Source organism: Cygnus atratus, chromosome 12 (genome assembly GCF_013377495.2).
Source record: "Cygnus atratus isolate AKBS03 ecotype Queensland, Australia chromosome 12, CAtr_DNAZoo_HiC_assembly, whole genome shotgun sequence".
NCBI classification, from domain to species: Eukaryota; Metazoa; Chordata; class Aves; order Anseriformes; family Anatidae; genus Cygnus; species Cygnus atratus.
In genome coordinates this window covers 5,454,297-5,526,385 of record NC_066373.1, presented here as the reverse complement: position 1 = coordinate 5,526,385, position 72,089 = coordinate 5,454,297, and the positions used below count along the sequence as shown (strand labels likewise).

Below are 72,089 nucleotides of genomic sequence, written 5' to 3'. Positions count from 1 at the left end.
AAAAAAACAAGAAACCCCACAACAAACCACCACCTTTTAAATCCAAAATCAGTCCACTTCTTTTCACTGAAGTTTGCAGACTTTAACAGAGTGAAATTCAAACCCAAAAGCCAAAGACAGGAAAATGAAGTGTTAAAGGACTGGGTAGCACAGGCAGAATCACCAGGATACAATTGTTTCACCCCGAAGTACAAGATGGATATAACTTAGAAGTGTCAAGGAAATCTAATAAAGATGAGTTTTGGAGCAGATGTACGACACAGACAACAGATAACTGCTAGCATGCTTAATTAAAGCCGTGTGTGAAAAACATAACGGTCCGGATAAACTGCGAAAAAGAGAGGTCATTTCTGAACTGCAAAATGGATTTATTTTGATTAAGAAATACAAGAAGGTAGTACAGAGAGCAGTGACCAGAGTTTCAGATCATACAGCAATAGAAAAGGAACTCATAAGCCCCTTAGGGACATGAGGCTACCCACCCACGCACAGCTTATATTTCAAGTCTTCATTTTAAGGCCATGACTTGACCTCTGTTCACTGAGACATATTAAGGTCTTGGCACAGTATCAGATGCCTAGAATAGTGAAGTATCATAAACAGATTTAGTGTATGGAATTTTACACTGGCCAAAATTAATTGGCTAAGAGGTCAAATTACAGCTGTTAATATTTTGCAGTAGAAGCCAAAGCCCTCCGATTGCCCTGAAGTCTATTAACTGTTTCCATCATTGATTTTTTACATCTCTAGCTACTTTACTGGGAAAAAAGTCATATTTTGAGGCTTTCAAAAAGTGACAACAAATATTAAAAGTAGCTCAGCTTCGTGCAAATTCTGCTTTCAGCCCACTGCAGGAGTCACTGCTAAAGACATGCCCTGAAACAAAGCGCAAGGAAGCAGGGTGCAGGGTTTCCAATGCTAACCTAAAATCCCAGACCATCTAAGTTCAAGCAGTTCTTGCAGCCCCACCAGCTTCTTACATGAATTCAGGCGAGTCATTCAGGCACTATCGGCGCACACTGCTGATAAGGGACAACATCAAAGGCATCATCACTCTCAAGGGACCAATTATAAACTCCAACACACAGCTCTCTGCAGCAGCTCAGCCTGACCCCAAAAGGTCTGGTACACTTCCAGATAGGTCAGCCTCTGCTGTGGCCCACCTGCAGGTCAGCCTTCCCTGAGTACAGACGGTCCTGAACCCTTCCTCCCTCCCTCCCCTCCTTCTGCCTGCAAACAGACAGGAGTTGAAAGAATAGGGGCCTACTGCTGGCCTTTTTGGGTGGCTGAGCCCCTCGCTATGCGCTGGAATCACGAGTAACAAGAGCCACATACACAGAGCTGGCTTCAGTGTAGGCCCCCAGGTCTAGTACGGATGGAGAAGTGACTTCATAGCCAACCTTAATTATCATGTAACGTCGTGAGGAAATGCTTTCTGGCTCCACTGAAGGCAATGGCAGAAGTCCCATTATCAGGATTTTAGCTTGCAATGCTACAGCTGTATCACCAGATCACATCCTAAGTGTTTATATGCTATTGATAGACTTGCAATGTATTTGAGCCAAATTCCAAAATTTAGACTTGGATATACAGTATTGTCAATGTAGATTTTATACTACTAATTCCCTACCCAAACTTCATGCCCATATTTCATACCTGAGCATGGAATTGCTGGACCAACTTCAGTAACTGCATCTGTGCCTGGCTTGAGTCCGAAAGTCAGAGGTGCAGATATTCAAGTTTATAGATCTTGAAATTCTGTGTATTCCAGCAACTCTTACTGTTTATGAATTCTACTTTTAATAATATGTAAGTTTAGAGTTATCATGTTTCATGACAATTTGCCAGTGAAATCTACTTCAAACCCAGGATGACTCAGTTGACCCATACATCTTTTCATGTGGCCAGAAAGGAATAAATGAGTTTTTAGGATCCTGGTGGGATACTGAGATGGTTGGCCATTACCACATAGAAGCCTTTAAATCTGCATTTCCTTCAGAGATGAGCACCTCACAGTTCTGCTGTGGTCTCTTGTAAGAGAGTGCACATAACCTATCCATACCTTTCCTCTCTGAGGATTTTTGAGGCAAAAAAATATGGGCCAAATTCCAAAAGCCATTGAGGAACTGGAATTACTTCTAAAGCTAAAACCTAGTCCTGAAGTTATTTTGTAGTTTTGGTTCCATTGCCCAGGTGCTGAGGGAAGCAATGAGATGGAGGTAGCTGAAATTGCAGCCCCTGCCCTGCCCCTTCACAAGTGCCAGTGACTGAAGCTCCCTTGACTTCCACCAGGGCATCACTACTTATAGCTAAGAAGCTGGGTTGTACTAAAAGGCAAACCACCGACAACCTGCCTCAATCCTCATTTTTGTCATCTTTGTTACTTGGCAAGTCAGTGGCAGCACATTTTCATGAAGGCAGGCCTCGGGAAGGATGCTACCTGGCTTCATCAACTCCAAGGCCAGGAGCAGATTGCATCGCGGCACCACTCCCCTCCGAGTCAGCATTGCCTAACCTCGGCGGTGCCTCCCAGCTGGCAGCACATGATCAGCACCTCACAATTACGGAACAGCCATGTGGTAGCCATAGCATCACTTGTATCACTCAATTCATCTTCTCCCACATGTGTTCTTAAAAAAAAAAAAAAAAAAGGCAGGAATACTGCAAGATGCCCAAGTACATATCACCTAATGACCTATGATAAATATCACATGCACGTAATGTTGAACAGGCTACACCAACTGCCCTGCTGTACGCCCTTCATCTGAGACTTTCACTTCTTTAAACACCGTGCTCTGTAGAAAGAGTTGTGGATGCCTTGATTTTTTTTCCGTTCTTAATAGTGAAGAGGGTGGGTGCAAATAAAGTTAGATTCTAAATGACAAATTCAAGTCAAAGCCTTTTGGTTTAAAGGATTTACAAAACTTCCTCCGCACATCATTATGCAACGCTGCAGATAACGTATTGACAGGCTGGTCCAGATCACTGCCATGCTTAGATCAAAGATGAACACACAAACTCAGAAAAATCACAACCTCCCAATAGGAGGGAATAACAAAAGGGCAGCTTCTCTTCTTCCTTTGCTGTCACTGCTTGTAAAGTATGTCTTCTTCCAAACCAAGAACGATGTACCCAGTGCTAACAACTTATTACTTTGTGAGGCCAGAAGGTGGAGTTATAACGTAGAGGGCCATGGCAGAACACCCAAAAGCTACACATCCAACTGAACACTAGCTCTATTACAAAAATACACTAGGATTTTGTGATCACTTCGAAAAGAAGCCACCCTGTTGTCTATCTGCCTTTTAGATGCTAGCATACAGCACCACTGCACTAAGACAAAAGCAGAGAGGGCGCTTAAAGCCAGAAAGTCGCCTACAAAAAGCAAGCACAACCAAAGAGAAGTACATTCAGTTTTTGCATGTTTTTTTTTTTTTTTCCTAGCTCAGAGCATTTTTAGTAACATCTGCAATGAACTGTTTAAGTTACGCTCTTTTGTGAATGCATATTATAAATGAGTGAAGGCAACCTTGTTACTTCCATATAGACCACTGGATAACCATGTATATACATATATCTGTTGAAACACAAAGCCAAGTCAGTCAGCCAGAAAACTATGCACTGAATGGAAAATTTGAAACAAAATCATCTGCTGATTACCATCTCAGCAGTGTCCCTTTAAGCCAAAATAAACATTTAGCGCCAGTCCATCAGTAGTTAGTAGGAGGATATATTTAAGCTGACTCCCATCTATTGGCACCAGTGTAATTGGGGGAGGGAGGTTAAATATGCCACCCTTTCCAAGCAGTGCTGATTTCCCATCCCAGGCAAATGAAAATGAAAGCACATAACGTCCCTGAGAAGCCCCAGAGCCCTGCACTCACAAATGAAAACTGAGTCCTCAGTTAAGACTTGGCAGGAAAGCAACTCCCTGACGTTCATCAGAGATGATGCCGCTGGTGCAGTGACTGTATCATTTACATTTATACTCTCAGTGCTCAGCTATCCCAGAGGTCTGACTGCACAGCTGGAGATCCTTGGCCTGAAATTAAAAATAAAAATAAAAGCAAACCAAAAAAGAGTATCTTGAAGTTATTAAGGACTGAGGTTTCTCCTCAGAGATACCTGCTACAAGACTGAGGTAAGGACTGAGAATTAAAGCCAGCGAAAGGAGACTTCAAGACCAACAGAAAGTCAATGGGCAGAGAATTTATTCAGAATGACAAAACTACGTGGTCGTGAATCCCAGAAGACCGAAGGGTACTAGCTTTATTCAGCATGAAACTGGATTCTCCTTAAAAATTCTGCTGAACTGGAGCTTGTAAAAATATAATAAGATAAATCCTTCAGGAAAGTATATGAACAAGCAAGAAAGGTAATATTGTATTTTGGACAGACTCCACATGAAGTGACATGGGAGCAGGTGAATCTAACAAGCTAGCATACATAGGAACATGGGAAAAAAAAAAAGGAAAAAAAAAAGAAAAAAAAAGAGATACAAGGGGAATACAGTAGAAAACACGTCAACCACGATGGATTAAGGACAGAACAGTTCATGCTGCATGGCTCATTCCTGATAAAGTCTGTAACTGCCACACCACAACACAAACAAAACGGTTTTTCAGCCTTTCATGGGGACAGAGGTGGAAAGAGGGTAGAGAGGGGAAGCCAGGAGGTGTAGGAGAAGGAAATGGCTTATAAACTTAGGGTTTTGGTAATGACTTAAATACCTACTTCAAAAAAAAAAAAAAAAAATTGAAGTCTACAGCCAGTTAAATAATAGGCCTTAAAAAGTACAGGCTCGATTCATTGTGCTTCTTTTATGAGAAAATATTTAACATGTTTTGGGCTTAATTTTTTTCTTTATAGATTCAGAGTACTTCACCTCATTAACTAATGTATCTAGCAAAGGTCATAAAAGAAAAGGTATCATCAAAAACAAATGTTACATTTTTTTTTAAAGCTCTTGAAGTGATCTGCCTAACTCTGCTTGAGTTTATCAGATGCCAAAGTTTAATCAAAAATCTGTATTGTCATATCTTTCAATTATTATTTTACAGAGAATGCTACGATAAGAATCAACTAGATCAGCACACTAGCGAACTGCTTCTTATTAGGGTATTTCCTACACTTAAAATAGCTATTACACTATACATCACAGAACATTAAGTACCCTAGGCATCAAATCTCTTTATTATTCTCTGATGGAAATCATTGTAAGTGATAAAAACACATTTCAGATTCATTCTGAAATATGTGTGGGAGGCAGTCCCTCTTTGTCTTTAAAAGACAAATACCTAAGGTACACCTGTTGTATTGATGTGGCCTAACCACTTACGTTGCTTCTAATATTTAGCAGATATGCGTTACTAACTTGTCTTTTATATTTATAATTTTTCTTTGCTTTTTCCTCTATCTTCTTGATCAACCTCAAGCACCAGCATGCTGAAAAACAGACAGTAGTGGTGCAGAATAAAGCCTCGTAAAGGGCACAGCAGTGAGTTAACTGCATCGTTGTGTTAAATCCACTGCTCAGCCACACAGCTTTCCTATGCAGCCGGGCATTCTGCCAACCAAGATTTCTACCAGAAAGAAGGCATGTTTGCAAGAGGTGCAGAGGTCCAGACATCAGTAAGTCTTCTTCAAATTGGCCCCATGTAAAGCACGTACACAGAGAACAGCACCCAGAGCACTCGAGAGGAATGCAATATTCACTTCTAACAAACCCTGCAGGGAACGGAGCAGGTGCGTGAGCCTCCTGTCTGAGAGAACGAAAAAAAATCTGTTAATATTTAACTCCCAAACAAATGCTGAGATTACTGCAGAAAGGCTTACAATTTATAGCGCATTGACTCAAGCAGCTGGCGAAACACTTAAAAGCCTGTAAGGTAATATGGTCATTAGGACTATTTAAATTCTTTTGAAGGAATTTAGCAAAAGATTCCTAGGCTGCTTCAAACCAAATACTCAAAGGCTCTCATTGACAAGCTGTAATGGGATGGACAAGAATGTTGTGGTGTTGATAAGAGGACCTTTAAAGCTGAAACGTGCTAAGGATAAGTTTTGACAACCTGGATGACAGCTCTAAAGGGAGAATATATCTGAAGAGGCAAGAGGTTTAGATTCCTATCACCCTTCTGAAGAAGAGCGAACATCCAGATAGCGAACAAATCTGCCCAAAGATGCTCTGATATATATATATATTGTATATATATAATGCAGTTTTACAGGAGAGCACCTGATCTTTGCAACGTGTGAGGAGCAGCACAGTCCCTGCCAGCGGCAGGGCCACTGGATTATGCAGAAGGGAAACTTGTCTCACTATTCTGAAGAGATACTTATCAAGACCGGCTACCAGCATATGCTACCCTTCTTTTAATCAGTGACAGATCTGGACACTCATACGCTGAACAGAACTTTCCATCTGTTGTGCTGTTTAACAAGTTTCAAATCGGAAATTGCTAACATTTCTACTTTATCTGACAATCAGTGCCCCACACAACAAAAAGAATCGATCATTCTAAAAGCTGTGTATTTCCACTGCCCAAAAACGGAGTTTATAATGCAATGTATTAATACGTTATAGGAAGTTGGAATTATTTAAATACTGTTGGGCAGTGTAAACCTAATGACAGTTTTGCATTCCATAAATGAGAAGGGAGATGAAAGCACAGCTTGCTATGCCTTTGTCTCCTCTGACTGAAATGCAGCCCACTGGGTTCCTACGTGCGCTGCCGGCCTCCCCTGCGCCCCGTACCCTCAAGCTCTGGCACGTCCTGCTCTTTCCCTGCTGCAATACCCTCAGCTCTCCTTCCTGATTGCCTCCACCGCAGTATCTCCACATGTTTAGTCTAGTCCGGCGAGATCTTCCAGCCGGAGAGGATCACCACTGGCTGTGACTAGACCAGGCCTATTCCTGCAGCTTGGCCAAAGAGCTCTTCCTCTTGGCTGCCAGGCAAAGCAAACACGAGCAGCCTCCGGCGGCTGCAGCTCTGCCAGCCAGATTTGGGGGACTACAGCTCCCAGCCTGCTGGCAGCCCAGGCTTGCTGTAAAAACTTCTGGGACCATTTGCACTTGTTAATCACGGGGCCCAATTTATATAGAGACGGAGAGAAAGGCACAACAGAGTGCCTGTTTGTAATTCTTGTTTTACGAATCCAAGAGAAACTCAACTGCAGTGATTTAGCAACTGTACCATCCCCTTTTCTCTAAAGATGATCACTCTGTAGCTGCAGAACTTACTCTCCACATGCCTGTATCAAACTTCTTGCTGCCTGTTGTGGCAAGAGATTGCAAGAAATAAGAGGAAGATCAGAAAATCTAGTAAAACCCTCACACCTCAGATAAGCACGTTCAAAATCTGACAGAAGCTACATTCACAGAGATACTCTAAATGCTATGAAACCCAGGAAAATCATAATGAAAGGAAATTGCCACTAAACTACTTGCAACTTTTCCTCCTCAACTTTAAAGTATTAGCATGGGCGAAGAAGGGAGTGTGATACTAATGTTGCACCAAAATAACATATCTGCAAGCACCTGCACGATACTTAGACAAAGAAAGAAAGGACCAGGATTTAGTCAGAGCATCCCACAGACAAAATACTGCAAAGCTGCTGTCATTTTTGGTCAGCAAAACCAGAAGATCAGAATTAGTGGGAGACAGGATTCAGAGAGGTGCTTGGGACCCAGTCTAGGTGCAGGTACTGGTGCTTGGCCTTGTTGAACTTCATGAGGTTTGCATGGGCACACCTCTGGTCAGAAGAGCTCTCAAACAGAGACACAAATCCTACTGTGACTTCATTTTATTTCTTCACTTTACCATCCTCATACCAAGAGAAAACCCTCAAGTTAATGGCTATGTAATTTTCCACAGTATAAAGTGTTAGATGGGCAGGAACATAGGAAGCTCTCAGGGAAGAATCTTTAAGCATGTCGAGCTTAATTGTGCGAGTTTTCTCCTGGATGGGAGATCCTTACCAGGGAAGTGAAGGAGGCTGCTCACACCAAGGCTGCTCAGCCAAGACCTAGTTTCAGTAACAAGACTTGACGCTAGGACTCAACAGCAAACTAACTCTATATGTTGGTAGAGAACCAACACAAAGAGCTAATCATGAATTGTGGTCAAGTACATATATATGTAGAGATGGAAGATCACCAAGAAGGCCGTACAATATTAGAGGTTAATATTTTAATGATCTGCTTTTAAATAATACATCATCTTTTGAACAAGCTAATTCTTTATGGATGAGAGTCTTTAAACCAAATGTAATTGAGCTACAGTGTTTCTATAGCGGTGTCCCCTCATCCCAAATCTCTTTTAACACTCATTGATTTCTGCCAGACACTCATTGGAAGAATTAATTAATTTATGAACTTGTCATTACAAGTCATTGATTAAGGTGTCCTTCCTTAAAGATTTAATTATGCCCAAAGATAAAAGATTTGCTAATTATTGTATTTTATCTAATTGAAGCTTTGTATTACAAATAAAGTTCAAAGGTTTAAGACAGTTGCCCTTTCAACCATTTGGGCAAAGATGAGAATTTAATTAGAGGAGAGACCATGTTCTCACTGGCATCTTCAGATGTATTCCAGGAGCCATTCTGGTAACAGAATTGATGACTATTCAATGTGTGGAGACCCCCAGAAAATCTTTTAACCTTCTATTTATTTATTTATTTAGTCTTTCAAATGTTTTCACACCATTCCTCTCTGGTTTGGATCTATCAAGCAATATGACAGCCTGATCCTGCTAGTGAAATATCTTAAATCACAGATTTTAAAATTCCACTTGTCTTTTTCTTACAACTTTATTTCCTCTGACAATGGGAACAATTTCTAATAATGTGAGGTTTTAGGTTTTCAGAAAAAGATAGCAGCAATAACCTCACTTAAGAATTGTTCTTAATTGATGACTAGAGGAGAAAAACATCAATGTCCAAACATCAACATTTCCCAACAATAAACAGGAAAAAAGAGGAATTTTCTTTCTGTGTCATTAAACAAACTCATGAGCTCGTAGGCTCATTTCATAATAGCACAAAATCCAGAAATGGACGTGCCCACAGAAAAGCAAACGCTAGCATACAAATGGCTCAATTTTAAAGCTTCCTAGGATGCGACCACATCTGCATAAAATTGAAGCACAAAGCTAACCTGTTTGGTACACGTATACATTTACCAGTACCGCATGCAAATATCACCTGCAGGAACTGTACATGCAAACGATAGCAAAGATATCACACTGTGTTCATAATTATTAGGCTCTGTACACAGCTGCAGCTCTGAAGAGCTGGCCCACTGGGACCCCCTCGTTTCCCAGCAGCATTTACTGCCATCTTACAGAGAACCCGGGGCTCATCTGACAAGTGCTACACAGATACTAAGACTTCATGGCAGTATGCGGGCAAAGGCCCTGACAGTCCCCATTAAATATAAAATAATTACTCTGAAACTATATACTACTCTAGGCAGGTATTTGGTTATAATAAATGCCCACTAGACTACTAGCTAATGAAATTGCTTGACATTTATACATATAATCAGAAGTCTAATCAATCAATCCATCTATATACCATCAAACTACAGTTTTGAAACTGCTCTTGATTTATGACTTAGTTTATAGGAACAGAATATTCAACACTTCAGTGAGCCAGTGTTTCCTCACTTTTTATTTCTCCTCCTCAAAAAACACATATTGGAGGCTTGAAAGAGTGAGCAAGCTTTGAGTGTACTTTACTGAAATAACCGCACACCAAAATATTTCTGAACTATAGTACTTGGCCCAAATTCCCATAAATTTTATTACTTCTGAGAACTGACCAAGTAAATTTCCATGCACACAGTAAAGCCACCAAGGCTGGAAGAGGGAAGGAGAAAGACATTCATCAAATGGCCGGGTGACACAAGATTCACAGCTTTTGTGTGAACGCTGCCATGAATATCGGTCATCTACAAAAAAAAAAAAAAAAAAAATGAAAGGAGATTCTGGATCACAGAGGTGTTATATTTTGAGTCAATGAGTTCTGTCCAATAGATGCCATAACTACTTCCAGTCCAAGTGCATTAAGCAGCTCTGCAAAGACAGACCAGATTTGTAGAACCAGAAAAATATTCTGTTCTATGTAGTGAAATAACTTCTAGTGTCCTGGTTATAAAGATCAAGATGAAGAAACATTTTGCAGAAGAAACCTAACCCCCAAGTGCTAATGCTGGATTACTGAAACATAAACAAGATCCAAAAATTCACCCTCACGCCACAGGAAAAATGAAACCTGCTTTGCTTTGTGAGTTGAAATTTTGCCAGCTTTCAGCCAATTTTCATCCCCAGGTGAAGGCTGTGCTGGTAAACAGCAGAGGCACCCAGTTCTCTAGGCTGCATACTGCACTCAACTCCTCTTTTTGTTGTGTGCAGAGCACAACTGTGGATTAAGTACCACATCCCAAAGAGGAACCTTGCAGTGTGCGTGCCACAGAACCAACAAAACCCCAAACACTGCTCAAGCTTGTGCCTAATTTATGTCCAATCAAAAGAAAAACTCAATAATCTTTCTCAGCAATGTCTTTTTCCTCAGAACCTTCCCAGGGGACTCACCACCTTTGTTGTAACTCTTCGAGCTTCAAAACCCAGCAGTTCTAGCCATGTATACTATAGGGAACACACGTTCTCGGCATGCTCCAAGAAATATCTGAGGGGGATCCTACTCCCCTCAGATGCTTACCAGCACTGTACAGAGTCAAGAACATCAGTAAAACTGGATTTGTACCTCTTCATTTATGAGTGATGAGGTAGAAGAAAGTTGACCATATAAAAGAAAGGCAGCTTTCCTCCCTTATTTTAAATGTTGATTAATATTTTCTTTAAATGAAAGAGCAGAGTATCAGAAGAGACAAATAAAAGTACTTTCTAAGACCTGAAAAATATCCATGGCACTTTACTGTAAAGCATTTGTCTTTGTACACGAGGCAGAGATCTGCATGTACTCCCCTAGAAACATGCTGCACTGAGCTGGGCAAATACAGTAATCTCTGCTTAAACATTATTTCTAATTTAGGAGTAATTGTCTTCACTTCACTGCAGTACTTGTTGCTTTGTGGATATCCAAATACCCACATTGCAACTGAATTTCACCACCAGTGAGGCTCATTAACATAGCTGACAACTGAGCAGGCTAATTCTGTGATCTTGACAACACCGAGTGTGCACTTCAGAGTCTCCGAACGTACTCATCGTGTAAGTGATTTCAAGGGCTATCCGCAGCCTATAAGAGAAAAGTAGTATTAGCAGCAAAACATTTGGCGAGAAAGTAAAACTAAGCAGAACTTGAACAGCCCAAAATTGCCTAGGGAAAAAAAAAATCACATACAAAAAGGATTAATTCCAATCAATGCATCTTTTTCTCTTTAGATATTGATCTTGCTGAATGAATGACAGCTCTCCAGCAGAGAAGTGGGGAAGTCACCAGAAGCTAATGCATTATTGCCAGGAGCACCTCCGTGAAGCCTTTATCTAATGCTCCCACTGCAGCCAGTAGCAATGTGCCTCTTGCTTTGTTGTATCAGAACCTGCACTTCCACGTTCCATGGGTACAAATCTCAAGTTTCAGACTCTAGAAGTTTCTGCCTTCAGATTATTTTTTATTTTTAAATTCAAAATTTGGAAAGGATACACAATTAAGCGTGCCTGTTGAAGCTTTCCTTCCTCGATGCTTTCATGCTGTCTTACACTGCAGTTTGCTTCATTGTTCATCAAGGGACTGCAAGTTACGAGTGGGGACCTAGTCCCTGCACGACGGGTTCTGCCCTCAGACAGAAAGGAGAAAATCAAAGTGAAGTGTCCTCATACTTGAGAAAAGCTTGAATCCTGTCAGATCTTTATGTGGTTTATTTATTTTCATAAGTAAGCTCCAATATCTGGGCATCTCCTAGTATTATTTATAGGCATTTCTATAGAGCTCATAATCACAGTATCTGAGTGCCTCACACTATTTACGATATGCCATTTATCTCGAGGGTAGAGCTCTCCTCCTTTCTGCTTTGAAGACGGCTTCTCATAGAGATAAGGTACAGATGATTAACGCCTTCTGCACTTGGCATCTTGCGACATGGCTGTTGGGGAAATGCAATTCTTTAATCAGACTCTAAAGGAGAGGACTTGGGTTCTGTTGATTTTTTTTGGACTGTACTGTTTTTCTCCGAATATGAGAGCATGGTCAATTTCAAAAAAAATTGGGAAGCGAACAGGAAATTGCATAAAGAAATCAGCAACCGTGTTTTTCTTTCTTGAAAAGCCACACATGACAAAATACCTTCCTTAAAAGAATAGAAACCTAAGCAATGTCTCCATCTGGTCAGTTATGTGAATACATGAACCACGCTACGTGGGGACTTCATGTCAGACATGCCTCAGTGCCCACCAGTATTCCAGGGAACATTCTTTCCCAGTCTTTCTGAGAAGGCCGGGATGTTTCCTGGAAGGCCGAAGGATGGAAAGTGAAGCATCTTTCATACTGACTGACACTGAACAGTTTTTCTGCCTGGCATGAGCTCACATCCAGTGAGATTATTCTGCATTTTCTTGATGAGTGAATGCAGTTTCTTCAGCCCTGAGATGGACTGAGATTTGTCCTTTTATACAAAACATACAGGAAAAATGCAATTATCTGATAAATAGCCTGTCTTCAATGATGACTCTTGGAAAATATTTCTAGGAAAGAGTAAGTAGGACATGTTCTCAAATGAAGAGGTTACTTAAAAGGATGAGGTTTCTCACAGCTCAGTGGTATTCTGTCAAAGAGGTCAAGTTTCAATTGCTGAAGAGATGTAAGATTTTAAGCAGAAAATGCATGTGTATGGACAATACATTTAGGTCATAAGGAAAAGGCATTTTTAAATCTAACTCACACCCCTAAGGATGCTAATGATTCTTAGAAGGTCTCAGAGAAGACTAGAGAAAGATCAAATAAAGATAACCATCAATGAGGGTGACACAGATCTAACTTCTTGGCTTTCCTTGGCTATGTACCTTCAGTGTCTGACGCACTGAACTTAAGCAGAAACAGGATACTAACAAACAACCATTTCCTCGCTGGAGTAACTATGGAGAATTTGCTAGCAATACTCCCTTCAGCTATTAAATGAATTTGCATGGGCTTTGCTGCGACCCAAATTTCACAAGAATTTCCATGATCAAGATTTCCAAAGGAAGGACAACTGCTAAGAGATGAAATTTATGAGAAGATAAGTTAATTCTGAAGGTATTTCTAAATAGCACCAAGCGACTCACTATGAACAGGCACTTCCACAAGCTTAACACATCTTCAGGAAGCTTCACCAGAAGTGTATTCTGAGTGAGGTGGTGTCAGCTTAGACAGATACATGATATTTCTATAAGATGAGTCATTTACTAGTTGCCACTTAGTTTCCCATCTATATCTTTTAGTCCGTCAGAAAAAGGAGCATGAGTTTTCACATGATGAAAGCAGAAATGCTGGTTATAGAAGAGCTGAATTCTTAGATATTTGTTGAGAACTTGAGAAAGATCTGACTGAGTAAACCTTCCAGTGTCAGAACAGGAACAAAGCTCTACTGGTAAATTATTCCCGTGATAATAAACGTGGGGATCCTTTGGAAGTCAGCCCCAGGTTAGTTCTTCACACTTCTGTCTTTAGAGAGTTCTCAACGGTACAGTTTGAACATATCAAGAGTGTGAAATACATTCCAAAAGGAAAATAAAAGACAGCACCTAACTATGATGATATGCCCAAGAAATCACTATAAGTTCACAACCTAGCAAATTTTAAGTCAGAAATGCCACAAAATACAGTCAGCTCGGATTCCTAGATCTGAGCCTCCTGTATATATATATATCTGTCCTCCTAATATACCCAGGTGTGCTGAAGCACAGAGTCCCATTTCTTAGGCTGCCTTCCCCATAGAAAGCCAAGGTCAAGTGTCATTTCTGAATCCAGTGTTCTTACCCAAGTACATGGATGGGAAAGAATGGGACAGGTCCAAATGGATCATATGAAAAAATGCAAAGAAATAATTCACACTTAAGTTACACTGATGTGGATTTTGGAAAACTGACATTAAAATCAGCTCAGTATTTCTCACTCTATTTCCTTAGCAAAGAGATTTCCAGAGAAAAATATCCAAATAAAGAATAAAAAGGCAAAGAAGAGAGACACTGAAAAGCATAAATAAAAGTGCAAAATAGATCTGTTCAAGCTGTTGAGGAATTTTGTAAGAAACAAAGTTCAAATTCACAATACTACTCATCGTTCCATTCACACTTAGTTGGGAGAAAACATTTGTAAAGGTTGCATCAAAGGGCTGCAAAAATAATTGAGGTTGTTGGAAAAGAGATGATGGTGAGTGAAGACTAGCTGGTCTCTATAGCTCAAGAGAAAGGGTGACCAAAGGGAGAAGCGGGATCCAATTTCCCGTCGAGCCAGGAGAGGCAAACAGTGGATTGAGGCAAATGAACTGCTTCTCGGCTGCTAGTTTGAAAACAGAGGGCCATCAGCTGAAGCCAGGGAGAGCGATAGCAATTCAGTTACATTTCATAAACTGTGCTGGCACAGAACAAGAAGCTAAAGTCAGCACTAGATGTAAGCATCATAAATCAGATCAAGAAGCAAATGAACACACACAAGGCCTCATCTTCCTGTTTATACCAGCACACAGCAGGAGGGAAGGCAGCAAAATCGATTCAGCGATGGGTACTAAGTCCAGAAAGAAGAATGAGACCTGGGAGGCGGGTTTTTTTTTTTTTTTTTTTTTTACTTTTTTTGCATGTTTTTTGTTTGGTTGACTTGATTGTTTGGGTTTGATTGTGGTTTTTTTTGTTGTTGTTGTTGTTGGGGGAGGAGGGAGGGTGGGGGGAATCTGTTAAAAAGAACAAGAATATAGGCAACCAGATTAGATGCCCCTGTAAATGAGACAGACGCCAGTGGAGCACTCTTTCCTTTCTGTGGCAGAGGTCCCTGGAAGTGCTATAACCAGGCCCAGCACAGGAGGCTGCATTTTTTTGGAGCTCCACCTGGAGGGAGGAGCAGTGGTGTTCCCATGCAAGACGACGTACACGGTGTTCTCAAGAGAAAGCTGTTCCAGATGACAGATTCCAAACCAAGAAGGCTTCCAGGTCTCCATGTGGAAAGCACAGAGAAAAGCATAGGACATTAATGACTTTTTTTTCTTCTTTGCCCCCTTGCAAATGTATTCCTAAAATGTGATGAGCCTTATTGTTATTGCTAATGTCACACTCCTGGGAAGTTCCTTATCACAGACGGAGCTGGCAGGAGGGCAATCCCTGCTAGCATCCCTGCTATGCAATGCCGCTCACAACTTACAAGAATACTCTTACGAAGCCTGGCATGATGCTTTGCAGGTGCTAAATTTTTTACTTCTCATATTGGGACAAGGAGCAGAGTAGGTGTCTTCAGCCATTTTAATATGCTTTATAATGTTCCAGACGCTGACTGCTAGTTTCACTAAGAGCTTCTCATTATCATAAAACTTACACGCTTTGTGGGCTGAAAAAACCTCTTCAAGGCGATAATAATAAGCATATTAATTTGAGAAAATGATCAAAAGATCATGCGAAGATGCTACAGGGCATGCAAGGACATTGCAAATAATCTTTCCCAAAGACCTGAAAAAAAATAATAGCAAAATAAAAGCTTTTTCCTCTGTGATGTTCTTTATTTAGGATAATAAAATTATCCTATTTAAAATCAGTACTGAACAGCCAGCATCTCACACATTCAAAGCATAGTAAAAACACTAGGTGACTGGTGTTCTGGAGCAGCCCTGTAGATCGGCATGTGAAGTCTTTGCTGAGAACACATCTTTTGATTAGTACGGTAACACGGCCAATGTAGCTCTTGAGCAGTGAAAGCTGCATACGCTCCATAATGTCAGATTGTTTCAATGATAGTTCACTGTAGACTTTTGTAAACATTTCAATGAGCTGTGGCATTTTAGGTTAGAATACCTGAAACATTATGTGTTGGAGACGCTGTTCAAAACACACCATGGAAAACAAGTGATAAGACGTCTCCCTGACAGCAATATGCAAGTTTCTCCGACGAGTTTACTCCCAGACGTTTCACCAAGGGCAACTTGCCTCTGCCTCAAGAGCAACTGCAATCTACACGTACCTTAATGCAGCAAATGCTCAATTACAAACTGCAAAACAGCTCAGTCCCACTGAGCATTTCAATCAAAAGAGCAAAAGAAATATATCCTTATTTAGTCAGACCTAAAGACAAAAGTTACTTCAGGGAAGCCCTTGTAAGATCACAGGACAGGCTGTTTTTTCCATGAATGACCTCAACACCTTATCATTCCTTATTTCAGCCATGCAGTACATCTTTTGATCCCAAGAGATTAATGTTTGATATTAAGCCTTTTTATGGGTTTTATCCAAATGTCTAAAGAGTCTTCCCAAGGAAGTATACACTCAACTTGGGAAGCATTAACCACACAGTACAACTTGATTTTACGCACAGCCATGTACGTGAATCATGCCCACTTCTTTCCAGAACTGGTGTCTCCGAAGAAAACGTTTCAATATAAAATTTGAATCAAGGAAGTTCTCATGATCAAGTGATAGGAAAACTAAGCACTTTTTATTACCAGATATATTTTTTATTACCATATACCGTGATTTACCAGATTACCTAAAGACAAAACATGTATGCACACCACAGCTGTTAAACACTCAGGTACTACAGATTCAAGAAGCGCACGGCAGATTTACACCAGCTTTCAAGCACGCGGGCACCACAATACACTGTGGTTTGAGATGCTGCAGCTTATTCCCATGCTAAGTATAAAAGACAACTGTGATAGTTCAAATAGCTTTGCATAGCAACTGTTGAGATTTTAATGATAACTTTATTAATAATGTAGTAAACGAATGCTGATGAAATCTCTAACATTCTCTTTAACTGCAGCGGGTAATAAGAAATTGATCCATTTAACTCATTTTCCCCTAAGTTAAAAGGAACTCCATAAAAGCTGCCATTCCTCCTTTACACCAGCTCTAGACACACACCTTATGCCAGGATAGGACAGTAGGAAGACAATCGTACAGAACATCACTTACAGGTTCCCGAATATACTGCAATAGCATTGAAATATGTAATGGGTGTTGTAAGGGGGTGAGGCAGGAGGGATTCCAACTTATTGGTGGGTGTGGTGGAATAAAAAGGGTACGACCTAAGAAAATGTCAAATACCAGTTTCCAGTAGGACAGCTGCAATTTGAATGACCCAACAAAGATGGATACAAAAGCTTCATGTGCTGCCCTCTTGTTACCCTGAATTTAAGAGAACCACAGTCTATAAGGAGAAAAAAGATGCCTTTTGTTTTTTTGTTTTTGCCTTTTTTTTTAATAAACTAAAAAAAAAAGTAGCAAAATCAAAACTAAATATAACTCGGCCACCCAAGGAAGAAAGGTTGACAGCCTTCATCCTCAGAAGCATTCTCATTGCACTTGTATCTTTACTTGTTATGCCAGTGGGGAACATTTAAAAACAACCGAAGTGTAATAAAACAAAGCTAACACAACATATCAAAAGGGAATTTTGTATCTTCATCAATTCATTTAAGCTGATGGATCTCCAAAGATATTTATGTCAATGGAATGATGTCAGTGTTAGAGTCTCACAGACCCCTACTACTTCAAAGGTGCATGTTTGGACCAAGAAAGCACTTCCAAAATTCAGAGATACCTTGGAATTTGAGTGAAGCCTGGTTCTCACTAACGAAACCTCACTCCTTGTTGATCTGTCACAGTCCAGGACATTTAACTCCACTCAAAAGGACTGAGAAATCTAATGAACTTACATATTATGCAGTTCCTTTTTATATGCCTCAGTTTTCACTTCAGGATTAATAATAGTAGACAAAATCAAGCAGGACATTCACACTCCAATAGTGAAAAAGAGAGCTATAACAGGCATCAACATAATTGATGTTTAACTGAACAAACTCAAGGATAAAAGAGGTCAATTTCCAAAGATTTACATCCAAATCATCAACTCATTCTGTTTTCAGAAACTACAAAAACTTGAGAGACTAAGAGTGATGAAACATTTTTTATATATAAACGATACTAAAACCACACAGAAATCAGTAGAAAATTATAACTACTTTAAACCAAGCTATAGAATTTTATGGCAAGGATATAATTTTCTGCTAAGTTTTATAGACGTGCCCAGAAATAAAACACCAGGCCGCTATTGAGCTTTATAGGGCTTTTCGGTAAGAATTACAAACAGTGGTATTCAAACAATACTTGTGGATCAGTTTGCCAGCAGCCCTGAAGCTGAAACTGCATTGCATAAACCAGGCATTGAATAATTTGGGATAATGAGCAAATTCATAAAAAGTCAGTGGCTGTTTGTCAGTAATCTGCTAACAGACAAAGTGGTAAATTCATTGAATGAAAACTCCTGGCTGTGAATAGTTCACCCAACTTTACTGCTCTGCCTTTAAGGGACTGCCTGAAGGACTTATAACTCCACAGCATTCTTGCCAGGTAATTTGTGCAGCATTTTTTAGCAACAGTTAAATTAAAAAGCCCTTATGGGAAAACTCCATGAATTTAATGGAGATGAAATCAATATGGTTCTACAGAAATTACTCTAAAACCTTCAGTTAGATCTTCTCCCCCGATCTCAGCCCCTTTACAGTGCACGCTACGGTCAACACAGCATAAGAGAATCTTAAAATGACGACTACAGCTATAGGAAAAATCTCCAGCAAAAGCACTTCTGAGACCCTACTAAAACTTGCTTTGCACCTGGAAGAAAAGGACAACCTGAAACCGAGGAGTTAGGCAGTTCTTGGAACAACCCAAGGATGCTGATATAGCTCACTTAGCTAGGAGTCAAATTATGCCAAGAACCACTCCAGCAGCTTAGTACAAGGAAGGCTTACACACTTTTCACCTTAGGATTTGAGACAGTGTCCTTCCTCTGGAACAGTCAAGAAGCTCATAGAATTAATACAGGAATTCTATCTCAGCTAGTGGACCACAGTTGTTTTATATTCCCACAGAAAAGCTGTTCTTCCTGACTCAATTCTGTAAAGCACTTCTCTTCGCCACTCCCTCATGCTTATACCTCCTTCACTTAATAGGAAGCTAATTAAACAGAAGTCAATAATGTGGAAAGCAGGACAAATCCCACTCTTTCCCAGAGAAATAAGCATGTCCTAAAAACCCCAAGCGAGGCCCACGCAAAGACAGCAAAGCGTAACAGGCTGAAACCACAGGGGGTGCAGGCAGCACTGATGGAGCCTCGTGAACCCAGGGAGATCATAGAATTCACTTAAGAAACAAAAGGCTCACAAGAGAGGGGTTTGCAGTGCTGAGAACAATAGTAGAAGAAAATTTTACCCTACTTTGCACTGACATTAGCACTCAGGTTACAGGACAGCATTCCCCCACCAGCAGCCCCATACTCAGTTTTCACAGCACTGAAAGCAGTTGGTGAGTCCAGCAGGTGGAAGGATGGCGCTGCAACTAGGAGCTCCTGATGCTAGCTACAGCCATGCTTTCCTCTTTTCCTGAGGCACCATGTGATAAAAAGGAAGGAAAGTCTGCAAGATACACCAGTTAGCATGGAAATTGTAGCAGCGGCCTAGACAAGGAGGTGGCAGACAAGATCAGAAGATTACATCTCAAAACAGTTCTTTAACTTCAAGGGAAAGTATTTAATGTTGTCCCCTGATTTTTACCTTTTCTCCTGATTAGCTTTCTAAAGCTTAGTTTTCATACCTAAGCTCATCTAAGAGGATGACCAAGGAAATATAGCCTAGCTGAAATCAACATGGTTATTAGAGCTGTTTATATTTCGTAGCTTTGTTTAGTACTGAATGCATTTATGTGCAGTTATCATCATAATAAATGTAGATATCACTAATTACAATACTAGGTTTTAAATGCAACTTGAGAGTCTCCGGTGGCTTTTAAAGTGGCATAATACCACAGCCAATTCAAGTTTAATTAAAACTATCAGTTTAATTTAGTTTACATTTACAGCTTAAAAATAAGCCTTTAAATACCAAACCTTACAGCCATTCAGTAACTATCCAACTACTCCTATTAGGTACATGAAAAATCTGAATGTTTGATTTGATAATTTTTATTTATTTACCTTTTTCCCAATCCGTACTTGCATGTCATCTTACTCTTTACTTAGTTAAGAGTGGAAAATTACACACACATGCCTTTTCTTTACTTAAGGGATGTATACGCATTTTTCCACTCACTGCTCAAAGAATTGGACAAATAAATCCCACTGGTAATTACAGCATGTAATCTTATCTGAGGTTCAGTCTGTTGCACTAAAATTCTCCCTCGCGACACCTAAAAGGGTAGACAGATAAAACAGAAGATCTCTGGAATCTGTCCTGCTGTCCTCCATCGCTGAAGCCAACAGCAACAGGGCTGGGTCTCAGCAAGCTGCCTTAAGCCTCTGAGCATAAAGCTCTGACTTTTAAAGGAGCCCATGAAAACCGACGCATTCTTCTGCCCTTTTGAAATTCCCAGCCTGCATTCCTATTTGTGAGAAGAATTACTCGTATTTTATACAGCGGCAGTATTTAGGGGCCCCGCCGGAGCATGCAGCACGAGGCCCGCGCTTGGAAACCTGACAGGGCACCGGGCGGGAGGTGAGGCGGGGGCGCGGGAAGCGAGGCGGTTTGCTCAGGATCACACAACACATCATTAGAGGCCAAGGCCTTCTGATTCATCGTCGGGTTACACGGCTAAAGATCCCCAGCACGAGGGGAATCATTCGCACAGAAAAACGATGCTTTCGTTTTAGGATTTATACAGCAAAATGTTCCTCACTTGCCTACAAAAACACCACATTCTGAATATTGTCAGACAAAAGGTACTGGTCCAGAGGACTCTGGAGGACTCAGAGCTCCGATCCACTGTGGATCGGTGACGTTAATGCGAAGAGAGCCAGGCCATTGCAAAGGAAGGAGACGGGGATGTAAGCCTCCCCAGTACCGTGTGGCCGAACTTCCTCAGGTGGCTGCCCTCCTTTGCTCAGTATGGCAACAAACCCACAAGGAAGCAGGAAATTTGTTCCAAGTTAGAAGTACACGGGGTGGCCCCAAACAATTGTTGGTCTCTAGAATTTGAGCAGGAAAAAGGCCTGCAAATGGCAGCAGTTGTACTTAATCTGCCAAGTCGATTATTACAGCTTCTCCTAGGAGATTTTGAAGTTCCAAATGGTGGAAGAGTGGAGGATCTGTAGTAAATTGGTTTCAACCTGTAGCCTTGGTTGGCTCTTGTTAAAGACCAACCAGTCCCAGCTGGAATTTAAAAGGCTGCACAGAAAAGCCCAGACTTGCTTCAAAGCTCTTATCTTCAAAAAGTGGTTGACTAACTAGACATTTATCAATAGTTTAAAATTTCAGTTCTTCAGTAGGTTTTCTCGAAAACCTAGAATGTGGTTAAGGTTGCTTAGATAGTTATGTTTAGTGCAGCATTCCTACTTAGCAAAAAAAATAGGCCAGAAATAGAGATACATCACTGTGGCTCAACTGGCTGATCAAATCCAAACTAAAAGGTATTTTTGACCAAAGATGAGCATTACTTAATCAAGTGCCATTCATGAAGCAGCAAACATCCGGAAAGGTTCTGTTTCTAAGGCCACATTAAAGTACCTTGCCCAATCGCAACAACAACTGCACGACTTGGTTATTTCCTAGAAACTGTAAAATTTCCAGTAAGAAATGTTCAGAACATTCTTCAAAGTATTGATTTTTCTCTGAACCTTGCATCTGATCCACCTTCATCATGTCAGCAGTCAAGGAGTCAAGTGCACTGAAGGCACAGGAGTAGTGGCAGCAGTCGTATCACAGGAAACTTATCAGGACCAAGTGCAATCCATGATGATAGGAGCAAGGTACAGAAACTCCCTTTAGAAATTACATAAGGGGGAAAAAAAAATAAACCCACAACTTTGATCAGGAGGGCAGAGTGTATGCATGTGCACATGAAGAGATCCTACCAAGGAACTGTCTGACTGCTGGCACACACCCACCAACCTGGGGGCCAAACTACAGCCTCCCCTGCTGGCTTACTTTCTTTAGACATGGAATATAGGCTCACCTTCTCGTGGCTCCACATCATGTCCATCTTGCTTGACCAAAAAGCACTACTTGAACATCCTCTCTAATGCTTCGATGCCACAACTAAACAGACATCTCAGGGACGTGCCGTTGGCACAGCTCTCAGTGATCTGCTGTCATGGACAATGACTGTTACATCACTATAAGCTGGGGGAGGAAACACCCCATCAGAGGAGTCACAATCAGTATATGGCATCGCACATTTAAAATAACCTGAGCTGCACAGGTTTCACTCCGGACATCCCAGGATCAGTACCTAAGAATGCATTTTAACATCTTCCTCGCAGCCCTTGAAGCCAACTCTCATCTCCCAGACACGCAGAAATTACACCTGCTGAAACCAGCACGGTTGAACCATTGTAGACTGGCAAAATAAGGATTAAAGCATAGGAGCAGGTCAGAATAAACATCAGATTAGAGGCTTGCTGATAGGAGTTAAAAGCTGACTTTCTGAAGAAAATTATATCCATCATATGCAACTTGAAAACATAGCATATATACACACATACGCACATTATAAACAGCAACAACACCACAAAACCCAACGCTAGTGGTGACTAAGGGCTAAGGGTGGCTTCCCTGAATTGCATCCCACCTGCCTAGTCAGCTTACTGAAACCAAAACTTCACTTATGTCCAGCGAGCTTAGTCTAGAGTCAGAAATAAAATTTGATTTTAATGTGGATATGAATGAAAGTTCCTCTCAGATTTATTCTCGGCATTTGCTTGGCAACTATTGCTGGCATTTCTTTAGAAGGATTTTAAGTCTAGAAAAAAAGCTGTTTATTATATTGACATGAGAGTCTGAGTTTGTTCAGTATAAACCCTTGGGCTACGCAAGCTAAAAAGGCTCACATTCAGTTGTCAGAGAAGAGGAAGACACTGACAAATGCTGTCAAACAACAGACTCATATCGCAGCAGAGATCATTTCTTTTATCAAGAGGATCACAGCCTGAAAACCTGTAAATACCATCACACTGCTACGTCACTTACAAATTGTGATAACACTTTAACACTGAATTGCTACGGAACTTATTTCCTTGTAATAGCTTTTGTACATAAGGAAGGTGGCAAGACTTCTGAATTTTTACTCACCCACAATCTCAGTGGATGAAAGGAGATTTTTTTATTATTAAATACTTAATGGATCAAATTAAAATAATGACAAAAGGAGAAATTGGGGAAAAGACACAAACATACAGTGCGATGTGAGTTCAGAAAAATTGTTTAGACAATCAGAAAACTACCTCAAATATAGAGGAGAAGATTTCAAGCTGGATATTGTATAAAATCCAGGAAAGACACTAGGATGTTAGGAATAAAGGCAGGACACCACCACCTTCTGGAGCTGCAGTTTCCTATTTCACAAATTCCCATGAACTCAGGGGGCTGCTGGGATATGCTGTCCCGGGCTGTGATCTATTCAGACAATCTGGTAATTGGCACCTTCTGAAAGGTCAGTTTGCATAGGAGACAAGACCTTCCCAGAAGAAACAAAGCAAATCACCCCACTCAGTAAGCTGTTGTGAAAATTTATATCCAAGAAGTGGGATACTCTCTTTTGAGAAAACATTCATAGGATGCACAAAGCAGGGGGAAAGGGCTGGATTAGACTGAAAAGAGCTTTCAACATCTGGCACCTGACAGGAGCTGCTGCCCTCGCATCATGGATCACTGCTACTGATGATGCACCAAGACGTCCACTTGAAAGAGAACACGGAATCCCAAGAATCATGATTGATGGTGTAATGCAAGTTGTGTTTAGAGAGCACCTACCCATGTTTATATGTTGGTTACTTGGAAACAATGTGCCAATGGCTATTTTTCAATTTGCATGTACAGCCTCGTAGAAACTTTTCCACCACATGAAAGACAGCATACAGTATTTCACTGCGGCTTCTGGTTTCACTCGAATGATGTCAAAGTCATATATTTAAATTTACTTGACAGCTTGCCAGTTCCAAGAGCGCTCGAGAAGTTCGTCACAGGATGCTGCTTTGACGCCGCTCCACTGTACATTTAGCACTAGCGTTCTTGTGGGGGTTTTGCTAAGCCGGCTGGCTGTAGAAGGACTGGACTGAATAATGCATTTTGCTGGTAATGGAGATAAAGAAGGTGACCAAAGTATTTAAAGGTTCACAAAGTTAGAGTGATATATGCAGGAAGAACATGACTGGTGAGGATGCAATGGTGGGTTATAAAACAACTCAATGTAGTATAAAGCCTTACCCTTCCAAGAAGTCTTACAGTGGCCACAGATCACCTCTAGAAGTCTTCTATTTTCCTACTAAATTTATTTCTGCTTTTGGACACTGATATGCAATCTTGAGATTCCTTTCTTAACAAGGGAGGGTTAAAAACAATACAAAACCTACCTCCAATACCAAAAGAACAAGGTTCCAGCAGCATTAGTTCTGATGTCTGGTTCTTCATACTCAGTTCTAACTAATTCCCTCATCATTGGCCTGTGAGCAAGTTCCAATAACTCTTAACAACTAACTTTGCAAACTTTATGTTTAAAACAGCCTTTAGGAAAAACTAATAGTAACATTGCTTCAAGCAGTCTTTCTCTAGTAAATGAGCTGGTATCATTGGTGATGGAGAAATCTCATGATATCTAATTATGTGTGTGTGCTTGCTGAGGTGTTTTCACATTTGTAAGGTTTAAAACACTGACTTCATATGTTATTTTGGAATGCCTACCTCTGGACCAAACTGAGATGAAGAAATAATAAATATGAGCATCCAGCTTCCAACTACAGGACACATTCAAGGACTGTACTTTTAATGGGACTTTGATGAGACACCCTGAACACCCAAGTAATGGGAAATATATTTCTTGTCCAAAATATTTCTTGTACAAAAAATGTCAATTAGGTAAATAAATTTTACCCCAATTTTCTACTAGTTTCGTCTCCATTGACAGTTATATTCCTGTACTCATTTTGATGATTACGTATAAAGACAACTTGCCTGGAGTCCAGCAGTAGCCGTTCCCTCTCCCAGGATGGCAATTACAAGCAGCTAGGACAGCTGAATGCTGGTTCTCACATCTCAACACCACAGAGCATGAAGAAGGCTGTCCTTGCTAAAAGGTCTCAACCCCTTCTTCTACTAACACCTACAGGCTGCTGCAACCCAAGGTTGCACTACGCTGCAGACATGCAAGGTACTAAAGAAAGGCATTTAACCTTTAACTGGTGGTGGTCAGGGAACCACCTATTTTCTGGTTTTCTTTGTTTAACTTTTGAATGTGCGTGCGTACACTTAGTACCCAGAACAGGTCTCAGAAACTCACGTTCTTACTGTACACAACTGTCAAACCAAAGTGCATCAGCAATATAAAAAATAGATACGCAGACTTCATAGATCTTATGGTCACTCATCTGCTGGAATGAAGGACAGCTGTCCTTTAAAGAGGACAAATAACACTACGTAGATATTTAAGAAAGAAGGTAAGTACACTGAATTTTAGCTGCTGTCACTCGTCAGCCCAGAAACACTATTGCAACATCTAAGAAAAAATATAGCCGAACTGCAGACAGGCTGCTGCAACCCAAAATGAGGTCTGGCCAGCAAGTAAACTTTCTTTCCTATCAAGAATGTTATAGGTGTTTTAATAGTGTCAAGTGAGGAGGCCACCAGTATTCTATCTCATAAAATAAAAACACAAAAACACTTAAGTTATTTATTTGGAAAACACTGACCAGTTTTTTTCCAGCCTCACTAAGAATCTACAATGCAAGATGTCAACTTATATCAGGAAAGATGCAATCACTCAAGTGAAATGAAGTTTTACAATATGGTCCCATGGCTCAGGCCTTTCCTTTACCGTCCAAATATACCTTTACAGACAGAAGTCTTACAAAGATATTCAAGTTCTTTCTTAATCTTAAAAAAGACACGGTCTACATCTATTTAAGGCACCGTTGTAACAGAGACCGTAGAGTTGGTCCCCTCCCAAATGATGCTCCTGTGTTTTCACACTCCTGGAGCCCAATGTTTCCATAAAAGTTAATCACAAACACAGCCTTCACTGTGCTAACAGTATTAAGCTCAATATGATTCAGCCATTCCAGGTCATTCTCTAAACTCTTACTGCCTCTTCAGTGGGTATCTCCTACCAAGGCAGGAAGTGGAACATCAGCATATTGCACAACATCCTCCTTTGTGATGTACAATTCTTTTATTATATATTCACAAAAGACCACACAGAGCATCACATTAGGTCACCAAAAGGTCCCATGCTCAGGAGCCCCTCTGATAAGCTAACATGCCAGTTCTGACTGACCTTGACACCCTGAAATAAGCAGGGTGGAGGGGGGTGGCAGTGGCTACCTTAAGAACAGAGGTGAGAAAGGGAACATGGTAGTGGAAGGGAAGTGGAAGGCTTAAAAACCCAGGTAGCAATGTGCTCACAGCACAGATTTTGCCTGACTGCTTCAGTACAAGGAAAGCTGGCAGAATATCAAATATTAATTTTGATGAAGCTGTGCATAAGCTTTCTGCAATTATCAAATAAAGTGCCTCTACAGATTCTGCCTTACAATTGAACCAAGGTTATTATCAATTTGCTCTTGATATAAGGAAGCGATTTTCATGTACTTACATCTGCTCTCAGAAGGAAGAGAAAATGGTTCGTAAAGTTTCCATTAGCATACAAAAGCAGCAACATCTGCTGGAAGTCTTAAGAGGCTTATTGCTGTCACTTAATCAGCACCACGGGCTACAGTTGGTCACCTCTGCCCTCATCAGCACTCGAGGTATGGATGCGCTAAGGAGGTGCTTTATAGACATTTCAGGAGATGAGGGGATAATTTGACCACGGAACAGTTTCTGCAAGTCTCCTATATCTATAAAATACCTGTTCTGCTCTTAACCAGCTGAGGATAAACAATCAGCCTATGTTGATTCTACCTTGCGTAAACCTGTAAGCCTAGCTGAAGTCATTAATCCTTTTGTACGTTACGTGACTTAAGTGAGTCGGCCTTTTAACAAGCAAAAGTTTCTTCAAAACCTGACATCGACTTCACTTCAATACGCTGTAGCTGCAGCACCATCTAGAGGATATAAGCTAGAAATTCCTCACACAGAAGGGAAAAAGCGTGGGAAACTGCTCAGAAGTTGTGAATCTTTACACAAAGTATTTTGAATTAATTTTCATTCTGTCATTTATTTACAGATTAACTTTTTAAAATTGTTTCGTACACGCCTACATGGCATACAGTCTTTCTTAAATACTTTCCCAGTTTATAATATTTGGATTCACGGAGGTAACAGAAGATTAAAACAAAACTTTATTAACAGACAGTGAGATTGGGAAAGATCCATCCACTCTAGATCAAATGCTTCCTCCAAGGCCTTTTTCAGCTGGAGAAAGGCAAGAACGTCCCTACAGTTTTGATTATAGCACTGCAAGAATGACTAGCTTTACTATGTTTACCTTAATTCTCACCTTTTCAGGAAGTCTCTTTTAAAAAAAAATAAATTTAATTTAAAAATTGCAAACAGAGAAATAGAATAAGTTTTTAATTGAGTAATATGCATTGTGTGTTTTATTTTATTTAACACCTAGAAGGAGCTGCTGACAATACCTGATTGCTCCCTGCAGAATTATTAAAGGACAAAATACATAATAATTGCCCCAAAAATGGTTTATTCTGTATGTTCCATCTACCATTAAGACTAAAAATGTTGTGCTTTTTTTTTTTTAATATCTTAGCCCGCCAAAAGCATTCACAATGCACGACCCATGACCGCAGATCCTATAGAAGTTTCAGTGTCAGGTTAAAGCTCTGACCAGATAATCAAGTACGAGAAGTAGTCATCTTCTGAGCCAAAATGCAATAATTAACTGACCGTGTGTTATTTGCATCCAGTACCAGTGGAAGTTAAAATGTGCTAGCTTAAAATATAATTTTTTTTTCACTCTTGTTTTTAGCATCTGACTTATCTAAAGGAAAAAATGTCACAGTGCAGAGGCTGTCTGCATCTCCTCTACTCTCATATCCCTCCCCCATGTAAGAGCATCCCACGTGGAAGAATCCGTCACCCACTTCATGCTCCCCCACTCACTCCAAACAATCTGTATCCAACCACTGCACAGAGGAAGCCGGGAAGGAATGCAGGCCTGGCATCACCACCTCTGACTCACACCGGATCTCGTCAGCTGGGCGTACTTTAACAAAGGGCCACATAGGCACAAGGTTGGTACATACAGGGGCTTTGGAGAAAAGAGGAGTTGATCTTTTCAATAGCAGTTCCCTGGGAGATAGGAAAGATGTACTTAAGCCTTCAAAAATGATGAAAGAAGTGCTTACAACTTCGAGTCAAGAAAAGTGATTTTCTTTAATTCTGATGTACTTCTATCCATGGGACTTGTTTTGGTATAAATGTTGCACGACAAACAATTTAAGCAATAACCCTGAAAATGGAAATACAACGGCATACAAGACTGAACTTTTTTTTTTAAACAAAATTCTGAATGACTCCACCTGTATGTACCAATAATTTGTATAGAATATTCCTTTTATGTTTAAGCATCTGTTTTACCAGATCACTCTGCCTTCTTATCCGATTACTGTAAGATTATAAATTGATTCAATCCTGATTTCAACCTTAACCTCCTCTCTCCCTCTTTCTGGGTGTCCAAGTCCAAGAAATAAAGAAAGAATTAAATTCTCTTGCACTTACTAGCAAAGTCCTCTTCCTAGTTTCCATGTGGAGAGTTGTATTTTCTGTCACAGCCTGAAAAAAAAAAATGGGAATAGCTTTAATTATTTTCCATCCTTCAGTTGATTATTTTCCTCAAAAATAACTGAAAATGCAGAAATTTTAAGAGTTCAAATACCACACTGTAAATCCAAGCACCTGAAATTAAGAAGGTGCTCACTTGCTACTTTTACTAACAAATACTTAAAACTTATTCACATGGGTAAGCATTTCCAAGATTTCGGTCCCAGATTATGAAGAGTTCCTGATTCTCAAGCAGTAACACCCTGTTCTTAATACTGCATTTGCTACTGTGTACCAAAGAATAATGTTGCTTGGAATCTGAATACTCAGTTAAATTTCAAGTCATCAAGGAAATACTTTCATTTATTGTTACAAGTCTAAATCTGAGATAAACCCTATCTGAATGTCTGTAAGAGTCTGCGTATTTCAGTCTTTAATGCTGAGCATAAACAATGCTTCCCAGAGTAATCCTGTATCATGCTAGCTGCCATTTTGGCTTCAGTTCAGTATATTTTGCAAAGTGGAGCTGGTATTTTTATTGGTTTTAAAAAGACAAATAGGCATCTTGCATCTCTGAAGGAAAATGGCATTCTTGAAAGAAACCTTAAAAACTAAACAATATCAATGGGGCAGCAGAGTAAGTGGAATAACGTCCTTTCCGTTTCATTTTTCCATATTCCTGGAACTGCCAGCCTGGTTACTGGGGATAAAATCACCACTACCCCTTCCAGCATGCTAACCTACAGTGAACTGACCTTGATTGGACTGATAATAGCAACGACCTGTCCCGTGACTAACAATGACAGCAGAATCAGGTTCACATTTTACAATCTATAAGTTTTCATTTAAGAACATCTATCGACGGTACTAAAACAAAATTGCCCAACAGATGTTCCAGTCAGATTCAATAATCATGCACCAGTGCTTCCAATTGTCTAAAAAAAAAATAAAAAAGTATCTGTAAGGATATCTCAATTCCAAAAATGCAAAACACCATAGTCCTTACTGTAGCAAAACTGCACAGGTGTATCGAGGCAAATTGCACTGCTGGCTACATTGCTCGCAGGTGAGCCGCGACTCACACAGCTGATACGGGGTCACTCAGATGGACCAGTACCACAGGCACAGTGTTCTTAACTGCTTTGTGCAGCACGTCATAGGACATCGGGTTAACTTCCACTGTGGTAGCTTCTGAAACAAATACACTGATGGTTCCGATCATTTTCCCCCTCCTTCATAAATCAGATCCTAAATGCAGTTTAATGCTTATCTGAAGGCACACCGACAACGTTTATGATTTATGCAAGCCCCTGCCAGTCTGAAACTTAATAAACTCCTAGAGTAATGTTGTTGCAACAGATAAAGCAATCCCACAGCCTGAAGTTATTTTCTTTCCAACGTACGGCCATAAACTGCATTAAATTACGTGCTGATATATTGTTGCAAGTTTCAAATGCAATCCAGTCCTTAAAAAGTTGCAGATTAATAACTAGCTTGTTAATTTGTTCTTAAGACCACTCCATTTAACGTGGGGAAAAAAAAAAAAAAAGGTGTGGGGGGAGAAGGTGCCTCCCCATGACACCAAATTTTTGTAAATGTGATAACTCTTTATGGTAAAGCAGCAGAAAGTCATTTCAGTAAGAACAACTATAGAAGCTTCATATTCAGCTCAGAAGATAAAGAAAATTACTCCCCTTGTGGAATACTATGTAGAGTCTTTTGAACACATTGGCATTATTTACTGGGGGCACGGAAAGGAACAGGAGTGGCGCTTCAGAGGTGTTACACCTGAAGTCTGATCCCCAGCTGCTTTGGGAAGAGAGAATTGCAATACAGGGGTAATTCAGTACAGAGCCGTGTTGTAAAAGTAACCTACAGCCATCTGAAAGGTGCAGCGAGTCCCAGCAGCACACGACACCCCATGCAAAGCTCGGTGCCTGTCTTCGTGCGGGTGTCGCGGCACGGCAGGATGGGACGGGGAAACTTCCAGCGGTGCCAAGCACACTCTGCGTGCCCACACGGTGCGGTAACACTTGGGGGGACACAGAGAGCAGATAAAGGAGCACTCAACACGAGGGGAACGCTTGTTTGTGATGACAGCAACCGAACTGGTATCTTTGGGATTTAGCTAGTGCCAGCTTCAACGTTAAAATAAAGAACAAAAAGGCAAGAAGTGCAACGATCAAGCCAAGTTCGTTGCTTGTGCTGCTCCCTGCTCCAAGCACGGGCCATCCCCAGTTCCCCAGCAGAGCTCCCGGCCCCCAGCCTCCCCCAGCACGCCGCCTGAGGCGGGCCGGGCCCGGGGGCTCGGGACCTCCCCTCCGGGGCCCACGCCGGTCCCCGGGCCCGGGCCGCCGCCGCCGCCGTCACTTCCGCCGCTCCCTAGCAACGGCCCGGCCATGGTAATGGCGCCGCCCGCGGCCCTGAGGGGGACGGGGCGGGAGGGGAGCGGGGAGGTGGGCGAGGGGCCGGGGGGCCGCGGGAGGGCTGAGGTGTGCTCTCTGCTCGTAGGCTGAAGTGGACGAAACCCTAAAGAGGATCCAAGCCCACAAAGGGGTCATTGCGACTATGGTCATCAACGCGGAAGGTAAAGCGCCACCGACTTTCTCCGAGTAGGCAGCCCTGTAGTGGCGAGAAGTTCCCTCTGAAGTAAAACACTGCAGAGGTTGTGAGGTGTTGAAGCAGTCTGCTTGCAACGTTTTGTGAAAATGCTGTTTTCAAGAGCATGTGTTTCACCATAAGGCATGAAAAGTTGGTTCATGGCCATTCCTCAAAGCCCCCTGTGCAACACAGCTTTGGATGCGAGTTAATGGAAAGAACAGTCAAGACCTCTGACATAAGTCTCCTCTGATGGAATGACTAGAAGCATCATAACCTTCATTTAATTTAAGCTCTTTTGTATTATTAATTATCCCTGTTTAACTAAACTGTACTTTATTTTTCAGAACCAGGTCTTGAACATCTCTTGGTAGGTTACAGAAAGAGAGAATATGCTACTCTTGCTTTTGCGGCCATTTTTCAGTCCATAATTTGGTGTCTGCCAAACAAAGTTGGTATTCCACTGCTGGGAGCTGCTCCTTGGCCCTACTAAAAGTTCAGAAGTTCTTTAAATCATGTCTTGGTGTGTCATCATAGTAGGGTGAGCAAGTTTCATGTCAGGCAAACTTTGGCTTTGATACAGAAAACTGCAAGCCAAAAGCAAAACTGGTCACAGAAATCAGTTTTCAGAAGCTAAGCTTCTCAGGTTAATCTTTGTTTTAATCATTCCTTTACAAATAAGACAACTCACTCAATTACCTTCCCTAAAATTTGGTTCACTTCCTTCACTTCTACAGTGCCCCCCAAAATCTACTGCTCTAGTAGCAGTTTAGATGCAGGTCAAGAAGTGCATAGCCTGGCAAACAGTAACGGAAAGGCTACTTTGTGCTCATTTCTAGATACAGCTGTTTACTAAACTGAAACAGGCTAGTTTCAGAACAGGTATTGTTTCAGCTGTTTCTGTATTCTGTTTAAATAAACAGAAAGTGACTTGATCCAGTGGGCACTTAGAGGTAGCTGCAAACTCCAAGTGAACAAAACCAACCACTTAAATAACACAAATGGTCCTCGCTGAGTTTGCGGGCTGATACATTTCTGAAGGCAAAACCAACCACAGAACCTATTAGAAAAATAACCCTTTTCTTACACTGAATGTCTTGAAACAGTTGCCTTCTTGGTTAAATATGTTTTCCCTCTTGGGTGTACTACTGCAGTTTATCTTTACCTGTGGTAGCTCTGTGCTACTGAGGGATGCTCAGATAGAGCTGTGCAGAGCACTCATGACAACAGCATGCTTCTTCAAAGGCTGTTACACATTCCTTCCATCACAGCTTCGATTTACAGCAGAGGAAGAACATTCCACATTCCAGTTCTGCTTTTTTTGTACATTAGACTATTCAAGACAAGCTATAAAGTCCCTCCACATGCTGTTCAAACTTTCTCATCCTCACAAACCTGCAGACCATGTGGCACTGTTCCACCTAGTTCTTTCAAATCTTCCTATACAAAAAAGTTTAATTTCTCTCACTGCTGAAATATTTAAAACAAGTGTACAACTTGAATGAATCACAGTAAAATTATTTTAACCAATGGCACAACAATGAAGTTTCTCAGATTGTTCAGGTTCCCTACAAGATAAAACATTGTTCTTCACTAAAATAAATATCTTTTACTAAGACTTCTTAATAGTGTAGGTAATACTTAGGTGAAGTAGTATTCAAGTGAAACAGCAAATGAAAGATTCCTGATGCAAACAGCCTGCCATTTATTTCAATGCTCAGTGTTGAGTTTTTCATTGAAACACTAAGCCACGTATACGTTGTTCATTTTGGAAATCTCGTACTGTTGCTATCCTTCACATTTGTGAAGGAACACACTACAGCATTTCTAATGAGGGATTGATTTGCCTTTCTCTAATTTTGGGGCCAGAGGCAAAGAGAATTTGTCCTAAAGTAAACACAGACTAGCTTTAATCCGAGGATGTCACTACTGTCAACCCATTTTCAGGTTATTATTAGACCTTGGAGGATCACTTAACATTTACCACTTCCATTAAAAGTGCTGTATTTGTTGAAGTGATCATTTAGATACGAGGTCATATAAACCTGACACATTCATTGCTGCTTTTAAGTGACTTACTATTTAATGCTCTGACTATATAGATATTCTCATGCTAATGCAGTGCTTGGGAACACCTGCTTGTTTCTGTTAAAATCTCAATTTCAATCTCTGTAATAAACATTAGACACAAAGTATGTACTGGGTCATCCTCTTACACTTCACTACACATCATACCAACGCATGATTTCTCATGACAACACCGATTTCAAGTGATTCAAATAACGGTGTGCTAGGAAAACTATGGAATAATCTAGTGTCTGAGGAGGTTCTATTATTTATTTTATTCATTTGCCTCTAATTTCTTACCTGGCATTCGCGATCTTTGCATGCTAATTCTTTCATAAATCAAACTTGACTCATATTAATCTATTTTTGTATTCCTATCCTGTCCATCTGGAAGACGCACTGCAAATGTATGCAAAGAGAAAATTGCCTTGCCAGCTTCTAATCTATCATCTTTGTTAGTAGGTTGAATAATTTATTTATTTTTATTAGCGAAACAAACTTTTAAAAGCCAGATAGGTTCATACTTGCAAGATAACTGTGACCCCTGTGTTTAGTTTCACCTGGCAGCCTATTAACATAAAAAAACATGATTTGACAAATTATTGATAATGATCCATTAAATCATCAACAATCTCAGGTAATCACATTTTTAATAGTTGGATCAATACACTGTACTCTGAATTGTCAATATTTTGCATGTAATTGTAAGGGACTGTTCTAAGAGTGGTTTTACTTGACAAATGCAAACATGCCACTTCTGCCCTTTGATTGCTCTTGGTATTTCACTGGGAACGTGTAATTTCTATCACTGCACATGACAAGTGCTGCAGCTAAAGTATGGCTTAGAATCTCGAAGCCAAGATACAATCCCAGTGACAACTTTTAAACTGATGAAGCACCAAAACTGGTTAAGTACTAAAGAACAGAATTTGATAGACATTCAAGAGCCTTAAACGGCAGTTAGGCTCTTTCAAAGGTTTCATAAGGCAACTCAATGCTTAATTGTCACTGATTAATATTATCCTTTAAAAGACATGTAGATACCTGAAATCAGTAACTCCTTTCTGCTGCAAACAACCCCCCCCCCCAAAAAAAAAAAATATTTATTTCTGTTATGATCTGCGGTATATGCATATGCAAATTAACTGAATGACTGAGTTAGAAAACTATTTGTTTTCAGGAATTCCAATAAGGACAACTCTTGATAACTCTACAACAGTCCAGTATGCAGGTCTTCTTTGTCAGCTCACCATGAAAGCGAGGAGCACAGTGAGAGATATTGATCCTCAGAATGATCTAACCTTTCTCAGGATCAGATCAAAGAAACATGAAATCATGGTAGCTCCAGGTAGTATTTCTATTAAAAATGGTAGAATTGTAGAGTCCTCGTAAGTTTCTTTAACTGTTCATGAATAAGGCTACTGTAGAAAATGCATTTAAAAAATATGTATATGAAAAAAATGTATATTCACCATGAAAACAGATACGTTAACATTTTAATGTACGGGGTTTAGAGTACTCAAGATTGGAGGCAACAGAACAAGTCAAGAGGTAGCCTTCTTAACTTTCCAAAGCAGATATAAACCTATCAAATTCCCTGGGTAGTTTTAAGAAATGTTTCATTAAAATAGATATTAAATACCTATCCAACTGAATTCCTTCTAAAACTTCCTCAAGCTTTCAGAACTAGTAGGCAAAGACTGTCATGTTTAGAATTTATTCATAGTAAAGTCTATTCAAATCTTTTCTGTTTTTTCATCTCTAAATGGGCTTCTCAATTTTGAATAAACTAGCTAGTGAACTGAAAGAAGATCTCTGCACCTGCAGAAGGGGCTGCAGATGTCAAAAGTTTATTATAACAAGTGCTAGCTTCCAGGTGCTTCTCTTATGACTTTTTTCCTCTTGTTAAAATATCTTTAAAGCTTCTTGAAGGCAAATATTCTGCTTACTAAAATAATTTTAAATGGTATAGTTAACATGTATGACAGTTTTTTAATCTGAAAACTTTTTTTTTAATAAAATTACTTTTTTTTTTTTTTTATAAGAATGTCTTTTCATATATTTTATACACAAAGTTGAAGAGGAATAGGTTAATATGGGATATTTATCAGGAAAGAAGATAAAATATTTTAACTAAATATTTTTATATCTTTTTGCAGATAAAGAGTATCTCCTGATCGTTATTCAGAACCCATGCGAATAGGCCTAGTATGGCAATATTTTCAGACAGTGATGTAGCTCTACTTGTTAAACTAATATTACTTATTGATAGTTAATATCAAACATAGCACTTACAAATTTTATATAACATATTACTGTCAGGACTAAAATGTTGCCAATTTAATATTCTGTTGTAGCTCTACCAATTTGTGTGAGCAAATCATAATGCAAATACCAAAATGTTGTATGTTTGTCTTGATGTTCAGAAGAGCAAAATAAAGCAAAATACTTAAAGAGCTTTCTATTGGATGTTCGAGCTGTTCTTGCAGTTAAGTCATTCTACTTAAATTTCTCACTGTTGGAGGAGAAATCACCTCATGGGAAGTCACAGATCGTGTGCACGTATGCATATAAATATGTCCCTGTGACCCAGACTAACCAGTTACATGAACTAAACAAATGTAAATAACATAGTTCATGTCAGTAGGGGACTAAGTGCTGCCCTGTCTTCAACTCCTGGGTGGTTTTTTTGTTTGTTTGGTTTTTTGAGTTTTCTAAGGGAAAAGAAGTGAAAGAAGAAACTATCTTTGTCTTCCAATTTCTGTGGCCTGAAGCAACAGTTTCATTATGTATTTTCTGGACTGAGAAGTTCAAGCAAAGTTGATCCAGCATTCTAATGTAAAACTACTACTAGTTTGCTGGCAATGGTAAACAGTGCCATAATTAAACCAAAACTTTTGGTAACTAAGCCTTTAGATAGATACAACATGTGAGCTGTACTTGACATGAGTCAAAGGGTGGGTTGAAGCTCATGTCCCCCAAACCAGGTCCACATTCAAATGGCAGCTCTGGAGACCAGATACCTATTGTTGCATGCCTTTAAAACAGATGCACTGGTAAAAGGCCTTCTTAAGGTTAAGCTGCCTAAAAATCCTTTCTGTTCTGAAGACACGGGATGGTAGTGTCCCAGACTAACTCTCACGGCTGTTTTGTCCTCTTGGTTCTGGGAGGTCAGGACAGAAGCGGGTACAGGATCCCTGTTCTGGCCACGCTGCAGGCTTTTAATCAAGGTAAGCATGGCTACAAGCCTTTATCCCCTGTCATCCCAAAGTCAAGCTCAACTTTGCATGTGATTATTCACTACAATTGTGGAAGCAAGGGGAGTCTGAGCTGAGCCTGCACTCAAAATATTGTCCAATCATATTTGTACTACAAATCATCTCAGGTTATGCAGATTAAATGAAAATTTTATCAAGTTATTATTTAAACTTTAAAGTATCAGATTGTCTTCAATTTATCACAAGACCATTTTTTTCTAGATATAACAGAAGAAAAATATGTGGGATAGCTATGAGGACGAAAGGAAAAATGAATCTGTTGAATACTGCTCAGGGATCGTCGTAGTACATCACATGAATTGTGGTTGAGGTTATGAAACTGATAAATCACTGAATGTCTCAGTGGATATGGAGTCAGCAATTTGCTATTAGGGTTATGTTATGTATCACTCAAAACTTACACAAAGGAGAGATATCAAAACCTGGTGGTTTTTTCCAATCTGAGTGTTTGCTCTGACTTTACTGAACAGCTTGGAAAGGCTGTATTTCACTGAAAAATCTGAGAGGGTTGGTCCTGCTCCTGGGAGCTGAAGGTGTCTGAGCTTTGCGATCTCAAAGATTAGCAGACAGACTCAACACCCAGGAGATCAAGATCACCCAGTAGAGAGCAAGATTCAGTCCTGCTGCATATTAAGAGGAAGTCAACCCAAAAGCACAGAGGCCCAGGCTGACAGAAATTAAGCACAGCAATCCAGCTGGGCAGGTCTATTCAAAATTCTAAGGGTAAGGAAATCAAATGGGCAGCTATTGATGACACTGCTATAGTCAGTGCAGTGCAAGAATATCTTTACTGCTAAAGTGTTTTCGAAACGTACACTGGAAAATAACCATTTTAAGTTATTTTGTAATGAACCAATATACTGACATGTGACAATGCTTTAAAAAAACACTTTTCTATTTGTTACCTCCTCTGCTTTTGTGGGGACAATTTCAGAAATCCAACTTATTTATTGCCACATGTTAGTAAACCTTTATTCTACTACTATCCTAACTATAGGCTACTAATGTCAAATGGCTACTAATTCAAAGACCAGATTTTTAATTTCAGCACATACCCAAAAGCATTGCTGAACTGCTTGTGACATGTTTGGGGAAAATAGCTTTGTTTCTGTAGTTTTCTCTAACAGCATGAAATTCTGTGGAGGTTTTGCTGTGTAGGTCCAGCAAACTGCCAGAATTACAGTGCCTGTTCCACTTTTTTTTCTGTCAAAAATAGTATTGGCGTTGTAATTTCCAGCATCAGTGAAAAATATACATCAGCCCATACCACACAGTAGTACATTACAAAGAGAAAAGCTTAATATCTGGCAATGCTCTTTCATTTTTCTTTTACTGATACACATGTTAGTTCCCTTTTTAATCCAATATTTATTAAGCAGCTGATGATTGCTGTAGCTTGATAAAGCACTCAAAAAGACACTTAAGCCAAATCATTAAAATTAAACACATGCTAAATCGTTTTGCTGAAAAATGTTTTTCTATGGAAAAATGGCCTTAAGCAGATGCATGTTGTTCTCCAAGGGTCAAATACTGTTCACGAATTAGTTTATTTCACTGTTCCTATGAGAGGCGTAGATGCAGATAAGAGGGCAAAGTTTGGTCCATTTATAATGATGTGCATAGTAACAAATGCTATGCAAACGCACGGGCTCAGCTGTGCTTCTGCCAGAGACTCTTACCAGCACAGTCTCTAATCAGGTTTCCTAGAAAGCACTGTAGTAGTATACAATTTTGGCAACATCTTGACTAGAGAGCATAAATTGAAACACTCCATTTCATTTCCTGGTAATTTGTTCCTATTTTCTATTAGCAAAAGCAAACTGAACACGTGTCAACGTTTCATTCATGTCTTTCAGCAGGAAAGGGAGATAACAATAGTGAACTCCCCAACAATCCTAGTCAGAAACCCTTTATGAGCACATCGATCTGAGCAAAGGCGGGTCATTGAGAAGGAATGGAATGGTCAAGGCAAAAAACAAGGAAATATTTCAAGTTTTTTGAGCACCACAACTGCCAGACTATGTCATTTAAATTGTCATTTATGTGAACCAGCAAAGATTTTACTAATTAACTAGTTAACAGTTGACTGGGAGTAGGTCAAAAAGTAAGAAATATGTTAAGAGATTCATTTCATAGATGATCATTTTGTCAAGTGAGTGTTGACGGTGTCAAGAATGTCTGTTGTTCATTGAAAAGCAGCTTTCAGGTTCAATTGTAACGTGCAAGTTAGACAATTAGCCAAGAAAAAAGATTGTCAGTAGCATGCATTTGGGATCCTCAAAATAAACTAAAATAGGAAGTTCTCATAGGGTCAGCCTCCCACTTTCAAAGTAAAGTAGCGTGGGTTTTCCTTAGCATATAATCTTGCATGTCCCTCATGGGACAACAACTTATGCCAGCTGATTCATTCAAGACAGTTGTTCACTCAAATTTTTCTCATCTGCCAATTTAATACATTTAAATAGTTCATTTAATGTATATTCAGTGCGTTTGGTAGTCTGGCTTTCTGTGGTTACTTTTTTTTTTAAACACAAAATTATCATTTTGTTCACTTTACACAATACACCTAGAAGTATCAAATTGTGTATTTTTCAGTTTTAACTTCAGCTTAACTCAAGATGTATGTAGCTCTGTAGTCTCACATTTGTACATTAATTTAATATAACCGTGGGATGCAATGAAAGGGATACACAAACCGTGTAAGTGATAAAGCATTTTTTAAATACTGAACTACTAATTTGTCACTTATGCATACTTGCTGGAATTTAAGCATTTGTATTTTTTCTGGTAAGTGTATTTACGTGATAAGATTTTAGAAGTGTAATGGTGAGGAAGGTGGTATTCTATATTAAGTCAAAATGGTCTGAAGTATACCGCATTCATTAACAGCAATTAGGATGTTCACAGTTTATCTAGGAAGTGCTAAGATGTTAAATATTAAATTCTCTTACTGCCAATAAATGAATTTTCAGACTGTATTTTGTAATATATTTATAGCACTTGCCAATGTAACTTCAGTGAGAAATTCTTCAGACTTATGGAAGACACAAGGACAAAACTTAGACAGCATTTTGTTTACAGAAGTATTATGTATGACATGCATATATATGTACATAAATCTTGTATACACAGATACTATTAACTACATCAGTTTGTGGACTACACTGGATTCCCTTTAGAACCTATCTGATCATAAGCGTTAATGACAGCGAACCTGAAAAAATCAGCTTAATAAACCACCACAACCATATCTAAAAATGCAATTAGAAATTAATATTATTTTGAAGAGTTATTCAGTTAGTTTTTGAATTAAACAGTGACAGCACAACTTCTGAGGGTTTCCCCAGCCAGAGGAACCAATCCCAGCTCCACTGTCTCAGCACTGCAGGACACAAATGCTGGAGTGGACCCACAGAAAAAGCCTCAGTTTTCCTAAATAAACTGATGTCACCCTTTTAATCGTGTTTGTTATTAAGTTACTACCTAGAGACAGCAAGATAATTCCCCTATTGATTTTTCAAGTCTCAGTCAGCTAAATTAGAGGAGCCGGGAGAATTCCAGGTTTGTGCTCCCTTTGCCTGGCACCTGCACAAATTAAATCTCTCAGTTTGTGGAAAAATTAGGTCATAACAACCAGGCTCACTGTGGGACTTCACAGCATCCATGGGGGAAAGGAACACTGATGCTTCAAGAGAAAGCCTAGAATGTCCTAAGTTAATTAGGCATAACAGCAGAGGTACACGGTGTATCTGCTCAGATCACAGCACTGATTTCTCTCTCTGAATTCTGGACATTCACATTTGCGGGCACAGTGCGACCAGACACAGACCCCTGTAAGAAACACAGGGAGTAGCAGGAAAGAAAAAACCACAGGGAGATCAGAGCTCATTTCTTGAGTTTGAAAACAATTTGAGAGGGGAAAAAGTTAAATCCCCAGGTTGCAACCAAGCAGAAAAGTCCCTTTTTTTTGTCATCTCTGCAAATTATCCCTAAATGATAACAAAAGCCCTCAGAGTTTATTTCTGAGGAATTTTCAATAGTTACATAGAACAGGGTGCACTTTATTTTTAAAGGCAATATCAATTTAAGTAAAAATTCTTCGGAGTTGAGGCGTAACAAGAGGACACGAGGTGTGAGTGCATGCATCCTCCCTTGGACAGCTGGGCTTATTGTTTTGGGCCATGCTGTAGTAAGGATTATTCTTCCTCTTTTCCAAAAATACCTAAGCCTGCCTTTGACCTGATTACCCTTTTCAGTGTCCCTGGCTCTACACCATCATTTGAGTGAAATTTCTCAATCTAACAGTTAAAATGATACACAAAAGATACCATCATCTTGAGTCTATGCCAGCTGGATCAAAAAGAAATCTAGACATTTTCACTGTTTTGTTGCAACTGAGTAAGACAGCTATACAGCTGCACCGCTGGAGGTTTAGATTGGACATTAGGAGGAATTTCTTCACTGAGAGGTGGTGAGGCATTGGAACAGGCTGCCCAGGGAGGTGGTGGGATCCCCACCCCTGGAGGTGTTTAAGAGACGTGTGGATGTGGCACTGAGGGACACGGTTTAGTGGTGGGGCTCAGAAGGTCAGGCTGACAGTTGGTTAGACTCGGTGATCTCGAAGGCTTTTTCCAGCCTAAATGATCTGTGATTCTGGGGTGCTACTTGCCATTGGCCATCACACATGGCAAAACAGTCCTTGGACTAACAGCTTGCAGGACCACTTCTTCCTACCACTGTTTCAGCAGAATGACTTCACTGATTTAAAATTATTCTGCATTCACACAAGCTTTACTTGCCCCTTGTGTGCCCCACTTTGGAAGAATTTGAGTAATGAAAGTGAGACTCTTGGTTCATCAAATCACAAAACAGAAGCTAGTGACAAAAACTTAGCTCCCCCCTAATTCTTGCAGAGGTGTCTGTGCTAGTGCACAAGAGTACACCAGTACAATACAGTGCTACTTAGCTGTAGGCTCCTCATAAAGGCAATGAATGAAACAAGTCCCTGTTTTTAGGAAGAGCAGCTGTGAAGCCACCAGCCTATTGAAAAGACTTTAAACCATCGCTATAGGGCTTACCTGCAACTTTTCCTACATTGCTGCCCCAGTGAAGTTACCACTACGGTAGGTGGTAGCCAACTGATAGGTTTGTTTTTGCAAAGTGGGATGTTTCACTGGGTTTTAAGGTATTTCACACACCCACAGTACCTCACTTAAAGTAATGCATTTCACCTTCTGCTGTAGGTTAGAACATCGGAAAACACATTTATCAGATCTTGTTTTCAGCATTTCACAAAAATAGTTAAGGGTTTCCACCCGCTTTCCCTCCCTGATGATGTTCTAAGAGATAAGGCATGAAATTTTCCCTATTGGCACAGTTTTATTACTCAGAAATTTATTTTTAACTGTTCCATTGCTCACCATTTCCTATCGAGGGAGGTAACATCTATTTGCACCATTTGCATTCAAAACAGCAGAACTACAAGGAGAGAGGAATTTATTCATCCACAGCATTACTTAAACCAGATGCCATATTAGAAATTACCATAATCTGTAATGTTTAGATTGGAAGTATCAACCAAAAAAAGGAAGCTCATAAGCCCTTTGGGTGTGGAAATAAGTTCCCCTGGATTCCAAGGGAAAGGCAGAGGAAAAAGGAGATTTTTGTCTAGGAACAGGAGTCCCATTTTATGGTGTCTTGTTTGACTTCTGCTGTAGATCATAATCAAAGACAATATTTACTCAGTGCCTGTGAATCAGAGAAACATGGGGAATAATGGATATACAAATATTACATGTGCACACTACAAAAAAATTCGTCACAAGAAAATTTGGCAACTAAATGCTTAAATTAACATTAGCATACTCAAATCAGGGCTTTTGTGAGCAAGCCTGCTATCTTCAGCTTCTGTTTCACAAAAAATAACAAAAGCGGCTATTTTCTCAGAGCAGATGAAGGCATTTCATATAACATTATGGAATTAAAAGGCATGCTTCCTAAACAAATGCACCAGCACAGGCAAACAATGGAGTTTCCTTCACCCAGTATCCTTTATTAGTTATAAGTATTAATGTTGCTCCAGGAGATAAAGGAATCTGGAAGGTGCTTCATAATTTCAGCTCTACTCAGACATCCTTAGTGACAGACGTTTCTAATATAGATAAGGAAGATGGAGCGGATATTAAACCAGAACATCTCCCCATCTCTGCTTTGTTATTCTCGCAGAGATTTACCTCAAGCACTTTCTCCGTGCGGTGGAACTGGTGTCAGTTATTGCGGATGCCACTGTGGTCTGCCCAAGAGGGAAAGGCATAGGTGTGTGTTAACATTCCCCACCGGTGAGAGATCTTCTCTATTGTGCATTATAATAAAAGAATGGGGGCATGCATATCAGTGGAGGGGGAAACCAGGGAAAAGAAAGAGGAACAGAGTTATTCACCTGCTCAAAAAGAAAATAAAGGAAAACTAAAATGTCTCAAATTATGAATTTCCATTCACACAGAGATTGATATTTGCTTTAGGACATGCAGTGTTTAAAAACAATATATTGCCAGGCAAAGATGGAATTCTTTACTAGCTTTTAGCAATTTTCTACTGTGGCATCAAGTGATTTTTAATGGTATTCTATGCCCCAGTGTAACACATCTAAACTTGTGAGCAAAAGCTTGCATTTGTTTATTTTTATCTGTATTTTGCTCCAGAATCCCCAGTGATTCATAGACCACAGGCTGAAACCAGGTTACTTTTGCTTTGTCTAGCCATTAGATGGCAGACAACAGAACGACCATGTCTGTGCATTGCGTCCTTGAGTTTGTGAAATAAGCACGAAAACGCTGCTGCTCTCTAAATTAGCTCGCTTCACATCCACTAACAATAAAGTACTCAGCATCCCAAAGGCCTTTAAATTCACCTTTCTTCTTTTTGCTCCCAAACCATACATTGCAACAACTCAAATCCTGCAATAAAATCACATAACAGCCATACCCTCTTCCTTGCCTTACAGTCAGTCGCATGCAACTTGAAGCAGAAAGCATCGTCCTAGCCTCCATTCCCCACCATTCCTGCACTTGCAATTAATCTCTGCAATGAAGTAATTGGTCTCATCTGAACTATGACTGATTTCCCCATGGCAGGATTTCTCAACAGTATGAGAAAATGCCTGACATTGCTCTCCTACTAAAGAGATGTTTAAGCAAGGGACAATAACTGCACATTCAGAGCCTCATTTTGAATCAGCGCCGCAATATTTGCCAGGCTATCTACCTACCAGCGTCAAACAGACTTTGTTTTTCACAAGTCGGTGATAACGTCTACACACACCTACTGACATTGGGAGCACATCTGCAGTCCACAAAAAACAAATATGAGCACACAAACGTGTCTTATAAATTCAATCTGTTTCTGATTGTCAGATACACCCCTTTGAAAACCTACTCCTTGGTGTGATTGCATTGCTAATCTTCAAAGAATGCAAAAAAAATTGTGGAAAAACGTTCCCCACTGTCACATCAACAACAGGAAATCTCCATCTACCGTGACTCAAACAAGGTACAACTGGCAGTACTCTAAGTGAAAGACCTGTGAACATATGCATCAACATCACCAGAGATCTCTGCCAGTACAAGCTGTGGAAGTAGTGCTACATATCTCTCTTGATTGTTTATGGCCTCTGCCCTATGTAAATTGTATTCGACCATACCAAAAAACCCCAAACCCTACTATTCTTCCAGAGGCATCCTTGCACAGCCTTTTGCTGGGAGCCTCTACAGGGAAGCCCTGCCTCCGTGAAAGCTGCTGTAACAAAGGAGTACCAGGTTTAGGCACTTTTTTCTGCAGTCCAGCTTCATGAAGTGTTTGAATAATGTCCGTATGAAGCAGAGCCAAGAGTAACTTAATGGGACTCTTTATCTGTAGGATACATTTAGAACAGGGAATGATGCAGCCGCGCACACCGTATGTAATATACTCCTCTACATCAGTATTGAAAGCAATGCCAGCTTCAGCAAACGTGGTCAGGGTAAAGTATCTACAGGAGCAAATTTACATTTGAGTTAGAGGGCATTATAAAAGTCACAGTGATTTACAGAACTACAAAAATGGTATCAAGACATCAGCATAATCTGTTATTCATTCAAGAGCTGTATCCCATCCAACAATCGAGTTCCAAAAACTTTCGTAAAAAGTCCAGGGCACTTTTCAAAAAATTCAGAAAAGGAAATGACTGCCTATATGCTGTTACCTGAACCACAGAGATGTAAAGGGCATAAAATCTGGCTCTTAAATTGTAAGAGGTGAAACCCAACATAATGCTTGTAAAAAAAACCTCTTTCTCCGTTATGCTTATTCACAGTAACTTTCCCCAATTCTGCTAAAAAGGTGTCAGATGGAAGAGATCTGTGTTGGCACACCATGCCCAGGTCAATGTTCAAGTGCAAGCCTTCCTCTAAGGCCCCAGAACATGGTGCTAAAGTAAAATGGGACCGAGCGTGTTAAGCAGAGAGAAGCGCGTGGGTACTGCCCTACTGTGACAGGATAAACTCTTCCGACCTTCCTCCACCCACTGTGCCAACCAATCCTCAGACCTATGAGGATCAGTCTTGTGTGTCAGCTCTGTCCTTGGGCACAAGTGAACATGCAGAGAGCAGCCCCTATCCCTGAACCAGCACAAGGAGAGCCTGTATTTGAAGTTAACCAGCCAAGACCCCATCACTCACCCAAGACCAAACCACGTATCAAATCAACCTGGCCCACTCGCACACCCACTCAATCCATTAGCTGGGGATTCAGTCATCTCCTGTAGAAACAATTACTTCTGCATATTAAACTCAAGGGCTGTGTGCTACATTATCTCAATCAGAAATTAATATTTCGGCATGCCAAGACTTGAAAATGTGCCCAAGAACTGGAGACCACAGCTGCCTAGCAATGCGCTTAATGATCCTTCAGGACCTGTCTACAATTTATGGCACCACATCCGCCAAGTGGAGCACAATACACAGCATGGCCAGTCTTAGCCCACACTCCTGCCAGCCTCTGGATATGGACTTTTATGGAATCTGTCACTTAAATGTGGAGCTTGTTTTTAAGTTCTCCTTGTGAGTAATGCACAACACTATTTTATTTCATTAATAATGTTACAAGATTAGGAGGTATTTTATGCCTGCAGTCTGCATGATCTGGAAATAATTTTAATAAGTACTACATCAGAGTGTGTTTGCTGCACAATAGACATCTACTTATGCTATCCTTCAATACACAGAAGGATGAATATGAATCCCACATGTGGGAAATTGTTAATATTATAGCACACAAGAAATCTTAGTGAATAGTCTCATAATATATTATTCATTACACATAGTGCTTGAAGACCGAGAGTTCCCATGACTACAGTATAAAACCAGTACACTCAGTGCAAACTTTGAGCTCTAAAACACATCCCAACATAGCTAGCTACCTTTCGGGTTATCAAAACAGGATAACGATGCAGGTCATTATTCAGCACAGGATGACTAACCATGACAAATACATATCATAGATATGATCATTTAGAGACATCCCACTTCACTTGTTTTTTATCTCCTTGCAACTGCACTGTCGCAGATTTCCAGACCTACTTCTTGCACCATGATACCCCTCCTGCCTCTTTAGGCCCTTAGTCCTTCTCTCGCTTCCTTGGTCTGCATGCATAGATTATCTTCTAATACATCTTTTTTTTTAGCAACACTAGAAATTTTAACTACGCTGAAATACGCGTTGCATACATTGCTGAATCATACATGACAATGCTAGTTCAGTGCTGTACTGTCCTGAAGATACTCATACTATGAGCCAGAATTAGAGTTTTCAGAGGGCCCACATGTCTTTAAAGCCCAAGTGTTCGAATCAGTTGCGGTATTTTTCTGTTGAAAAAGACTTTTAAAGCCTGACCAAATTTTGAACTCGCAATTTTACAGGACAAAATATGCCTGGGTATAATTCTGCATCTGCAACTTAGCCCAGTTGGATGTCTTAAAACTTTTCTATAGCATTAACATGATTGTGCATGTGTAATCACTCCAGTTACACCACCACTTACAAACTACCCTTTTCTAGTGGCTCAAAAGATCTCAGCTGGATAGTCATGTATAATTTTCTTCACATAGTCATCCTCTGCTTGTGAGAATTTACATTGGCCTGTCACTGGAAGTAATTGCTGTAAATTATTTTTGGCTGATGTTTTACACATCCAATGAACAAATGCACAAAGACCACACAACAGATAAATGCTGTTAAGATCTTTTCAAATCATTATGACTGGTTCTAGACTACACATGACTGATTTAACAATGCTTTGATGATGGAGTAGGGGAGTAGGGGAGCCCCCGTAGCTTCCACAAACAAAAACACACCCTGCCATTGCACTGGATGGGCACATCCATGTACTGAATTATTAAATCAGCTACCAACGTTGTAAGGTAAATGTTCATGACTTCTCCTTCTACACCATCCACACGTGAGCTTGTTTCCCTTCCTGTCGTGCTTTGCTCAGCCACTGGCTGGGTTGTGCTGTCCACTTCAGTTCTGACTTTTTAAACTGTCTGGTTCCTCTCAAGAATTGCTCTGTGTCCTGGTTTCAGCTAGGACAGAGTTAATTTTCCTCCTAGTAGCTGGTAGGGCGCTATGTTTTGGATTAGGATGAGAAGAGCGCTGATAACATGCTGATGTTTTAATTGTTGTGCTTACACCAAGCCAAGGACTTTTCAGCTTCTCGCTCTGTCCTGCTAGCGAGCAGGCTAGGGATGCAGCAGGAGCTGGGAGGGGACAGACCCAGGACAGCTGACCCAAACTGGCCAAAGGGGTATTCCATACCATCTGACATCATGCTGAACAATATATAGGGGTGGCTAGCCGGGGGGGGGGGGGGGGGGCCGGCTGCTTGGGGATAGGCTGGGCATCGGTCAACGGGTAGTGAGCAATTGCATTGTGCATCACTTATTTCGTACACATTATTATTATTAATACTATTATTATTATTGTTATTATTTTCCTGTCTTAATAAACTGTCTTTATCTCAACTCACAGGCTTCACTTTCCCGTTTCTCTCCCCCATCCCAGAGAGGGAGGGGGGAGGGTGAGTGAACGGCTGTGTGCTGTTTAGCTGCCAGCCGGGCTAAACCACAACACTGTCATCATTATTATATTTTTTTTTCCTTGCTATTTCGTTTTGTTGCATTTACTTCAGCATTTCCTTTCTGGCATTTTTAGAGCATTTGGCTTCAGCTATTTACAGGTGCACGCGCACAGCAGAATGGGAGAAAAGGGAACACGAAGAAAACTTCTAAAGGAAAGACGCAGTAAAAATACAACAGGCAATTGTCGGTGCCTTGACTAAATCCTTTTCAACCAATTCCCTCGACACAGGCCTGAAAAATAAAACCATTATTACCCATTAAGTAAGCATACATCTCCTGTGGCCAGCTGCCTCCGACTGGAAGGGGCTCTGCCTCTGGCCCAGGCAGCCCACAGGTAAGGAACATTTACAGGTACAGAGCACCAAGCCCCACATAGCTGGGTGTTCCCCACTGCATCGCCACGGGGGCATTAGCACAGGACTTTTCCCAGCCCTGTTGCCTGCTTCTCTCCCATATTCCAACAGCCCGATATTTTACTCTTCGAGCACTGACAATGAATAAAAGATGGTCTTCCTAAACATTGTGCAGCCTTCTGAGTCCGCAGGTTCGCAGCCGAGCAGAGGCAGCCCTGGAAATGTAAACATCCATGGGATTGCTGAGTTCATGTGTGTGGCAAGCATTATGCAAAGCCAGCCATGATACAGGTGGCCGCCCAGGCTTTCAAAGACTGCGGAAAGACACTTTCACATGCACTTGCTGTGCCTTCCTCCTTGCCCCCAGTTGTCCAAGGCACCAGAGGCAAGGCAGGACCAGCAGCCAGCCATCTTCTCATGAAGGTCCCAGGACATTTGGTCACTGGCTTCGTTAGGAGATGCCTCAGGCCTTAACAGCTTAAAGCCTTGACAAGGGCTGTTAACTATACACTTTTTCCTTCATTTAAAATTTAAAAAGCCTCTCAAACTCCCAAGAATTTGTATTTTAAGCCACTTTTGAAAAAGCAAAAAGAATAATATGAACTATCATTATTGCCGAGGACTTGCAAGGCAATTTCAGCTTGGTATGGCTTGAAATGGCTGCTTCAGAAACCCACCAGAAATGAAGTTTCTGATGCAAGCAGCAGATACTTTAAACTCTCTGTTGCCCTGAACAAACAAGAAGGACACAAACAATGTATTTTGCTTGGTTAATTGAAATTATTCTGATAACTGTTTCCATGACCACCAGCTGTACATTTCTCCCTGGTTTCTGCTCCTGCTAGCCTTTAAGACACTAAAATCCTCTCCCTTGTGAGCAGATAGAGCCCACCCAAAATTCTGTTTAGAAACTCTCATGATTTAAATAAAGACAATGCAGTTTTGTTGTCACAGCAATCGTTATTCCATTGGACCATCTCAATGACTAATAGCACCTATTATGACTTTTAAACTTGGCAGATGCCAGCTTAGCATCACACTGCGAAGATAAACATGTGTAACTTATGCTGTAACTAAGTCAATTGCAGTAAACAAGCACCAAAAGTCACTGTCAGCAAACAGAGCAGATGACAATTCTAAAACAAGGGCTGTGGCTTCCAAACTGTCTGCATTTCATTTTAATCTTTCACCAGAACTAGCGCAGAATAGACCTTTGTTAGTGTGCCTTATACTTCCTCTTTTGGCTCACTAATTACAGTTCTAAAAAAGATTGTAATTCTGAATAGAATTGGCTGAATAATTCATAACACGCTTGTCTGTGAGTGTTGTCTGCAAGTAGATCATGATCATCTTAGCTGTATTCATTATTTAAATTTATTTGCCAAATACCTCCTACAGATGGTTCTTGATCTGTAGTTACTTGGAAGATGATAGTTGCAAATATTTAAAATTTATACGCTGGACATTCACAACTTGATATCTGGTCAAAAACATACATCTACTCATTTGCTTGTATACGCAATTACCATGCTTACTAAATCACTCAGACATTCTCATGTAAACATAGCTCGGAATTAATAAGAGTTATTACCACAAGCCTTCAGCAGTGACCAGTAAGGACGTTCATCAGGCGTGAGCTACATGTTTCCTCCCTGAGTCACGACCCTTCTGCTCCGTGTATAACAGCAAAGAGCCTTCTGCCCAGAAAAATATCACACAGCAGACACAGATGGCAGGGACAACACACAAACAGCATCATGATCTTCTGAACACAGGGACAATTGGTTTGGGAACTCATTTTCAGAGATGAAAAAGGAGGTGAACTGAAAGCACTGAATCCCATCTTCTCATGCACGAGGCAGAAAACTAAGTGAAATAGAGACGAACCATCAGCTGAAACGCCAGGATGAAATCCCTAGGAAAGAGACTTAGCCAACTTGGCAAAAGCAGGTGCATTCCGGATGTGGATCTTTCAAAGACATTTTGTTTAGGCAGACTACGTCCCAATATTACAGGAGTTTTAAGTGTTTGATGAGCCAGAATCTGGTAGCAGATGCTCCAGTATAAATCCATCTTCCACCACTGAAGCCACTGGAATTACCCTGTATTTACCACCACACAGAGGAGATCAGAACATTTGAGTGAGAACTTTTGTTCCTTGATGACCTTTAAGAAACCAGAACTTCTTCAACATATTTCTCAGGATTACTACAATTAAAACTGTGATCAATCTTTCATACGTACTTGAATACAAACCACCCATTGTGCTCTAGCTAGGTATGAAGCCTGTTCTCAGTGCAGCATTAGAAAGGAGGAAAGCTTCTTGTAACTCTAACTCCCTGAAGCCAAGGTGTCAGAAGTATAATTTAAGCCATAGATAAGTGCAGGACTGAACAAGTATTACATATAAGCAATTTGCTAATGCCCTCTATTTCTCCTGCCCAGAAAGAAGATGGAAGGGAAGGAGGCGGTAACAGGAGCTTGAAATGCAACAGGATAGTGAAAAAGCAGTAGAAGAAGGAGCACAGGCTACAACCAGAAAAGGAGACCAAATTGTCTTAACACAGCTCTGCCTGAAACTTAGAATGAGTCTCACCATGAAAAATACTGTCCTGTACAGATATTTTCTCAATGTTTTATTAGGTACAGAATAGCAAATGGGTTGTCATCCACATAACTGCTCCTGCACCATTTGCCAGATGTTGTTTGCATGTCCACAGTAATGTGGTCATATTAAAATGTATAAAATTGTGATTTTCACCGGCTGCTCACCACCACAGCCCCTACTGAGCATCTTGGCCTAACGCAGGCTTTCAGCAAGATATAGTTGAGCAGACATTAACTGCAGATTTCACTTCTTCGTTGACCTACAGTACTAGTCAATTAGTGGCTTAATATTGCTCAGACATTCATTAAAGCTTGAAGTGGGCAGAGTTTCATCTGCTTGATTCTCACTGTTTAAGCGTGTCCAGGGAGAGTATTTATAATTGTTGAGTTGTGACCACGTACTTTTGGAGGAAAACCACAGATTACCTCTGCAGTAAACAGTATGTTATCCAGCTATTTTCCAAGATCTGTACTCAGTCAAAATATAAAGATATTCTCCTATTATTAGAGCTACTCAACCACCAAGTTTTAATGTGGTCTTTGAGGGTGCCTTGCTCTTCCTATCTGCCTCATTTAGCGTACTACATTTTGACAACTTTGGGCTCTGTAGCATCCCTTTCTCTTGTCTACCCCATTACCACCACTTAGGTAAGAAAACTATGTTTAGTGGTAAGATGATATCAGTCAATAATTATGCTTCCTTTTAATAATTTAAAAAGGAAACGTTTCATTCTTTGATAGTATTAAAAGAAAGTCCTGCATGTTATGTATTTACATTGATTCAGTTCTGGCCACCCACAATCACTGTCACTTGTATTTCGGCAGCATGTCAGAGAGATGCCTCCACACTCCTGATGAGATACACGGACACAGATTCAAATTTGTCAGGAGCTTAAGAGAGTTCTCATCAGGGATTAGCCTAGACACCATCCGCAACAATTATAAATCATCTTGATAGGAAAAGCCTGGAAAGTGCATTTAGGAGTATGTGAAGTATATCACCGGGCCAAATGCATCCCTTCTGCTCCTGAGCACCAAGTCTCATCTCCATATCCACTGTGGCTGCTCAGCTCCTTCAGCTCTGCCAACCCGGGCCCTGCTGCTTCTCTCTCTGCCAGGGAGGTGTTAAGTATTGATTTTTGGAGTACTTCTTAAGAAACGTATGTGCTGTTACGTGCCCAGTCGCTATGAATGCACGCACCTCATTAACTGCATAACATCTAGTATGTAGCTACTGCAATTCGTATGTGTGAATGGGATTATTTCAAAGTTTTTGCATGCTCACCCCGTTTCAGCTCTTTTTTTTTTTTTTTCAACTCAGCACAGAAGGGACCACACTGCTGGCTCTTGAAGAGAAAGAGCAGAAACAGAAGGGAAAGGGTACAAACTCTCATACGAACATATGGGGAAGAAAGAGAAAGATCCCCTATTGAAGTCAATAGAGCCACAATGATTTATACTCCCTGCAAATCAGCTCCTTAATCTACAAAAGCAGGCTGTCATAGCAGGGCCTGGGCAGCTGGAGAGAATACAGCTGTGCAACAGCCACTCCGCTCCTTTTCGCCTCGAGCATCATTTGCAAAGCAGCCAGCTAAACTCCAGCTCTCGCCCCATTATTGATTGTGGTGGTTGCTGATGTAAGAAGCACAACACAAGTTAATTATTAGATTCGGGGTTAAGCTCGCCTGACTGGCAGTTAGAAAAAACCTTATCTTGATGTGTAAACTCCAGGAATAGGTCAAGGAAGAGAGCTGAAGGAAAGTAAACATGGAGCACAAGGAATGTGGCCTGTGGGTTTGTGTTCTTACCCCACAGCCTGCAACCTGCTCCCTGCAAACAGAGCAAACCACAGTTAAACGCAGCACATGGAAAAGAAGATATGAAAAGCAACTGTACTGATGATTTATAGGTCTCCGGCTAACTGTTATCAAGCACAGAGGGTCTTATCTTCAGGTGATTTCTTCATGGCACTATCTTTACAGAACACTAAAAAGTATGAAATATCTGTCATGATAGCACACAAATATCCTGGACTGCCCCCTTTATAATGGATGGCTGAAAACAAGCAATAGTTGGCAAGGAAAATTAATGTCTCAAGAACAAATTAAAAAGGCACTATCATAAGCTGAGGAATGACAGCGGATCCTTTTGGTAACACACGCTCCACCTGCATCTCCCAGACGTTTAGCTGGAGGACAGGGTTATTGCTCCATGAGCACTAATGCCTTTGCTTACCAGAATACAAAGGTCCTGGGTAATGCAGGAAAGACCAGCACAGACCAGCCTAGCAGGGGATATTGATTTCTCACTTCCAATGCCTTTCCCTTGTAAGGCTGTTTGTCCCTTAAATTTTGCCTCGCGTTCCCTTTCTCAATTAAATCCTGATACCATCCCCTCCAACACCACATTTGGCGGTCTTGGATCACCAAAGATCTCGGGTGGCATGCAAGCAGCATTTTTGTGTTTTTCAGGGAGCTTTACAAGAAAAAAGGAGGGCGTTACAGAGTTAATCCCAGCAGAGCAGGTGCCTCCCCAGGATGACAGCCTCAACCTGAACCATTCCTGCCCAGCTGAGCTGAGGGTGGGACCAGCACCGTTAATTCATCCTTTAACAGCACAGGGGGCTGTTAAGGAGGAAGGGTACCTTGGCACACACCTACTAGCCTACAGCCAAACTCTGCACCTTCTTCTGTCACCCTGGCTGAAGCGAAACCTTCCCGGCCACATGGTGCTCGCCACGAAGCAATCCTATCCGGCGGCGTAGAAGGGGCTGTAACAAAAACTGTCCTCCGCCAGCCTGCAACACAAAAGGTTCCTCCAACGGCTGCCGGAGCCCACAGCCCTGCTCCCACCAGTAATCCCCTCCTCCATAATTTAATAAGCTTCACGGTAGTGAGGTTCACCCTCCCCCACCACACAATTCCCTTCCCCATTCCCCAGACAAGCTATGACAGCCACAAAGAAGAAATATTCCCCAGTGCATTGTTAAAGGCCCAACTCCTCAAACCAAAGACAGGCTCAGTTAACATTAAAGCCTTTCCCCTTATGAGCAACCTGAGCTGAGATTAAGGAATGAGCCCACACTGTCAACCTTCACCCTGATATGAGGCTGGTAACTAGGGCAACAGCATCTCACAAACACACCATGCCATCCGATTTTGTCTTCTTACACCACAACACAAAATATGATAGGTAAGCAAATGGACAAATAAAAGCCACACACCTCTCCGGCTCATATTTTAGTCCTGAAGTTTACCAAGAGCTAGAAAAGGTTATTTATTAATGCTGCCATTAATGCACAAAGATAATCTTTTTCACTCTGTATGCGTGGCATACACCAGATGATAGTGTGCTCCTTTCTCGCTTGGACTCCAGCGTAATTATTTGCAGAAGGTAGCACAAAATGATCTTCCCAATATTAGACTCAAGCAGCTTGTCTGGTTTAGCTTGATCTTTATTTATAGACACAGTCTGGGAGCTTTCTGTATGCAGAGCAGGACATAGTGACCTACTCGGGCTCAGTTATATAATAGTTTCAAAAGAAGACTTAGTGTAAATTGACCCTAATCTGATCTTGAATTGTGACACATTATAACTCCAAAAATAAATGAATTGCATAGAGTGAGGGAAATACTGATTTATTTCCACAACTGGAAATAACCAAAGACTGATAAATCTAAGCGTTTCTTAGAAATTCCTCGAACTTTTAAAAACATCCCTCATGTTATCCTCATTAACTATGAACATAGCAATTGACTTGTTATTATTGTTATTATACTGTACAGCTCTGTAACATGCCTAGCTCAGCTTCAGAGTCAGTTTCCAAATGCAAATACTGCATTCACAGAGAGTAAGTTTAAAGAAAAAAATCTGTGGTTTTTGAAAGCACAACCTTAAACTTTACTTGGCCAAATTTGCAAGGAGATGGAAACCTAGGCACACGCTTAAGCACACCAGTAGCACTCCTTCCCCATCAATATTTGAGCACACAAATTTACAACTCCCTCCCCACAAGCACTTGAGCTTGCAAGTGCTTTCCATGGGCATCTTGATTGTGTATTTCAGTTGTGCTCACAGAAAGGGAATACAAAAGAGGCATAAATATGGCTCAGCAATTAATTTGCAGACCTGAATCTGTATTCAGAGATATTTTTACAGTATCTGCTTAGTTCTCGCTGATGAATAGCAACTGTATGAAAATACGGGGACACATTTGGAATGGTTTTTAACAACTTTGAACAATATCTTCCTGCCAAACAGCTGTTATAAAAGGGTCTTGGTATCTATGGAAAACAGGCCCATCGCATTCTCACTTTATATTGATATTAGCTAATTAATTGGCCAAACTCATTATGCATGTTATTCAAATTTGGCCTTTCTAAAATGCCATAGCTTGGGTTGAAAGTAATTTCTTACACGGTAGTAGTATTGATTTATAGTGATTGTTTGCTGGGTAAAAGAGGCTCCAGTCCTGCAGTTTGGACCAGTACGAGCTGATCGTTCTTTGCTGTTGCTGCTATCTGTTCCTGAAAAACTGCTTCTTGTCAACTATGCTTGTCCAACACTTCTGCAAATGAGTATTTGTGCATTTTGTGCCTGGGTCAGGCACTCACTTCTCACCAAAAAGCTCTTGATACAAGAACCTCAGTACAAGGGCGCTGCTGATTTTCTGTACAGAATTAACGACAAAACACTGCACCATTTGGAGGGGTATTCTCATTCAGAAGTCTTGGCAGCTTGATTCAGGGCAAAAATACCTCTCCGGACACAGACAGTATGTTAGCACATGGAGACACAGCATCTGAGCCTGCTGTGATACCCACAGAGAGCCTGTAATAGAGTTCCTTACAAATGCCTTCCAAGGCATTACCTAACTTGCATTTTCCCTAATATAGCTTCTGAGTAGGGTTTGTTTAGTGAAGGTTTAGAGAACAACACACAGGGAAGAAAAAGCTCTTATTTTCACCACTCAGGTTCTCACTACTCCCTTCCAGTCATCCATAGAAGTCTCCTTCCAAGAGAAGGCAGAAAAGGTCTCGCCATCCTCCCTCCACCAAGGGAAGGCTGCAGGTAAGAGGGAGACAGCTGCTCCCAAGGGAAGGCTCAGCGGTGCTGCAGGCACCGGCTTGGTCTCTGCAGCTGCTCCCCTCACCCTATTACCGCTTTAAAGCCACATCCCAAATCCCGCTTGATGTTCCAGGCACCAGACATGGGATATTCAACACCCTTTATCTTCTGCTTTGGCCTTCCCACGCCACACAAAGGCTCTGGCATCACAGTGACGATCTTATCTTCACCCTGGGGTCTGGAGGGTAAGGCATTACTACATTCCTCTATTTCTACATGCACAATCCAGGAGCAGAACCGATGGAAGCGAGGCTCCAGGCCAAAAACTTTTAAACAGAATTTACTCTTATTGCATCAGTTGCATTCCTATTAATGTGTTTAAATAGGCACTGGTATTTCATTTTTTCTTCAGAAATAATCCTTCTAAAAGACACTTATGTTTGCAAGTAGACATTATTTTTGGCAGGGTAAATGTACTGTGGAGGAAAGACTCTATTGTATGCTGCTTTATTTGGGAGTGAATTAGGGGCAGTAGGAATGAATTGCTCGAACTCCAGAAGAGATTTTATTACATACATTTGGCATGGAGGAGGAAAAAAGTGAGAACTGTGCATAGTTCTTCAGAGATTTTCAAAAATGAAAATAAAAGCTTCTTTTAATTGAAGTACCTTTGCTCTGAATAAATATTTTCATTCTTTACCCATAATACAAAATGCCTAATTGAATGTTTACTAATGAGCTTAAAATAGTTCATCTTGATATCAATTTTCCTTTTTACTTGCTATCACCATCTTACATTTTAATTAAGTTAAAGAAACAGGAAGGAGAAAAGGAGAAAAAAATATAATCAATCCCAAAATATACCTTCAAAGAGATTTCTCAAGTTGTATAAGAAAAATACAAAGGTAAATCAAGTACAAGGGGGAAAAAAGTGCGATAGAAAGAAGCTTCAATAATAATTCTGTCTTGATAGCATCTTTGTTTTCAGAAGGGCCAAGAAACAAGTATTACCCAAAGGCAGGTAACCAGGTGATAAGAATATGGCAAGCTATTCCAAGGTAATCAGGAGTGGTTTCCCATTGCAGGCATTAACCAAGAAAACAAAGAAATTGGAAAACCAAGAGACCACACAAACATCATAAGCTTCAAATCACGCCAAAATAAATCAGATGATCAGAGATTGCAGGACTGTGCAGATGATAGAGAGATGCAGGAATGAAGCTTTCCAGAGGCACAATTACTGCAGGAGTGTGAAACAGCACCATTTAAAGGTCACATTTTAGGGCTGTCTAAAATTGGACCCCTACTGAGTACTTACAATTCTATCTGAAATAAATTTTCTGATACAGATGGTTGGCGAGTTTCTGCTCTGACTCCACAGCTCCATGACAAAATGAAGGATCTAGGACTAGCAACATTCCAAGAACACCTGTACCCAACTCATCTGTGATACCACGACTCTCAGATATTGTGACATCCTGAAGAGGTATTCTTCACTTAAGATATAGTTTAATTTCAAAACCAAAATTCAGGAGGGAAAAAGCTCTCTCTCCTCTCTTTCCTGGTTGTCACTATAAGATTCAAAGCCATGGCTTTCACTCTAGCCACCCAACATCAGGAAACTGGGGACACCGCTGGGGACAGCAGAAAAGCCTTAATACAGCAGACATTTCAAAACTTCTCCCACATGACACCACCTGGGTGGTGTTTTCTATAAAAGCCCACAGATAGCTGGCAATTCAATTCCATAAACTCTTCGCATACAGCATTTTCTCTAGTCTTGCTAACAGTGCCTGGATTATAAGCATCTTTGGGACACAACCTACCTTCCATCTCACAGTTGGCATACCATCCAGGAGAAGTGCAACAGCAGCTTCTGCTTGATTAGATCCCAGGGTAATGCTATAATTCAACTTATTAAAGAAATATGTCTGAAGTCAGTAAGACTTCTTCATGCACCATAGTCAGTAGTTTTCGAGTCTTCAGGCAACATGCCTAAGTCTTCTCCCCTAAAATACTGTTACATCAGTCCACAGGAGAGCTCAGCCATGTAGTAAACCAACTTCCCATTCCAAAGAAAATCTCTTAATATTAATTACCAGCATTCCCCAACTCTCCAGCCTAAGCAAACTTGAGAATTCATGAGAGGGTTCACACTATAAACCTCGCACTCTGCAGCACCAAGTTGGTACACAGGTGAATTGCTTTATAGGCTGCAAGGGCCCCAAGCACACAGCAGCTGGGGCTTCCTCACCCCCCTGCGGCAGGAGGGCAGGAGCCTGCTGCTGAAGCAACACAAACAACCCAGACAAACTACTGCTTCCCACTGCCTGCTCCTGACCTACAGGCTTGCTCTCAACAGAGCTGCCTCAATGTGTGGGATGAGGGATGTTGGTGGTCTCATCACCTCTCCTCACAGGGGTAGGAATTTTGACCCAGGCCAGCCTCCCAAAAAATTCTTTTGTCTTTATCTTTAGGGAAACAACATTACTTCAACTACATCATTGAGAAGCCATGTTCCACTGTCAGTATAGGCTTCCAATTCCCTACTTTCTCCTTTCCAGCATATCAACCACATAAATTACCCGTCTTCCTCTATACCTACCCAATGACAAGAGTATTTATTGCAGGTGCTCAGTAACTACTCCAATTACCTAAACAGCACCTGAGAATCAGGATGGGTGGAGAAAGAAATGTAAAGCAACCAGGCACTTTTCTGTAACACTACACAGCAAATGATCAGATACCAAAATATTAGCTGACAATAAATGACCCTTTATTTTGTATTTTTAGTTAACTTTTCACCTGCCTTGTCAAATTTCTTGATGAAGAAAGCAATGCAAATATAGTTTTTTTGAAGCATTGTTATTATTTTAAAACTTCTCTTTTTTGATTTACTTTTCACTACTCTTAGCAATCACAAATAACACAGAGAAGAAAAACTTTTCCTCAAGAGAAGGCTCACTGGGAAGTCACCTTCAATGCCTAATTCTCACCTAAAAATTACTGCCTAATTTCTACTGAGATTATAACCTACTCATATTCTTCTCAAAACATCCCTTTCCCTCGACAGGTAGCTGTGCCAAGACTAGCCCAAAGAGCACACTGCCCAGCCTCTGCCCCAGCTCAGAGATAACACAATGGTGCAAGAACCTCAGGTTTCACTCATCTTCATTACGAGTTACTCTCATAAATTGTCCAGATTTTTTCATTTAGGCATAATAGTTTTGCAGCAACTAGCCACCATTTTATAAGCACAGCTGTGTTCAAGGGTTGAGTAGGGACAGCAAATGCTAAGAAACCTCTTCATTCAGTTCAGATCAGAAATGCCAAATGGGTGCCCTGAAGACCTCACAAGCAGGACCTTCAGCAGCTGACTGTCCACACAGCTTCAGTATGTCCTGAAAGCCAATGTGACTGGTAGCAATATGTCTGCAAACAACTATACTTCCCTCTTGTCTGTCTTTGGCACATACTTTTTCACTGCAGGGCTTCGTGTGGGAACCAATTCAGTTTGTCTGAGTAGATTTCAAGTGTCATTTTCAGGAGAGAAAAATAATTTGTGTTGTACGTTTTTTCAAGCTTCATAAGCATTACTAGCTCAGTATAACATTAGTCATATCCTTACAGTCCAGCAGTGCTATAATCACTGCTTTACTATGCAAACACTATCACTCATGCTTAGACTTTAACTAACTCTTTTCTCAGTGCGCTCAGCCTGTTAGAAATCTTGCTTGACAGCTTTTTGATATCTACACAGTATATTTCCAAGCCCTCAGCAACAAAACCAAAGCATATAAGATCTCTCATGATGCTGAATCTTATCCAATTGAAGGGTTGAGTTTCGAGTTCAATTATTTATGAACTATTAGTTTCCTGAGCTAATCAAATAATTTCACTTAAATAGTAGACCAGCTTTTTACCCTGGAAGACAGTGCAATTCTTTATAACCCTTCTTGGCAATCCATTTCCATAGGCAGGGATAAATTGCCGTGCACGTGCCATTCAGATTTAAAATTGATAATGGACAATCAGAAGATAAACATCAATCTTCCAGACGTGTTGTACCACATAGAAAACAAGTAGTGACAAAAATGTTTAGGCACCTGAAACGTCTGACTATTTCAAAAGCAGTCTAAGGCTAAAAGAGTAATGGGATATTATTCTAAGAAAAGAGTTTCTGCATGAGGAGATATTCTGGCTATTGTAGAAATAATCTGTGGTGCAACATTTAATGTGGTCCCCCGAGAAAATTTACGTATGTAATTACTTGGAGGACAACATAACCAGTCAGGTAAGTACAGCATTGCCACGTACTATTAGAATCACAAATCAAACCCCCAAAATCATGAGATGAAATTAGAAATGTCCGTGGTGTCTCTCTTTGGCCTCGCCTCTCTTGTTCTCCTGATGATAAGATTCTGATATAAATTAGTGAACTACCAAAGAGATAGATGATTCATCTGGTTTTGTTGCATGTTTCTGCTTTAAGAGGGAATACTTCTTCAAGCGGAAATACTCGATTATACTTTCTTGATTATTTTTTGTATAAACACTGCTCATACTTAAAGCTTCTTTATGCAGACATAAATCTGTTTTCTGAAGTAAAAGCTAAAATTTTTATTTAAAGGATTGAACTTCTACAAACATTAGTATTTTAGCACTTATGACAGAAGTGTGGAAGCTGATAGTACTGCAAAGCCAAAGATATAAGAATCTGCCCTAGTTCTAACAACACACAAAAGAGGTTTTCACATTAATATCATCAATTTTTTATTTATTCTGAACTTTGAGTTTTCTAAGCTTATCTGTCAGTTCACAGAAGTATTACCCCAAGCACAACAATTCATAGTATCACCAATCCCTGGAAAGAATTTTTCTTTTTTCTTAGAAAGATATTTTCCCCCCCAGTTTATGCTGATAAAAGGAGTATTTTCATAGGGTGATAAGCTCAAATATTTGCCTTGATAAAGTGCTAACCACTTTTTACAGTATGAATAAGGATGGGTAATTACAACCTCACTTTCAAATATAAACAGCTGGCTTTGCACAAAACTCTACTTCCTTTCTGGAGCATTTTATCATGAATAAAAATACATATTCACAATATCAGGTTAAAAAATCACTACAGTCATTTGAAAAAGGTCCAGTGACATCGCTAGATTCTGAGGTTTACTGCACATATCATCCCCCAATTTCTTGTCTGTTGACATATCTATCACATCTCTCCAATCTGAGTCTGATCAACTAAAGACCTCATCCTACCTGAGCCTACATACATTGCTGAGGTCAGAAGAAGATGAAGGAGCTTTGTGAGTCGAGCTGTAGTACATTTGGGAGTAGCAGTCTAAACCATTCCTGTTTCTAGGTCTCTACCTCATCCTTCATGCCAGAGGTTAATGTCAGCCAAATGGGATGTAAGTTATGCTTGAGATGCCACAGCTTATTTCCCAGAGTGTTACTTTAAACATGCGCCGCTCATTCATGGATGCCTGAAGAGGGATTTGTTAGACAACTGGAGTGACAGTCTTTTAAACCACCACAGTTAGTCTACCAGAACTGTAAAATGCATTTTTGACCCACCTCTGAAGTTGGCCGCATCATTCTAGTTCTTATTGGTAAATGCAGTAAACATAATCCATGAATGTAACTTACCAATGGTATTTTATTTTCATTTAATATATTTAAATTTCAAAGCACTATATTCTTCTTTATTTCCAGGATGTTTTAACTCTAATGTATTGTTTCATGTTACTAAACTTCAACCAAGTCCAAATGCCATTCCACAGAAACACTGTACTCAGCATCCTCTGTGCATTTCTTTAGATGTATTCAAAATCAGAATTACTGAGTTGGACTATGAAGTTATTTCATTTAAAAAATTCCTTCTTAGGAAACTGAACATCTAAAAATGAGATGTAAAGTCTAAGTGCAAGGATTTGGGTTACATGTTAGTCTTCTTCATAGTAAGAATCTATATATGTTATGTTATATTCACCAGGGGAATATTGGAAACTCATTTTCAAATTAAAGTCTGAGTCAGAACAGTCTCTCATTCAAGTAAAAAACAAAAACAACAATGACAAAGAGCCGGGGTAAAATACCTTATCTTTTTTCTGGAGGGAACACATTCTTCCTCCAGCTCATACCTTTCAAATTTGGCATATCAAACCTTCAGCCTATAGATGACTCATTTCATACAGTCACTGGTTATTTTCATGTATCTGGCATTATACACAGCAGGTGACCAATTCCGCTTGCCTCTGCCTTCCTGCTCCAGCACGTATTGAACACCGCTCCATTTGCAGTCCCCTGTGACAGCTGCCATTTTGGTCGATGCCCGAGGTGGAGGCCTCCAGCACTAAAAATACACATTTCCACAGCCAGCCTCTTGAGAGCTGTATGAAACCCATCTTCTCCAAGCATAAAAACCAACAGGACAGTTTGTTAGCAGCCAGCAGGCTTCACACAAAGCACACAGCCCTGTCCTGAGCGTGTGCGGAGGCCAGAGCACCCTGCTGAGGGGCTTTTGTTATCTGGTGGCAGCCATTGCAGCCTGACCGGATGGAGCTCCCTGAGGGCCGGCTCCTTCTCCACTTCCAGTTATTGTGCTCGGGGACACGGATGTAAACAGAGGTCCAGGGGCTGCACCAGCTCAGCTGCCACACATGTATTACATATCACTTGAAATAGTGGTGAGGTTTTATGATTACAGTAGGAGATGTTCACTCTGCAGGGTGATAAATCCTCTGCTCAAAAGCTCAGTGGAGGACATGTGGAGGATGCGGTTTCAGACTGACTGATCCCAGGCTTTTTTGTGTGCTTTTCCTGTTCAAGGTGTCAAATGATCGACCGAAAATGTGGGTATACGCATGCAACAGTGAAGAAGCTATAGGATATTATATGAAGTCTTAGAACACAAAGTAATTTGGAAGAACATTTTTCAGTTGAAAAGATACATGGAAGTATTTTCCATGAAGTGCTAGTGACAGACTTGAAACTACACCTGACCCCTATTAACAAGAGACATATGCATTCATAACCACTGACGGCAACAGCACTAACAGTTAGGAACATGTAAGCAGCGTTTCATATGTGATGACTACATAAAAGAACAGCCTACAACCAACCACATCTGTGCAGACTTACCGTTTTACATGCCCAACTTCCACAACAAACTCAACATGATCTCCAGGGACACCCACAGCCCCCGCACGTAAAACCACCGATCTCACCGAATTGTGGGGCCTGTCAGGCAGGACCCGGGCAGCCAGACCCTGCGGGGTTTGGAAGCAGGCGCCGATACCCAAAGAGATGCATCTCTGCCCAAAACCAGAAAAAAACAAAAAAAAAAGAGTTTGGCTCAGACAAGGGTTTAAGCAGGAAAGCACGATCCCAATTTGGGCTGAGAAACTAAAAACTCCTGAGCTGAAGGGGAAGTAGAAAGCATGATGAGAAGCCAAGAGAAGGGTCGGGAAGCCAGGGTGCATGTCCTACAAGCAGCATTTGCAAAAGGGATCAAAGGTGGCCAGAGAAGCCTGGGCAGTCTTGGCAAAAGAGGAATCAGAAGCAAAACAGAGAGTTACAGCCTGAGCCAAGGGACACATCCAACTGCCAAGAACAACTGGAGGTATTTCCACATCTGGCTGCTGGGTGGGACAAACCACCAAGAGCCCCACAAGGAGCTGCTGAGCCGGGAAGGGTCCCAGGGCTCTGCAGCCCCAGGAGCCCCCCTGAAGCCCATGGCAGAGCCCAACTGCCCTGCCCCCAGCCAGAGCCGCTGTGGGATCGCACCTAGATGGAGGGCAGGGAGGATTTAGCCATTTTGGGGAACACTGTTCCCAAATTAAACATATCTCCACAGAAGCGTGAAGGAAACAGTGTCAACAACACAAGGCATTTTTCACCATGAGTTTTCCTGCTGCTTTTTTCATCTGCTGTTATTTTCCTTTTGAATTACACAAGAGCTACTCTTTCTAGTAATTGTTTTATTGCTGATAGTCTGTCAGGGAAGATCTGGTAGTGCCCTGCAAAATTCATCCTTGGCAAAAGTAACAAATATATGCACTGAACCTGTCTCTCTCTCTGGTGTTGTTAACATTATCCTTCTTTGGATATGGACCTGCTGTCCGTAAGAGGTGATATTGTATACACTAAAGTTAATAGTAAATAACCTGATATAAAACTGCAGAGGTGCTTATCAGCCAAGAAGATTGACTATTGGCCACATTATTGACTAAAGAAAACATATCAATGCATATCGACTCTACATTTCCAGTGTTGCCCTTTAAAACTAATGACTTTCAATTACTCAATGCAGCATTGGCAGACGTGACAATTGCTTATTCAAATATTGATTCCAAAGATTGCACGAGTGATGCTCCTTGAATTTACGGAGCACTAAACTATGCCTTTCAAAGAGCAGATGTACCTTTCAGCCACTGAAGAGTTTGTTTGTTTTTTGATCTCGGTCAATAATGGGGTGAATTTCACTGTTCTCAGTACTACTTTGTAGGCATCTCCAACAGAATCTCTCTAGAACCTATAGCTAATGATTTACAACATATTTGTCTACAAAGTGACCGAGCTGTTGGACAAAGTCTGCAGTATTGTGCAACTTTTTTAACAGGCTGATAATTGCTTTTTAATGTAAAATGTTTGCACATCATTAAAATGGTCTATGAAATCCACTGATGACAAAAAATATAGTAACCTGTCACATTTCACAAGGCACTCAAATGTGAAGAATTTGTGGGTAGTCTTAACCATATTTGCAGCTTCCAAGAGTTTATATTTCTGTTCTTGCTGTCATTTGCCTATTTTCTTGAAAGTGTAAAAAAAGGGGCTAGTAAAGTGACCGAAGCATTGTATCTTCTGTTATTTTATACAGATCTTTGCATTTTTTAAGCTGTAAGGGTTTTTTTTGCATATTATTGTTGTACTGTATGATATTAAAAATGTATTAATGAAAGGAAAGAACTGTTCTAAGAAAATGATCATTTTAAGTAACTCCTGCAGATATTCTAGAGGGACAACTACTTAACCTCATGTGTGCATACATACACATAATAGCAAACACTCACATACGTATTCATATTGTATATAAATGAAAACCCTAATAAAATGTATTTTCTCATTTGCTTTACCTACTCAAGGTTTACACAATAACATGGATAGCTGCCTTATTCTTTCATGTTCCATAAGTTGCTAAACTGTAATTAAACTTAATCTAAATCTCCACACTCCCTGCCAATATACACTGGGGTTTGGATTCATGTGATTCTAAGCTTGATGTGTAGTCATGAGAATTGACCCACACCTGCGTGTGTCTCATTAAGACTGCCCAGATATGCCACTTCCAGTTTTTCAAGTTGACCCTCTATCTTCTTTGCTTAGCTAAAGCGTTCAGTCAACTCCATCCTGCCAAAAAAATTCTAAGCATACGGCTGATCCTCAGCTCGTTTCCTGACCCTTGGTAATGCTTAAAATAGTGGATGCTAAGAAATGCTTCAAGAGCACCAGGACTAAACTTTCCTTTAAATAACCTCCTTTAGTGCAGGAAATATTCAGTACTTCAAGATGACCGTAAGTATCCTTAAGAAATAAATCATGTTTTTATACATTCATGTGGGGTTTTGCAAATAAACCTTATTTTGAAAAATGTACAACAGCTGCGGGGTGTTCTCTAATTTGTAGGACAAACAGTATATCAGCAACTCCTCTACCTCTGGCCCCATGCTTTGCACACCCAAGTCCATACATGCTTGCTTGGTTCTTGCCCAGCTCGTGGGAGACTGAGGAGGTGCTAAGGGCTCAGGCATGCCTTGCAGACACACCGCCACTTGCTGCGCTTTGCAGAGAACGGGACAGTTCCAGAGAGTACCTGTAGGAGGGTATGTGCCTCTTAACCTGCCAGATTTGTTATTTCCAACTCAGGAAAGAGGAGCAGCCTCTTACTGAAACTCCCTTATGAGAACAAGGCTAGAGGTTCTGGTGCCATCCTTAAATGCGATTACTGCAATTGGGTCTCAGTATCAAATGCAAACTAAGGAGGATACTTAACATGTCAGTCTTGCACCTGATATACACAATGGATCACATACCTGTTCTTGACTGACTGCTGCTCTTCCAAACACTGTGATTTCAGAAGCTGTTCCTGAAGACTTCTCCATAAACGACATTTCAATTTAACACTACATTATCTGTGAACGACAGTTCACAGGCTGAGATCAGCTCTCATTTGTCCTTGCAATGTCTGCAGTCCAGGAATGGCGCTACAGATTATGATAATCACTTTTAAATTAATCAGGTGTAGCCTGCTAGGGCTAGTCCTTAAGGAGCCTTACGGCAAGGGGATGTCTTGCCATGCAAATACAACCAAATACAAGGTGCAGTGCAGGACGTCCCTGCTGGACAAGACCTAAAGGTGTGACTGTGGCTCCGTGAGTTGGACTGCTCACAGCTTTGCATGTCCTCACTGCAGACAAAACCTCATTTCTGCATACTCGTAGGGTGAAAAATGAACCATCTGTAGTAGGTTTTCCTAAATGACATTTTGCAACAGCAAGTATGCCAAAGGCCACATGCAGCTATGTGGGAGTGCACTGCCCTCGCTGCTGCAAAGTATGGGCATACAAGTGCCACTGATGTCAGTGGGGCTGAACACAAATGTGCCTCCTAAGCATGTGGCTAACTGCTCTACAAGGCTCAAACAAGACCACTCAGCATCTTTCACTGCTTTGGCTCCAGCTGAAGTTCAGATAAAAGGGAAATTCTTCCCCTCACTACAGTCCTCATGTGTTGCCACAGAAGCGTACTTGTGAAATGAAACCCTTCTGGCTGCCTGTGAGCAAGTTCCCGCAGCACAATCAGTGCATACTATACGTCTGCTGTAATATATACAGGATCTCCTACAAACTTCAGGGTGGGAGGCAGTGGGTAGGAGGAAATGCTGTTCTTCCAAGCATGCTGCTAAGACAATTCATTGTGCTGCTTTATTCAGATTAGAACACACCAGCGTCTAAGTGCCTGATGCTTTTTTTCTTGAAAAGTAAAGCAAGTGCTAATGCTATGAGATTTGTCTGCCAGTTCAAACTTTTTTGTGGAGGGCACAGTGCCTTTATCAGAAACAACTTGATGTATGGCTTCACATCACATACGGGCCCAGGAGGGCTACTTTATAGATCTCTAAAGAAAATTGAAGGCTTTGGTGGAGATACTTTTAAGTCTGAGAGCATGAAGAGCTCCTTCCCTCCTAGTAAATGCCTCTTCCACAGATAATCAACTGTTTCCTCTGCTCCTATTCAGAAGAGGCTTTTGCTTCAAAAAATACATGGCTGTCAAAAGATACAGCCTACAACTGCCATTACTCCTGCAACAATGCAGTTTTCTGAATTAGCTTTAGATGAGGCAGGTAGTGCATCCACAGTGCATCCCTAGCATTCTGCCTGAAGCAGCGCAGAGCTCGACGTCAGCTAATTAATACTGGTGCTAAGTGTCTCCACAGCTAGATTGCTGTTGGTATGTGAGCAACTAGTTTAATGTTAGTTTGGGTATTTGCCATTACACTGCAGTACAGATATATCCACAGTGTGATTTAAACATAATGGGACTATGTTATAACACTCAGCAGAATTTTCAAGTAGAAGCAAACTTTCACTAGCCCAAGTTTACGTTTGTGTTTTTTGCCACAGTTTGGCTACGTCCTTTATTGCTACTTCCCATTTAAAATCCTTTGGAGAGGAAAGAAAGTTACCTTTGTGATAAAGATTTCCAGTTTGGGGCGGGCGGGAGGAAATACTTGTCACGGACAAGTACTGCATTATTATTTTACTTACAACTTACATGATTCTAGTCTAGTTTCCTTCTTTTGTGTTGCAACATACTTAGACGTATTTCTGCTTAAAAAAGCAATATGAAGTCAAGGCATTTGGGGCCTTATAGTAGGAGTGCTGTAACTCCCTGCACACCATTTACCATTACAGACCAGAACTCCATAACTCTTTCTATAAGGCTTGATATTTATCATCAGAAAAATCCAGCTATATTATAGACCTATACCGAAAAAAATATAAAATATTGGTCCTCTAGGCAATGGCAGACGCTATTTTCTCCTTATTTTTTTCTTATGCTAATAGTAAGTTAAATGAAGATCACGTCACTGAGCTGCAGGACTAAATCTTCTAGCAAAAGCCTGTGTGATAAAGCCAAGTATTTCTCCTGGTAAATACCAAGCCAGGTACTGATCTGAAAGAAAATCGTCTGTATGATTATACAGCACTGGATATTGTATTCTTAGCACTTCAACACAGTAGAAAATCCCAGACAAAGGAAATCATCAGCAAAAAAATCACAGTTCCTGGTTCTCATTTACAAGAAAACACCTTTAAACTTATGATACTGTAAAAGAATATTGAGCTGGGCATAAACATAATATAATATGCTATCCCTCCAAGGCCCCATCACTGCCAGCGTGGTATAAAGGTGACTGGACAGTCAAATCTACTTCACTATAATATTATGTTATATTCCATTTCAAAATAATGTTTAAACATAACACAACTGAATTGCCCTGAACTTCTGATTTGCAGCCCATTGTCCTTGTACTCCAACGGCAACAACAAAATGCTGTCAGCATCATGCTCCTAGATGCAATATAATCAGGTTATGCAAGTGAAGAAGTCAATGACAGTCTGCCCCTCAACCTGTACTCGCTCAGGAGTTGACTTGTGTTGCCTACACGTATGAATAGGGATCACTCTCATGAGTCATTACTGATCAGTCTGGGGAATGCGAACTATACTGTTGGAGCTCATCTGTATCGATTGGCTGCATGGTTTTAGTTGAATGATAAAAATAAATTTCTTTTTGAGCTATTATAACCACAATCCACATTTAGAAATACATTTTCAGCTGGTGTGTATGCTTGCAGTTACAGGGATCCTCTCTGCCCAGTCCCCAGCCCATTATGCTGTAATTTCAGCTCTTGGCGAATCCTCCAGGCACTGCTCTGTTAGTGGCATCTGGAGTACCTTGTACAGAGTGCCAGGAAGAAAATGAAAAGCTTGAGAAAGCATGCATCTTTCTAATAAATGATTCCTTTTCACAGTAGGTTCCACAAAGGCTTGTTTATATTTATAGTTTGTCATCACAGAACTATACATCTCCTGGCTTCTGTGTCAATTTGCCCAATGCTCTACATTTCATGAATGAATCCAGTATTTCTACGCAGACCATGATCCCATTTATGGTTTTTAAAAGGATTAAGCATTTTTCTGTAAACAGTTTTTAACACGCCAGGCTGTGTTATAGTAAATCAAATCAACAGGACCAGGTATTTTTGCCATCTTAGCATTCAGAGTTTCAGCAAGATATAATTTAAAAATGCTACTAGCATTTATGAATCAAAATTCAACTATTTACATAAATCTTAAAAGTTCTTTGGCTGGGGGTGTGTCAACATTTTAGTTTTCCATCTAGCACTCCTTCTCAGTCTTGCTTTCTTCCTGATGATCACACAGCCAGATCTTTTCTTAAAAAGAGATGATCCGCGGAGTTTCTTCAACATTGCCAGAAAGAGCTTGAGCATTGCCTCCAAATACTCACTAAGAACTGAAGAATCATGTGACTGACAAAACTAATGGGAAGTGCTCCATCCTACAGGGATATGAGAATTTCTAACACCCCATGAACTATCCCGTCGCTCCCCTTCGCGAGCAGTTTTTGCCTCTGTACCCACACCAGCAGAAGCAAACTGGGATTTTCATCGCAACTACCAAAATTAGAAATGCGTTATAGGGGTCTTAACCAAAGCTGGTGGGAGGTTAGTTACAGCCCTTTTACTAGCATAGTTTGAGAGCTTCTCAGGAGCATTTTTAGGTTGGCAGAATTACTTCATCTCATTCACAACTGTGGGGCACTTAAATCACAACCCGACAAGCAGAACCACTGAATCTTCAGCAGCAGCAAACAAATCTGTCTTTCCTTTGTGCTTCAGTGAGAGGACAGCCAACGGTGACAGCATGACAATGGCTAATTTGTCCCATTCCTTTCAGTGGCCATTTCCCTTAACCCCCGGGCTGGTGCGTTGATTCAGCCGTGACTCAAAGCAAAAGACCCTACCGCACAGGAGCACCACCTCCTCTCCTCCAAGCTCCACCACACAACTGTACTTTACTATCCGGGGAGGTTTTCAATCACATTCACTCAGATTTCTTAGTACTTCAGATGTTGGGGCAATGTTAAGTAATATTAATTCTGTTTATGCAACCTCTAATGTAATTAAGTTTCACAGTACATCATGTGTTATTTGATCCTGTAATTTTGCAGCCTCTCCAGACTAAATCTGACCTTAACTGGTTTAACGCAACCGGCTCTGAACCAAACCAAAATATTGACTTTGAGGTTGAATATGTGGTTGAGGGATCTCTTTTTTTTTTCTTATTTCCCCTAACTGAAGCTAGAACTAAACCAGTGATATTCAGTTATAAGGTCATCCTAAACAGCAGAACCAAGGTGGAGATTTTCTTCATTCGTTCCTATATATCAGATGGAGAACATTTTCAGAAAAATTCCTGAAATGTTTTGGCTTTGGCAGTATATCTAATTTGTCCTCAGATGAGCCTGCATGCATAATTGAAAGTATAGCAGCAATAGTGCTACAGAGGCTAATATTATACTTGCCTTCAAGATGGTCTGCAATAACAGAAGTGAGAGTGTAAGTTTAGCACAGAGAATTACACAGACCAAGTTACATACATGAGCTCTAACACAGGACGGGAATCTTCACTAACATTGTGGGATTTGCTACTACAAACAGCAGTATTTCTGAAGTAATCTATCCAAACCCACATATTTCTGGATGTTAAAGGAACAAGTAACGAGGGTCATGGTCTTTCTCCTCTCTTCTTTTTCTATCCGGACAACAGTGTGCAAGCATTGCAAAAGTCCCACCAACTCTGATAACATCAACACATCACCTATGACTCAATGTGATGTTCATTAAAGTTAAATCCAATTTATTAAAAGGGACTCTAAATAAAAGAATGTGCAGTTGCCTTCAGCCAGGCCTGAATCACACTACAATTTCTGAATTACTTTATTAACCACAGTTACTAAATCAATAATATCTGGATCAAAACCATCTCTCCTTTAGCCTTGTAATTACAGAACAAGATTCTGCTTTGTGCTATTATTGTGAAATAACTGATTCCACAGACTTCAAGGGAATGGTATTTTCAAGACCCCCATCTGTTCCGTTTTCCTCAACATGTTCTCCTGTCAGCTAAATTGTCAACCTTTCACTCGTTACTTGGGCACCTACTGGAAATTTTGGCTCATCAATTCAAGAGCACAACCAAGGCAGGCATTTCCTATCGTAACTTAAATGACCACAGTACATCAGTAGTGCAACAACGCAAAGAAGGTTTCGTTACAGGAATAAGGCAGATGACAAAGTAAAACGCCTTTTCTGACTCGTAATCAAATGTATTCATTCATTTTTAAAAGAAATAAAAAACTCTGAAAGGAAAAAAAAAAGAAACTAAAAATGATGACTGCACAAGTTGATGATGCCCTGGGATATTTTAACTTGCTTGCCAAGATATGCTGGGCTTTGTGAAGCTATTGTGCTTATTCTTGTTGTTCAATAAAAAATAATTAGTTGCTATGGTAACTGCCACATCATGTCATGCTTATGTTGTTTCTGGGATAAAGAGCACCTTCTTCAAGAAAAAGTCATCGCTTTGTGGTAAAATGCTTTTGCTTTTTGTCATATCTGTGAGAGACAGTTTCACTCTGGTTTAAACTTCCTGCATGGAGATGACACCATATAGTCAGACACTTCTTTTCCTTTTCTCCATAATCCATTAAGCCGTTTGCATCTTTATTAAGGAATTAAGCAATGGTTATGATAACAGAGGACACAAAATATCTTCAGTATCTTTTTGGATATTCAAGAAGCAGATTTGTAATGCAAACAAAGTAGTAAAACAATCGGCTCAGTACACATCTTAATAACACATTTCATAAAGTGCTGTATTGATCG

At 40.5% G+C, this 72,089-nt stretch overlaps 1 protein-coding gene across 1 annotated transcript; it reads left to right on the top strand.

Moving 5' to 3' along the window:
• Window positions 1-31,218: 31,218 nt before the first annotated feature.
• Window positions 31,219-36,030, top strand: DYNLRB2 (dynein light chain roadblock-type 2). The gene is made up of 4 exons (XM_035543396.2): window positions 31,219-31,305; window positions 31,415-31,490; window positions 34,749-34,916; window positions 35,728-36,030. Exons 1-4 carry the CDS (start codon window positions 31,303-31,305, stop codon window positions 35,769-35,771), a joined length of 291 nt encoding a protein of 96 aa, XP_035399289.1. The 5' UTR covers window positions 31,219-31,302; the 3' UTR covers window positions 35,772-36,030.
• The last annotated feature ends 36,059 nt before the right edge of the window (window positions 36,031-72,089 follow it).

Coding starts and splice junctions, on each gene's coding strand:
- DYNLRB2 (XM_035543396.2), top strand. Junction 31,491..34,748: donor TATGGTCATCAACGCGGAAG/GTAAAGCGCCAC, acceptor ATTTGTTTTCAG/GAATTCCAATAAGGACAACT. Junction 34,917..35,727: donor TGAAATCATGGTAGCTCCAG/GTAGTATTTCTA, acceptor ATCTTTTTGCAG/ATAAAGAGTATCTCCTGATC.